Source organism: Rhinoderma darwinii, chromosome 9, assembly GCF_050947455.1.
Source record: "Rhinoderma darwinii isolate aRhiDar2 chromosome 9, aRhiDar2.hap1, whole genome shotgun sequence".
Lineage (NCBI taxonomy): Eukaryota > Metazoa > Chordata > Amphibia > Anura > Rhinodermatidae > Rhinoderma > Rhinoderma darwinii.
In genome coordinates this window covers 28,202,525-28,263,472 of record NC_134695.1, presented here as the reverse complement: position 1 = coordinate 28,263,472, position 60,948 = coordinate 28,202,525, and the positions used below count along the sequence as shown (strand labels likewise).

At 44.3% G+C, this 60,948-nt stretch overlaps 1 protein-coding gene across 2 annotated transcripts; it reads right to left on the bottom strand.

Annotated features, from left to right (window-relative positions):
* Positions 1-768: 768 nt before the first annotated feature.
* Positions 769-38,806, bottom strand: CCS (copper chaperone for superoxide dismutase). Of its 2 annotated transcripts, none has more exons than XM_075837429.1 (8): positions 38,474-38,806; positions 25,108-25,180; positions 20,102-20,239; positions 19,342-19,519; positions 18,433-18,493; positions 6,985-7,062; positions 5,793-5,896; positions 769-1,522 (listed from the first exon to the last, which is right to left on the bottom strand). In XM_075837429.1, the coding sequence occupies exons 1-8, from the start codon at positions 38,507-38,509 to the stop codon at positions 1,369-1,371; spliced, it is 822 nt and encodes a 273-aa protein (XP_075693544.1). In that variant the 5' UTR covers positions 38,510-38,806; the 3' UTR covers positions 769-1,368. The 2 variants fall into 2 exon arrangements, with proteins under 2 accessions (XP_075693544.1, XP_075693546.1); XM_075837431.1 differs by lacking the exon at positions 38,474-38,806 and adding an exon at positions 38,322-38,438.
* Between the last annotated feature and the right edge of the window lie 22,142 nt (positions 38,807-60,948).

Here is a 60,948-nt window from a genome sequence, read left to right as displayed (position 1 = left end):
AGAGAAGGTTCCTTAGGGATAGTGAAAGGCAGCACAAGACAGCCAGTGCCACCACCAGCACTCCTTAAAGTGAGAAATAAACGGATATGTATGCACACAAGACATACAAGAGATAGGGATCAGTCTAAGATACCCAATAGCCAGCTTGTCCTAAATGTAGCAACTAAACTCAGCTGCACATTAAGTCTCTTAAGTGCTACCGTATCTAGTCTGTAAATCCAGTTTCTCTTTGGAGCATTTTCCTCTCCCAATTACCCCCTCTAAGGGTAGTTCTCACCAAATAAATAGCAGCTCCATTATGTTGCATATTCACATGTCTTGAAACAGCAGTGTCACATGAGTTGTTATCAAGCTACTTAGTCACCAATTCTCTGGCAAAATTCACTGACCGTCTTTCCTACATATTCAATGCCACATATGAAGGCTGCTTTATAAATCCCACCTAGTGATCTACAATCAATGAAATCAGCAATCTTGTATGTCTCTTTTATAGGAGAAAACCAATGTATTGCATAAAACTACAGGGAACACATCCACTGCACCTAAAATTGATGTTTCTATCCAGCCATGTCCCTTCTTTGGCAGCTGGGGTGAAGTAGATATGCACGTGCCTATCTCAAAGGGAACAACCCTCCTAAAGGTAACTCTGGGGCTAGGGACCTATTACATTCCTATATTGTTCCCATGGAATTTCTTTAGGTTCTTTATAATCTTTCCTCATTTATAAGCAAATGCACTGTAATGTTGATCACAAATGGTCAAGACATATAAATGCTTATAATTTTATTATTCTTATAAATTTCTATAAAGATGTTTTTTTAATTTCCAAGACAAAAACAAACACAAAATCATAAATGTTTGTTTTACAGATTAGATGTACTGCATTTTTAATAATCTGAAATGTCAAATCCTTAGAAATTCTTTCAATCAGTGTTGTTCTTTGGTTTACAAAAAAATCATCCAAGTGCTTGCAGCATAGAAAAGCTATATACTTAATGAGATCTGATGCTATCTTCCCTACCTGACATTCTGAATTAGCGATACATTACCATGAAAGAAATCATGTTTTCAATACAATTTTACAGTCTAAAAATGCATTTTATTTTTAGATCATTCAATTGGTCTATTTTACCCAATTGTGCAATACATTTCTTGTACAGAGGTGCCACCTATTTAAAGCAAAGTGAGGTGACTTTCTTAACCTCTTTATGCCAACAAGAGTGTGGCACTCTTATAAGGCACACATATCACCAAGTACTAAAAAAGCTGGAAGGAGTACTTGCATAATATCTGCCATATATGCAGGATAAGAGAGCAAGGAACCACTGTGATTAGATTATTCCAGTTAGCAAGACAGAGCTGGTGGCACTACAATTGCGCGTGGGTAGTGTGTCCTTTTTTCCGTTCTTGGCCAGCGATAGGACAGTTTCTTTCTTCCCATATGGTTATGCCATCACAAGAACAAATTTGTTTTGCGTTCTCAAAGAGGCCTGCAGAGCGAGCAATGATTCCACAAGCCAACCTGTGAAAGAGGATTTTGTAAAAGTTAAAGGGTCACACCAGTAAAAACTTTATTTATTTTAGAGAGTCATGGAGCTTTACAAGCCCCCAAAGTTGAATTTACCTGAATGATACAGAGATCCCCTGGTGTCCCCTACTAGGCCGCAGCTTAAAAGGGGTTGTCCACGATCGGTCAACTGATGACCTATCCCCAGGAAAGGTCATCGGTATATGATCGGTGTGAGTCAGACACTCAAACCTCGCACCGATCCGCCACTCCGGCTGCCTCCGGGCGCCAGTTGTTTTGAACGGCATGCAGTAGTTGGAGTCGGAAGCAGACAAAGTGAATAGGAGCAGAGCTGCAGTTCTGTAGAACGGCCGCTGTGCAGTTATTGGAGCTATTTGCTTCCGACTCCAACTACTGCATACCATTCAAAACATCCGGTGCCCAGAGGGAGCCGGAGTGGCGGATCGGTGTGGGGTCCGGGTGTTGTGGACAACCCCTTTAAGCCTGTGCTTGCCATAACAATAGAGCAGTGCATACTGAGACACTTAAAAGTCAGTATAGGAAACAAACAGAGCCACATAATTTTGCAATAAAAGCTATCCCCCTGCAGGATACTAAAAAGACACCAGCGATGATAGGACTTGGATAATGTTAAGACGATGCATAAATCACTCATGTTTTCTGTCAGTCGGACTCCATGACGCATCATTTCTAACTGACAGTTTCATTTTCATAATTGAGCAACTGCTCACTAATATCTATGTAAGGAGAGGTAATTACATGCAGCGGACTCAATGGCATCGAGTCATTGAGATAGAAGCAGCTGCAATGTAGGAAGTTTGTAGTAACCGCAAATAACAGGAAGTACAAAGACTATACAATGTAAAAGTAAGGAACATGTAAAGGGAAGTGTTTTATATATTTCTATCTATATACATGTGAGTGTAGAAATATATAGATTTGTCCCTCCAGAAAGGTGTATACCCATTCCATGAGGCCCAGGCCCCTCCCTTTCACGTGCATGAGCCTGTGAGGTCACACAGGTGTGCACGGGGATGTTTAAAAGGACAAACGTTCCCAAAGCTCACTCTCTCTTGTTCCTGCTCCCCAACTCCACTAAGGGTCTCCTCTTCCCTCCTGGCCTGCTCATGGCCCTTGCTGAGAGACCACACCAACTTGTACCACATGGACTGCTAAGTATCCACGTGTAGCAGCAGCTACACGTTATGCTCTCCCCCTCCTTACTTTAACCCTTTCCTAAGTTAACCCTTTATCCTCCTGCTGTCCCTGGTAACCCTTGCTATTAACCCTTAGAGTATAGGGAAAGCTATATTAGGAGGGAGTGATACAGAAATAGTGAGCGTGTATTGGATTGTAACGTAACTGTATTCATGTGTATGTTTAGGTATGTGGGTGGAGGCATAACATAGGATACCGTGTTTATACTGTATAGTGTGAGTATACTCAGTATATATTAACGTGTTATGTGTATTCGGGTATACTGATACTATACTGTGATCAGTTACTGTGTTCTGTGTTTGGTTTGGTGTATTTTATATGTAAGTGTGATAATTGTTAGTAATAAATATTACCCTTTATTTACTATACAATTGTATTTATTGTACGGTCCTATTCCGTAGAAGCAAAGCAAAGCAATTAGATCGACGTTAGTATAAGGAAAAGGTAGGGGAACTAGGCATAACCCTAGTAACCCTGATTATAAAGGCGGTAGTAATAGTGGGCGACCAAGTAGGTGAAACCCAGCTATTATACCAGCCCTTGTACACACGTGGGTGAGTGTGTAGTAAGAAAGTGAGCATATATATATATATATATATATATATATATATATATATATATATATTATATTTATATATTATATATGAGCCCTTTTACATTTGGCGAGCCAGCCAGGAGGCTATATGTGTATATATATTATATTTATATATTATATTTAGCCCTTTTACAGAACACATAAAAACACTTGGCTTATTTTTCATTTTTGACTGGAGTGTAACTGTACACCCAATTATAAGCAAAACAATAGAACTCAACTTGGGGTCTATTCACAATGGTCATATGTGCCAGGGAAATGTTCCTGGAGCATATGCAAAAGATATAAATAGACCCCTATGGAAATGATGGATGCTAAAGGAGTGTCTTTTTGCCATCCGCCGGTCTGCTATAAAAGTTAGTATTCCTATTTTATAAAAAAATAAATATACTGGTGGCCTATGGTCGACGTATTTAAATGTATGGTATTTCCTGACGTATATGTCAAACAAATGTGAATAGAGCTTAAAGGCCACTTTCACACAGGCGTATTTTGAATTAGTATTTGTAAGCTAAAACCATGAGTCAAACGAATTACTTTACTGTCCGAACCATATGGAGATGGAAAACGCTCCTACAGGATTAGGTAAAGGCTCAAAGAATGGATAGATTTAAGAAAGGGTTAGACATCAATAATATAGAAGGTTAATGGTATTAATGTAGAATGTCGATCCAGGGATCTGTCCAATTGGCAGCAGGGTTCTGGAAGAAATTATATCTCCTCTCATATTCAGGCACTGAAAGAGTTAAACCTGCACCATGTGGTGACCACCACTGGAGGGGCTCTGCTAAATTTAGAAGCATACTGGATATTTGCTTTGTAGACACGCTCCCCTGTGGGACTAAACCTCCGACATGACTTAATTTTTATTTAAACTAAAATAGCCGCTCATCGCACTTTTATTTTAATATGCTTGTTCATTTATAAATGTTTTTTGTAAACCTTCACATACAGTTTCTGTTTAAAACCTTTACTAGAGCAAGGAAAAGACCTTAGTAGCGTCTTCAGAGTAGCCCCATTTGAACCCCTGAAGACGCTACGTCTGTAGCGATACATGTCAGGGGGGGCTCTTCCTGTTTTAATCTCAATGCTTAGCCAACAGCTAGAAACAAACCTATATATCGAGTTAGTACTTGACCGTAACACTTACACACCAGGTCATCCTGACCTAGCGCGTTTTTGGCAATGTGCCATACAAACCTCATACGGTCAGCTAGCGTTGGTTATTTTTAATTGTGTGGTTTTTGTTTAATTTAGAAATAATCAATAAAAGTTATTTTTTTAGCACTTACTCTGGTTAGTCAGCTGGAAATCAGAGCATCCTTTTGCCTAACCGCAAATTAGTTATATTTTGTGCGGTTTGAAAATTTGACCCATAATAATTCTGATTGGTCATCAAGAACAGATGTTGGTATGCTATGACCTAGGCCAGGCCCCTGTTATAACGGAAGCCACAGAGCAGTGCTGTATCTGTCGTACACTGGATAACACCGGCACCCTACGGACCCCAATGATTTATAATGGAGTCTGATCGGTTCCATTGTTTTGACAAGTAAAAATAGCGCTGCATGCATTGGAACTGTATGCCATTATTCCTATCAAATCTGATGCCTTTTGCAGAATGGAGCCTTCAGCACAAATTTGACCAGAGACTAATACAATACAAATAAAGTTTGTTAAATCCTACCTATATTGTAACAATAGTTATGAGGACGGCGATACCACCTGTGGACCTTCACAGGGACCCACTAGGTAGGGGACCACTGATATGGCAGCAGAGGTGATCGGCCAGATATTAAAGGGCCCCTGGTAATAACTCTGATAACATCAACTAGGGCTATCTGACACTTGTTGAATAACATGTTTCAGCAGTCCTAGTGATGCACACAGTGATAAGTGGGAGATCCATGTAACCTTGTGGAAAAAGTAGTAGGACGCCTGGAAAACAAATGAAGGGGCAGAGGTATAGATGTGGTGGAGGAAAAAGTGGTGCAGAACATTCATTGAGACCTCCCTTAGTTCAGAAAACTCAAACGAGGTAGAAAGAATAATCAGAGCATAGTTGCGTGTCTATAGAAAGTCACGATGTGGCTTTGCCGTGGATTTCACGCATTGCCATGCAGAGTGAAATCTGCAATGAAATCTACATCAAAATCTGCATGTTTGCCACATATTTCAGCCGATCTCAGCAGAAATTTACTGCTGCGCAGGAGTATAGCCATGGTGAATATCAGTTTACTAATGGGAGTTACCAATGTCACAACAGCGGAGCCATTGGTTGTAGACAACTGGTGCATGTAATGTTTACAGTATGTATGTGTGAGGATCTGAGTAAGACAAACCTATACATTGTGGCAGAGGGAAAGAAAAGAAAAGCAATAAACGTAAAAGTTAAAAAGAGTAAGATACACATTGGCATAAACCTGCACAGTATATTGTGAAACATCTTACCCTTTGCCTGAGTTGCCTGTAACTTTAGATAAATGGTGAGTCCCGTATCCAAAGTCATCTTCCCCTTCATCCACAACTAAAGAACGACCTATGATGTCCCATACCTTTGAAGGAATGATAAGAGTTAAAGAAATACAATAGCAACAACTCATAAAATAGTGTATATTACTGGTGGATCATACATAAACTTACCTATTTTGTAGATATAGGGAGACTACCCTTCATGAATCGTGATAATTTCTGAATTAACATATCTTGACCCAATATTGACCCAAGTGTTGGGCATCACTGTTACTAATCTCTTTCAGAAGTTGCTAAAAAATGTGCTCATGGATGCATACAGGTAGCGCAAAAGTGGAGGACTGCTATGCTCTTGCACCAAGTAGTTTTTCCATAGGGTAAATAATGCCGTAGTGATATCTACCTGAATCTGTATTGATACCCAAGGTTTTCATATTTTCTCATATCAATCGCGAGTATGTTTCAATATTATCTCAGATTTTCAGCATTATTCTTCATTATAACATAATACTAGAATTACCAGCCTGGTTCTGTCCTTTTACCACAATTAGGGCCCTCTCTGAACTCAACACTTCCCCCGTCAGATAGGCACCATGTCAACAAGTGTGTAGATTACATATTTTTTATGGATGTGGTCACTTGTTTATATAATTGATTACCCCTTTTTAATTTTTTCTTCTTCTATATAAACATCTCACAATACATTGCATATGCTTGGTTTGTTATTGCGGTCTTTCAATAAAGACTATGGAAATAAAAAACAGCAGTGTATAATGACAGTTACTAAACAGAACAATGTGCACACTATAGATCAGACTAATTAAAGGGGTCCTAAACCTTTTTATACATAAAGCTGTTTAGTCTTAAAAAATAAAAATACTTTCAGAGAAAAAGTGGTCTTGTGATCCATAGAAACAAACTGGAGTCCATTATTACTTTTTGCAGTAAAGCTCAGAAAATAAAATCTGATTGCTGACAAGGTGCTGTAGACAGCAAGGCCACTTTTTCCAAGAGAGCTTTGATATGAGACCCTTTATATGACAAAAAAAAATAGGTGTTATTTGTTTTCAGTACGCATAACAAGTATATAGGTATATATTAATAAAAGCACACAGCAAAGCTAAATGCCATAAAAAAAATAATAAAACTTGAGCAAAAGCGTCTCTCTCACCTTTACCCGATTATTCTCAATCCTAAATGTCGCTCGACCATCATCACAAGCCAAGATATTCCCCAGGTCACCGACATGCTATACAACAGAAAAGGGCAAAAGACTGTAAAAAAAAAACAAACCACGATTTTTCTCGTTGAATCTATTGGGGGATACAGCATCATGGGTAGATGCTCCTGCCACTAGGAGGCGTCATTAGGTTAGAAAGAGTCTTAGCTCCACCCAGGCAGGCCATACCCTTCCCACAGACACAGGCTAATTCAGTTCGTATTCTTTTTTTCCTGCAGTTTTTGCACAAACATGTCGACAGTCCCAAGAGAAAATCAAACGGAACTACAGGTCACGGGCTGTGAAAGTGATTAAAATATGTTTGTCTTTTCAATCCCGTGTTACCTGCCTCAATCTTGGAATAAAGATTCCAAATGCAAATGGTGAGTGCCGTGCGGTCTTCTTTTCTACATGTTGTCATTTGTTTAACCCCTTCCCGACCGCCCACAGTATATTCACGTCGGCGCTTGCTGGGCTCTGTGCAGCGCCGACGTGAATTCACGGTGGGTGTTAAAAGCGCGATCCGGGTGTCTCAGAGTAGCGCTGACACCCGGATCGCGCTGTTACCCCCTGCCTCTAGTCCCGGAGACATGACCGGGACCTAATTGGTTCAGGTCCCGGTCATGTGATCGCATGGAAAGTTTGTTGTAGCAACGAACTGGAAAGTTTGTTACTACAACAAACTTTCCGGGGACCAATTGCAGGTGCTGCAATCGGCTATAAGGCAAAACCGGAGGCCATACAACAGCCCCGGGTCTGCCATGCACAGCAGCCTATGAGAACCAGCCGAAGGCCGCTCCTCATAAGCTTCCTGTTAGTGTGACTCTCAGCCTCACACTGACAGTTTATAATACGTTACACTGCCTAGGTAGTGTAATGTATTATAGCAGCTATCAGTGCTGCAGGTTTTCAAGTAAAACAAGTTAAAAAAAAAAAAAAAAAAAAGTAATAAAAATGTTTTAGAAAAGTGTCAAAATAAGTTATAAGTTATAAGTTACAAAAACAAAAAATGCTTTTTTTCCCCCTATAATAAGTCTTTTATTATAGGAAAAAAATGAAAATGTTCAAAAAAGTACACATATTTGGTATCACGGCGTTCATAACGACCCCAACTATAAAACTAGATTATTTTTCCCGCACGGTGAACAGCGCAAAAAAAATAATAATTAAAAAAACAATGTCAGAATCACTATTTTCTTGGTCATCAACCCTCCAAAAATATAGAAAAAAAAGTGATCAAAAACCCACATGTACCCTAAAATAGTACCAATAAAAACTACAACCCGTCCCGCAAAAAAAACAAGCCCTTACACAGCTTTTTTGACTGAAAAATAAAAAAGTTATGGCTCTCAGAATATGGTCACACAAAAAATAAATACATTTTATCGAAAAGTGATTTTATTGCGCAAACGCCACAAAACATAAAAAAATTATATACATCTGGTATTGCCGTAATTGTATCGACCCGCAGAATAAAGTAAAATTTCATTTATAGCGCACGGTGAAAAGTGTAAAAAAAAAAAAGACAAAAAAAACAATTCTCAGAATATGTTTTTTTTGTCACTTTGCTTGCTAAAAAATTGCATGTACCCTAAAATGGTACCAGTGAAAACGACAGATTGTCCTGCAACAAATAAGCCCTCGTACGGCTCCGGTGAAGAAAAAAATAAAAAAAAGTTCTGGCTCTCAGAATATAGCGACAGAAATTGTGCAGTGTCCAAAAGCGGATAAGATCGGGCTCCATTTATCAGTGCGACATTGGCCACATATCTGCGGATTATTATTTATTTACCGAATTATTATACCCTCTTATTATGTCCTGATGTACTCTGCCCAATTTAGACATACCCCCACATCACAAACTGAAATACCAGCAAAACCCCAAACAGAACAGTTACCAAGCAAACTCTGCGCTCCAAAAGCCAAATGGCGCTCCCTCCCTTCTGAGCCCCACAGCGTGCCCAAACACCAGCTTACGTCCACATATATGATCTTTTATATCCGGGAGAACCCGCTCAACATTGTACAAGGTATTTGTCTTCAGTGGCACAAACTGGGCAAAACATATTGTGCATAAAAATGGCATATCAGTGGAAAGTTTTAATTTTCACTTTGCAACATCCGCTGCGCATTAACGCCTTCGCGCACCACGACTTAATAGAATGGCGTGGTGTGGGGGGTTATATATGGAGCGGGCTCATGCGCTGCGCCCACTCCATATTCTGCAGGTGTCTGCTGTGTATTACAGATGACACCCGGGACTAATGGACAGGAACAGCGATCGCGCTGTTACAGGAGCCTGTAAAAATGATATTATACTGCAATACATTAGTACTGCAGTGTATTGTACCAGCGACCTAATGATCGCTCGTTCCAGTCCCCTAAAGGGACTTTTGGGAGGTTTCCACTGTTTTGGTACCTCAGGGGCTTTGCAAATGCGACATAACACCCGAAAACCATTCCAGCTAAATTTGAGCTCCAAAAGCCAAATATTGTTCCTTCCCTTCTGAGTCTTGCCTTGGGTTTATTACCACATATGGCGTCAGGACAAATTGCTTTACAAATTTTGGGGTGATTTTTCTCCTTTATTCATTGTAAAAATTAAATATTTCTATGTTTTTTCAGAAAAAAGTAGATTTTCATTTTCACGGCCTAACTCCACTAAATTCAGCAAAAAAACTGTGGGGGTCAAAATGCTAATTATACCCCTAGAAAAATACCTTGAGGGGTGTAGTCTACAAAATGGGGTCACTTTTGGGGGGTTTCCACCGTTTTGCTCCCTCCAGGGCATTGCAAACGCGACATGGCACTGAAAACCAATCCAGCACAATCTGCGCTTCAAAATCCAAATGGCGCTCCTTCCCTTCAGAGCTCTGCCGTGGGTCCAAACAGCAGTTTAGTACCACATATGGGGTATTGCTGTAATCGGGAGAAGTAGCTTTACAAGTTTTGGGGTGCTTTTTATTCTTTATTCCTTGCAAATATTTTTTTTATATTTTTTCAGAAAAAAAGTAGATTTTCACTTTCACAGGCAAACTTCAATAAATATAGCAGAAGACCTGTGGGGTCAAGATGCTAACTATACCCCTAGATAAATTCCTTGAGGTGTGCAGTTTCCAAAACCGTGTCACTTTTGGGGGATTTCCACTGTTTTGGCACCACAAGACCTCTTCAAACCCAACATGGTGCCTAAAATATATTCTAAAAAAAAAGGGAGGCCACAAAATCCACTAGGTGCTCCTTTGCTTCTGAGGCCGGTATTTCAGTCCATTATCATACTAGGGCCACATGTGGGATATTTCTAAAAACTGCAGAATCTGGGCAATAAATATTGTGTACCAGGAGACGCCTGACTTCAATGTCCATATATGGACAGTGAAGTTAGGGACTTCTCCTGGAGCGGAATCCCCGGCCACAGCTCCGGCAACGCTGTTGCCGGGGATTGGGGATTCCGCTCCTACAGTGAGCAAAAAAATAACCTCCTCCTCCTCACATGCACTTCGCACTGTGAGGAGGGGAAGAGAGCGAGCGGCAGAAAGCAGAAAGCTCGGCCGTCTCTCGGATCACATCCGAGTGACAGCCGTGCTTTACACGGCCCCATAGACTTCTATGGGAGCCGTGCGGCCGGGAGAACGGTCTAGAATAGGACATGTCCCATTTTTTGATACAGCTATGTCGACTCAAAAATAATTGATTTTTGTTTTTCACTTCCCGCCTTCCAAGAGCCATAACGTTTTTATTTTTCAGTCAATAGAGTGGTGTGAGAGCTGAAAAAAAACTATTTGCGGGCTGAAATTGAAAAAAAAAACTGATTCCTCCATTATTTTTTGGGGTTCTGTTTTTACGTCTTTCACCGTGTGGTAAAAACAACAACTTCACTTTATTCTGCAGCTCAATTAGATCACGGCGATTTTTTTATATTTTACTACTTTAAAAAAACTAAAACTTTTTGTTAAACAAAAAAAAATATAGTTTTGTTTCACCACATTCTGAGAGCCAGAACTTTTTTTTTTCCGTGCATTGAGCGACGAGAGGGATTATTTTTTGGGGGACAAGCTGTAGTTTTTATTGGAACAATCTGCTGGTACATATGACTTTTTGATCACTTTTTATTAAATCTTGTTTGGGAGCGAAGGTGACCAAAAAAACAGCGATTTTGGCGGTTTAAATTTTTTACAGTTCACCGTGCACGTTAAATAACGTTATATTGTAATAGTTCAGACTTTTACGGACGCAGCAATACCAATTTTGTTTACTTTATACAATACTTTAGAGGAAAAATGGGAAAAGTTTTTTTTTTTAAACTTTGACATAATTTTTTTTTTCACTACTAAAAACTTTACTTCACTTCTTTTTACACATTTTATTAGTCCCCCTAGGGGACTTGAATCAGCAATCGTTAGATCGCTGGTACAATATACTGCAATACTAATATTTTGCAGTATATCATAATTTTTTCAGGCATCTGCTTAACAAAGGGAGAGTGAAGACAGTCCTGGGGGCCTTCATTAGGCCCCTGGGCTGCCATAACAACCATCATCACCCCCCGACCTCCTTGCAGGGGGGGAGGCGATGAGCTGTCGGAGGGGCCCCCCTCTTTTCAATGCCTCAGATGCTGCGGTCGCGATTGACCACAGCATTTGAGGGGTTAAACAGCCAGGAACAGCGCGATCGCTGGTCTGGGCTATTAGTCCTGGGTGTCGCCGGTAAAACACAGCCGACACCCACAGCATATGGAGCGTGTTCAATACTTCTCCCCCTGCACCAGGACGTACCGGTGCGTTAAGACCTAAAGTAGGCTGTCACCAAGGGGTTAACCCCCCCCCCCCCCTGCTATTGACGTTAGACCTGTGTTTGTTAATCTGACTCCTCAAATGTTGGATAGTCCCCCCGATGTGTTGAAGGTTACAGGGACAGTGTAATAAGTACACTACAAAGTCGGACACGCAGTTTAAAAATGTTCTAAATCGGAAAGACCTCCTGTGTCACCACTGATTGAAAAGATGTTGCTCTAGGAGTGATGTGGAGACAACATAAGCATTGTGACTTGCTACATTTATATGAGCCATCAAGGCTAGGAAATATTTAAACCGATCTAGTTTTTGCCTGTCGGAGTCTACTGCAGGCTAGTAAATTTCTGAGGGTGGTAGCTCTTCTAAATCTCATCTTAGGCTATGTTCACACGGAGTATTTTGCCGCGTTTTTTGACGCGGAAACCGCGTCGCAAAACTCGGCAAAAACGGCCCGAGAACGCCTCCCATTGATTTCAATGGGAGGCGTCGGCGTCTTTTTCCCGCAAGCAGTAAAACTGCCTCGCAGAAAAAAGCAGCGACATGCCCTATCTTCGGGCGCTTCCGCCTCTGACCTCCCATTGACTTCAATGGGAGGCAGAGAAAGCGTATTTCGCGCTGTTTTATGCCCGCGGCGCTCAATGGCCGCGGGCGAAAAACGGCGCAAAAATCGCTGCGAAAATCGGCGTGCAGGGAGAGGAAAATCTGCCTCAAAATTCCAAACGGAATTTTGAGGCAGATATTCCTCCCCCAAAATACTCCGTGTGAACATAGCCTTAGGTTTATTGGGTAGAACGTCTTTGAGATGTGGGTTATTAAGTAGTACGTACCAATGTTTCCGCAATACTTCCTCACTTGATTTATGTCCAGAATGAACCCCTTAACGACCGGCGTATAGTGTTTTTACGTAGGCCGTTTGGGGTAGTTCTTCTGAAGCCTTTTCACGTCGGCACTTCAGAAGAACTTTTCCCGCATCGTGTGGGGTGCTGCTGAAGCCCGGGCTGTTGTGAACAGCCTTGGGCTTTAGGGCAACGATCGGAGACGACTAGCAGTGGCCCCCGATCATATTTAACCCCCTCAGATATGGCGTTCAATAGCGAGCACCGCATCTGAGTGATTTTAGAGGGAGGGAGCTTGTGCATCGCGGGGTGCCAATGGTTTCTATGGCAGCCTAACAAAGGCCCCCAGGTCGGGATTTAGTGATTGCCTGTTAGGCCATGCCAGAGGCATGGCCTAACCGATGCCTGTCAGTTTTACAGATGCCTGTCAGTGATCAAAAGATCGTACAGTAAAGTCCCCTAGTGGGACTAAAAAAAAAAAAAAAAAAAAAAAGTTAAATAAAGTTTGAAATAAATAAATGTCCCAAGAAAAATAATAAAATTAAAAACCCACTTTTTCCCTTTACAAAATACTTTATTATGAAAAAAAGTTACTCATATTTGCTATCGCCGCATCCGTATAAAACGGTTACATTATCTAACCCGCACGGTGAACGCCGTAAAAATAAAATGGAGAACAATGCCAGAATTGCTGTTTTCTGTTCATTCTACCTTCAAAAAAAAAATTTGATAAAAAGTGATCAAACAGTCGCATCTACTCCAAAATTGTAGCAATAAAAACTACAAAAGTCAGCCCTCATACAGCTGCATCGGTCAAAAAATAAAGAAAGTTATGGCTCTTAAAATATGGAGACCCAAAAAGAAATAATTTTGAAAAAAAACAAACAGTTTTTACTGTGTAAGGCCTCATTTACACGAGCGTATTATACGCGCGTGCGACGCGCGTGCTTTTCACGCGTGTCGTACGCACCTATAATAGTCTATGGGGCTGTTTAGACGATGCGTGAATTTTGCGCTGCGTGAGTGCGTTGCGTAAAACTCACGACATGTTCTATATTCTTGCGTTTTTCACGCAACACGCACCCATTGACTTCAATGGGTGCGTGAAAACAACGCATGCCACACGGACGGTCCTGCGTTGCATGCGCGAAAATCACGCAAGAGCTGTCAAAAGGATGAATGTAAACAGAAAAGCACCACGTGCTTTTCTGGTTACAAACATCCAAACGGAGTGTCAAATTAGAGATGAGCGCACCGAACTTCACCGGGTTCGGCCGAACTTATTTTGACCGAACCCGGCAAAAAATGTTCGGGTACGCGACGTCAGGAGACAGTCACTGCCCACGGTGCTCAAAGACTTAAACTGTTTCAGCACCATGGACAGTGACTTTCGATCACAATATACATATACGTGTAAAAAAAAACAGAAGTTCGGACTTACCGATAAGTCCCGGCTCCTTCCTCCAGTCCGACCTCCCGGGATGACAATTCAGGCCAAGTGACAGCTGCAGCCAAGCACAGGCTGCAGCCAATCACAGGCTGCAGCGGTCTCATGGCCTGCCGCGTCCTCCTGGGAGGTGGGGCCGGATGACAAGAGAGGGACGCGTCACCAAGGCAACGGCCGGGAGACCGGACTGGAGGAAGCAGACAGTTCATGGTAAGTTTGAACGTCTTTTTTTATTCACAGGTTGGTGTATATTGTGATCGGCATTCACTGTCGAGGGTGCTGAAAGAGTTACTGCCGATCAGTTAGCTCTTTCAGCACCTTGGACAGTGACGGGCGTCGACTACCTCATCTCTATGATGGCGGCTGCGTGAAAATCACGCAGCTGCGCATCATACACGGATGACACACGGAGCTGTCAAATGCCTTTTGCGCGCGCAAAACGCAGCGTTTTTTGCGCGCGCAAAACGCACACGCTCGTGTAAATCCGGCCTAAAAGTAGGAAAACATAAAAAAAACACTATATAAATTTGGTATTGCCGCAATCGTAATGACCCGTTGAATAAAGTTATGTTATTTATACCACACGGTAAACGGCATAAAAGATGCAAAAAAAATGGCGAAATTTCAGGTTTTTTCCAGTACCCCACTAAAAAAGTTACGGTAATGAATTAATTATTTGTACCCCAAAATGGTGTTATTATAAAATACAAATTTTTGCGCAAAAAAAACAAACAAATTCCTTATACAGCTATGTCGACGGAAAAATAAAAAAGTTATAGCTCTTAGAATGAGAGGACGATAAAACCTAAAAAATTGCTCAGTCATTAAGGTTTAATATACCTTTGGTACTAAGGGGTTAAAAGTAGTGATAAAATTATGTTGTTTTGTCATAAACTCAACATTAGTAGTTTTTGATGGTTGCTTATTTTGGATCACACAGTCCCTTTCTGAATACGTAGGGATGCCTTTTTAACCCCTTGACGCATTATCATGTACATGTATGTGATAAGTGTCAAATAAGTATGGAGGGCGGATCACGGGCTGAACGCGCGCCATACCCTGTGGTTGTCAGCTGTGTTTTACGGCTGACAGCCCAGACTAACGGCTGGGAACAGCCATCGTGCTGTTCCTGGCCGTTTAATCCCTCAAATGCTGCTGGTCATGGCAGCCCGGGGCCTAATGAAAGCCCCCAGGTCTGCTTTTTGTCTGCCTCTTAGGCTGGATTCACACGAACGTGGCGTTTTTGCGGACGCAAAAACGCGGCATTTTGCGCGCGCAAAAATCACTTGCCAGCTCCGTGTGTCATCCGTGTATGATGCGCGGCTGCGTGATTTTCGCGCAGCCGTCATCATAGAGATGATTCTAGCCGACGTCAGTCACTGTCCAGGGTGCTGAAAGAGTTAACTGATCGGCAGTAACTCTTTCAGCACCCTCGAAAGTGAATTCCGATCACCATATCTAGCAACCTGTTTAAAAAAAAAAAAGAGGTTCGTACTTACCGAGAACTTCCCGGCCGTTGCCTTGGTGACGCGTTATTGGTGACGCGCCCTTGGTGACGCGCCTCTCTTGACATCTGGCCCCACCTCCCTGGATGACGCGGCTGTCCATGTGACCGCTGCAGCCTGTGCTTGGCCTGTGATTGGCTGCAGCTGTCACTTGGACTGAATTGTCATCCCGGGAGGTCAGACTGGAGCAAGAAGCTGGGAGTTATCGGTAAGTTAGAACTTTTTTTTTTTAAACACGTTCATGTATATTGTGATCGGAAGTCACTCTCCAGGGTGCTGAAACAGTTTAACTCTTTCAGCACCCTGGACAGTGACCATCTCCTGACGTCGCGTACCGGATATTTTTTTGGCGGGTTCGGCCAAAACGAGTTCGGCCGAACCCGGTGAAGTTCGGTTCGGTTGTCCGGGTTCGCTCTTCTCAAAGACACTCCGTTTGGATGTTTGTAAATAGAAAAGCACGTGGTGCTTTTCTGTTTACATTCATCCTTTTGACAGCTGTTGCGCGAATCACGCAGTTCGCACGGAAGTGCTTCCGTGCGGCATGCGTGGTTTTCACGCACCCATTGACTTCAATGGGTGCGTGATGCGTTGAAAACGCTGAATCAACAGACATGTCGTGACTTTTTTGCAACGGACCAACGCAGCGCAAAACTCACGCACATGTCTGCACGGCCCCATAGACTAATATAAGTCCGTGCAACGCGCGTATTTCCCGTTCGTCTGAATAAAGCCTTAAGCCGTGCCTCTGGCACAGCTTAACAGAAGCCTGTGAAAATTACGATATACTGCAATACATTAGTATTGCAGAATATCGTATCAGCGATCTACCTATCGCTGGTTTAAGTCCCCTAGGTGGACTAATAAATTGTGTAAACAAAAAAAAAAAAGAAAAGTTTAATAAAATTGTTAAAAAAAAAACAAAAAACCAAAAAACCAAAAAAAAAAACAAAGCCCTTTTCCATTTTTCCTCTAAAGCAATGTAAAAAAATAAAAAATAAAACAAAATTGGTATTGTTGCGTCCATAAAAGTCTGAACTATTACAATATAGCGTTAACGCGCATGGTGAACGCAGTAAAAAACAAAAAAAAGAAACCGCCAAAATCGTTGGTTTTTTCACCTTAGCGCGCAAAAAAGTGGAATAAAAAGTGATCAAAAACTAATATGTACCAAAAAATGGTACCAATAAAAACTACAGCTCGTCCTGCAAAAAAAAAATCAGCCCTCACACCGCTCAATCCATGGAAAAATAAAAAAAGTTATGGCTCTCAGAATGTGGTGAAACATTCTTTTCTAACAAAGTTATTTTTTTAAAAGTAATAAACTATAAAAAGAACCTATATAATTTTGGTATCAACGTAATCATATTGAGCCGCAGAATAAAGTTAAGTTGCCATTTTTACCGCACGTTGAAAGACTTAAAAACAGAAACAAAAAAATGATGGTCGGAATTGCAGTTTTTTTCCAATGTCAGCCCGCAAATAATTTTTTCCCAATTTTAACCTATTCAGGACATGTCTTCACGTAATCATCTTCTGATTGTAGCAGTGCTCACTGGTAACCTCAGATCTTCTTTGATTGTTCTGGAGATGATCATTGGCTGAGATTTTGCCATTTTGGCCTATTCTATCTAGTCGAACAGGAGTTCCCCGCTTCCTTCCGCACCTTTCAGGTTACATAGTTTGTACGGTTGAAAAAAAGACACATGTCCATCAAGTTCAACCAAGGAATGGGAGAGGGGAAGTGGGATGGGAAAGGGGAAGTAAAAAATGTCTACACATAGGAGCTAATGGTTGCCAATTCAAGGCATTTGAGAGAATTTTATCTGAGCAGCCTATAATTTGCTGCACTTTTCTATGTTTTTCCTTCTCCAATCAACTTTTTAATCAAAGTACGTTTTATCAGATGTCTGGAACGACCAATTTTCCCCAGTATTTTAAGGAAATGCGCTATAACCAACGCGTACAACATTTGCCACCCTACCTTAAAGAAGGGCCAACATTGACCTGTTTTTCCACAGAATGAAGGACTTCACTAATATACCTCCTCACTGCTATTAGTTTGAACAAGCCCCTTTCAATTAATGATTTAATTCCTGAGAATGTGCGGCATGCGTGTCCTAATTGTCGGCTCTGGTTTTTTCTACTACACTTACAAGTAAATTATTTGCTATGTAGAAATATCACTTCTACCAAAACCATTGATTTATCAGGTTAATTCAAAATATACATACACACATACGCAGTATATAACAATAATGAATATGAATGATAACGTTAAATGGGTTATCCCACCACAACAACTTATCACCTATCCTTAGGATAGGTGAAAAGTGTTTTATCGCTGGGACCACCAAAGATTAAAAGAACTGGAGTTCCCTGAATGAATGGAGCAGCAGTGTGCATGCATGAGCGCAAGTCATTCAGGGGACTCTGGACCCATTCTCTTGATCGGTGGGACCCTCAGCGATCAAAAACTTAGCACCTATCCTGTGGATAAGTTGTTGTGGTGGGATAACTCCTTTAAGGGTTCAGTCACACGTTGCATAGGATATCCTTGGTAGAACCCACAGAAATTCGTATGTTTTAACACTCAGAAATACAAGTGGATTCGATCGGTCATATGCAGAATTCTCATTTGGCTGACCGTTATCGCTCCCGACCCGGCATGCATATTTCAATAGGGAGTAAGAGTCAGTCATGTTTAAATTCCAATGCCCTTTTTTCCTACAATATCAAGCATAAGTTGGGAGGTTTAGATCGCTGGCCGATACTGCCGAAATTAAACAAAAAAATCATAATAAAATAAATCTAGTACTCACACTATCTGCTTGTCCTGGACTGCCATGTGTATTACCTTCAGGATTGTAGTGTCCACCACAACTGTTTCAAAATAGAAACATTTATTCACTTGATCAGATCAATGCTTCAAATTTATCTCTACCAATTCCATATTAGAAGACAAAATTATATTATGGAAATCACACTTTGGACAATGAAAAGTGCGGAGAGGCCTTATTCACAGGAACGCGTCCGTTTTGCGCGCTTAAGAAATGCAGCGTTTGTGAATAAGTCCTACGGCTACATTCAGACGAGCGTGTCCCATTTTTCCTAAGTTTCATGTTCGTGTACGCGTTGGCATCAGCGTGCGGCATGCATTTCTCATGTCTGTGCAGGCATTTTTTTTTTAATGTTGATTTCCCTGCTTTTCTATGTAACTGACGTGTAAAACACAGACAGCACACGGATGTCGCCCTTGTGCTGTCCGTGGTTTTCACGCACCCATAGACTTCAATGGGCAACTAGGTGCGCAACAACGCACCAATATAGGACATGCAGTGAGTTTCACGAAACGGACACTCGCTGCGTGAAAACTCACGCATGTCTGAATAGCCCCATTGAAATTAATGTGTCCATATGCTGTGAGTTATTTCAATGCACAGCACACGGACAAGGGTTACGCTAGTCTGAATGAGCCCTAACACTAAGGCCGAGTACACGTGTCTCGGATTTGTCACAGCTTTTCAATCCAGATTTTAACCTTTTGCGTTGCAAATTGTGAAATCTGCAACGAATCCGCGAAGTGTGAACTCCACCTAAACCCGTACATTCTTATTGAAAGCCCGGTTATATATGGGAATTCAAATTTGATAAATGTGAACAATGCCACCCCTCTGAAATGGTGTTGCATGAATACCGTATAATATCTCATTTCTTATATATTAAATTACCTCTCACATCCCACTGAGAGATCACCAAATTCATGAATATGAATACCATGGAGTCCAGGACTTAGCTCGTCCACAATTCCATCAATAATACAGATGTTCTCTGAAACTTGAAGAAATCGAACAACTCCCTGTACAGATCCTACTCCGGACATCATAGCTACAGCTGTTCCCAGGTTTTCTGGAACGAAAGCATGGATTATATATTTAATGTTAGACTGAATTGAAATGGATGAAAATTTGGAGACACACTGATGCAAAACTGACAGTGGATTCGTTTTAAATGTCCATTTTTTTTCACTGTGGTGTGAATGTAGCCTTAGTAATCTTTCTTTCATATGGCAGTATTTTGCATCAGTATTTGTAAGCCAAAGTCAGGAGTGCATGCAAAAGACGGAAGAGGTGCAAATCTTTCCAGATCTTTACTGTGTAGGTCTTCTGGTTTTGGCTTACAAATACTGAACCACATACTGCCATGTGAAAGTGGCATAAGAGGCTGAATGCTGTGAGAGGGGGAATATGATCAGATTAGAGCAGCTCTAACATCACACCAGGACGTGTCCGCCGCCTTAGCACAGTTATACAGAGAAAATGAACATTTACAGAATATATGCAGATGTTAGAAAAGACCAAAAATGTGCAGGTAACTCACTCCATTTCTGGCTGCAATTTATCGAACACACATCTGAAAGGAGGAATTGGGATTTTCTTTTGTAATAATATATATTAGCAAAATTGGTTAGCAATCAAAACGGTAACATACGTGATCTAACGCTTCCCATTCCTTTCAGTACCGTCCTCCGTCCTGTGCTCTCCAACAGCTTCTGCACTTCCAACGCTGGCAATATCGTCTCCACCACAACAGTTTCAGACGCTAACTTGACATTTACGTTCTGTACACCTGTCCACGGAAGCCGTTGGAGGATAAAATAAATCAGAAATGAAGAGTTGCATGATTTAGTATTTTACTTATCCAAACGAAAGACACTAATGTTCTACATTTCCATGTATATAAATACATCTCCTATTGTACGTGCCATTTTGTCAAATAAACCGGCTCCACACTTGCTACCGATGCAGTAACAGGAAATTCAAATGTGGAGGTGGAAACCAAGTATTCATGACTGCACCTTGTTAATTCCCTAGAACTGGAGTGAAATCCATAAAGGCATTATATGTGAATACTATTAGAAAATGTGCCTAACACCCTTCAGGAAAAAAGCCATAGTGTGTATGTATATGGGCAAGTGTTTAAATCCTCCTTTAATTTTTTGGGCTCAAGTACCTCACTGGTTTTTTTTCGTCTTGGCATTCAGGATTGTGTAACTTTTAAATTTGTGCCTCAACATGGATGAACGATGCTCTGTGTTTTTTTTTGAGAGGCATGTTGTACTTTCAATTCATTGCATTTTAGGTTATGTATAGGTTAGCCTTTCATTTTTATTAATTTTGGGTGTACAAGCAAAAAGAAACCCATTTTTTTTTTTACAAAAATGTATATTTTAAGTACAGGTTGCTTCGCACATGTGGATATTAAACATGTGAAAGTATGTTTTATGTATTTTATTAAATATATATATTTATTTTTTAAAAAATCTAGTTTTTATATAGGAAAAAAAACAAAAAAAAACTGTCCTATGGGGAATTTAGCATCTAAAACCGTAACATATGTGATCTAACGCTTCCCGTTCCCTTTAATAGGAAGGTTAAAAATGGAAGCCACAATGCAAATGTGAACATAGCCTAATAGATACAGTATCTAACAGGCTACCATTGAGACTGGTTAAATAGGGGTCGTCTCTTGAATACAACCTCTTTTGCAAATCAAGCTGATCAGCAGACAGAAGCAAGTTTGGCTTTAGAGACTGCGGCCATCAGAAATTTCCTGTGCAGTAAAAAAAATGTAGTATGACATGCAGGGCCGGCCTTAGGCTACAGGGTGCCCTGTACAGAATTGCCCTTTGGTGCCCCCCACTCCATTTATCATTGATATGTATTGTCGGCATTTGGTGCTTTTGTTTGTGCATTTGTCAAGCCGAAAAACGTGTCAAAACTGCTTGGTTTAAGGGTTCCATTGACATCAATGGTATAGTGTGCCGTTAGTGCATACGACACGTTTTGTTTAAAAATTTGTCGCGTGAAAAAAGTCGTGTCAGGTAAATTTTTTGGCCGAAAATGCACCAAAATTGCATCTAATTTCTCTAGTCAATGGGAGTTCTAATTGAGCGGTAAAAACGCGATGTATACGCGTCAAAAGTGACCTGTAGTTTAAATACACTAGTGTTTTCAAGGGTATGTGCACGCACAAAATAAAAAGTCTCAAAATACAGAGCTGTTTTCAAGGGAAAACAGCTGATTTTCAGCCGTTTTTTATTCAAAGTTGCGTTTTTCACAGCCATTTTTGGAGCTGTTTTTCTATAGAGTCTATGAAAAACGGCCCCAAAAACGGCTGAAGAAGTGACATGCACTTTTTCGTGGCCGTATTTTTCCCCGGCCATTTTTTAAAACGGCCACGTAAAAAACGCCCTGTCAGAACAGAATGCAGTTTTCCCGATCGTCAGATGTTTGGAGGCGTTCTGCTTAAGATTTTTCCGCCGTTTATAGCACAGTGTGAACAAGGCCTATGTTTTGGTAAGGCTGTTTTCACATTACGTCCTGCCTGTCCATTTATCATATGCGGCGGAAAAGCTCCTGGCGCATACATTATATTGACACAAAAAAAAACACACAGTATAATTTTTTTTAACTGGACGCCACTGCATAAAATAGCGCAGTCCCACCCGAACTGAGGCTTTTTTAACCTCCATCAGGTGTATGAGAATGTTTACCATACATTCTGGGAGCTTTCCCGGTGCAAACATTACACGGATGGGCAGGATGTAATGTGAAATTACCTTTAGGCTGAGTTCACACGGGGCTGATACGATGCGTAAAAGAATGCAGCGTATCCGCCCTGTGCGCCGCAGGGAATTTGGGGCGAAAAACCCCACCAAACTGTGAGGCAGTTTCTCGCCTGAAATGTCTGTGCGAAAAACTGCAGCACTTAGCCAGCCTGCAGCAGCGGTCACATGGGATGAAGCGTAATTTTTTGCGGAATTGACCTCCCCATTGCATACAATGGGGAAAACCCGCAACAAATAAGGTGCGTTTACACAAATACAATTGACATGTTGCGGTATAAAACTCTGCACCCCAGGTCAGTTTTTTACTCTCAGTATTTACGCAGCGTGTGGAGGAGATTTGTTTGATCTCATCCACTTTGCTGTTACTGTATTTGTTGCGGATTTTCTGCAACGAATTCCGTTGCTGAAAATCCGCAGTATTTATGCAATGTGTGAACTGGCCCTTACTCTTTTTACTCAAAGGCTATCTTTTGTATAACAGGACAAAAATATTAAAACTGCTGTCCACGTGGGCAATGTTGGTACTTTTTATTACTTCTTATTTAACTCACTGTAAAGGCCATAAAAAAAAAAGTAAATACCCAAAATCGCTGTTTTTTGTGCACATTAAACTCAAAAAAATGTAATAAAAAATTAATAAAAAGTTGCATGTACCAAAATATTGTACCAATAAAAGCTACAGCTCATCCTGCAAAAAATAAGCCCTCACATTGATTAGACAAAAAAGAGGTCTCAGAATGTGGCAAAACATATTTTTTTTTTAACAAATAGTTTTCTTTGTAAAAATAGTAAAATATATGAAAAACCTATAGAAATTTGGCATCACCGTAATCATATTTGGCCGCAGAATAAAGTTAAGTTGTCGGTTTTACCGCACGATGAAAGCCGTAAAATCGAAACCCAAAGACCTATGGAGAAATCATTTTTTTTTCTAATTTCAGTCCACAAATAATTTTTTTCAGTTTCCCAGTACATTATATGGTACTTTAAATGCTACCAATAGAAACTACAACTCATGCCGCAAAAAATAACCACCATCCTATGGACGGAAAAATAAAAAAAAAAGTTATGGTTCTAGGAAGGCGGGTAGTGAAAAACGTAAATGAAAAAGCAAATAATGTCTCAGTCCTGAAAAAGTTAAAATAAGAAAGCAGCCCATACTTACCTCTCTCTTCCCAGACGTTCCTGCGTTGGGGGCTCCCGTCACCTCTGTTCTCGGTTGGTATACAGAGCGGCTGCAGTGGTGACATCACGTCGACAGTACATCACACCTGCAGCTGCTCTGTATACAAACAGTGAACAGAGGTGACGGGAGCCCCCAGTACAGGAACGTCTGGGAGGAAAGGGAAGTATAAGTTAATCTTCATGGTATGTTCACACGCAGTAGCAAAATACGTCTGAAATTACGGAGCTGTTTTCAGGCAAAAACAGCTCCTGAATTTCAGACGTTTTTTGCAAGTACTCGCGTTTTTCGTGGCGTCTTTTTTACGGACATTATTTGAGCGGTGTTTCAATGGAGTCAATGAAAAACGGCTCCAAAAACTTCCCAAGAAGTGACATGCATTTCTTGGACGTGGGCGTATTTTTACGCAACATCTTTTGACAGCGACGCGTAAAATGACAGCTCGTCTGAACAGGATTGCAGATGTAATGGAGCCGTCTTTTCAGACGTAATTCGAGGCGTAAAACGCCCGAATTACGTCTGAAAATAGGCCGTGTGAACATACCCTTATTTTAACTTCTCCTCTACTGCTTCAGCAGAATTTCTTTTTAACCCCTTTAACGTAATGTGCACAGGGTCTAAAACGGCAACAAATTGCAAATGTGCACTGTGCAGCAACTGAACAATGTGCCCATCTGCCATTTATTAACATTCGTTCAGTGCCACCTTGATGCCCATTTGCCACTTATTTCCCCTTTAGTGTCCTTATGTTCAGTGCCCCCTTGATGCATATTTGGCATTTACTGCCCCTTTAGCACCCTCTGTCACAGAAGAACAATAAATAGGCAATAAATGGCAAATGGGCATCGAAGTGGCACTGAACAGGACACTAAAGGGTCAATAAGTGGCAAATTGGCACTGAATCCTCTGCCCATTTGCCATTTTTAGACCCTCATCAGTGCCCCCATACAACCAAAGCCCCACAGTCTGACTGACCTGCTGGGCTTCTTAGTGCACTGCGTCCGCTGATGCTGCTGGAACGGAGCCCTGGGGAAATAGCCAGAGCAGGACCGCATGGTAAGATAGTCTCCTCCCTGTCTTGCGTCCTGAGTGATGTCATCACGCCTGATCATCACTCAAGACGTAAGAGGGGGGAGAGGGTGAACGGGGGGGTGGGGGCGGTAGTCGCGGCAGCCAGTAGTGAGGTTAGTGAGTGACACCTGACCCGCTGGCGCCATGAGCAGTAGCCGCAGAGCGGGAGAAATTCACCCGCTGGCGCCCCCCTTGCAGCATGCGGCCATGATGACATGTCGGTCATTCCAATGTATATTAGCGGCTCCCTGCTGTGGCTCATAGAGGGGAATCCCCTCTATTATGTGCAAATGTCCTAATAGAGGATATGGAAAAGGGTGGTCTTCGTGACATGACAACGCCTTTAAACATAACATAAGTAAAACCAAATAAATATATAATTATTATATTGAAAAAGATAACATGCACAAGTAATGCAGCGTCGTTGGCTTTCCTTTGACGAAAAGTAAAGGTATATGTAAAAAGCCAGTTTGACAGAGTGCATATGCAACATTCTACAGGCCCATCATGCACGGCGGTGGATCCTGTGCTGGAGCATGGAAAATCAACTATTATTTTCTTGGCCCCTCAGTGTTTATTTCCCATATGAACACCACTTATTTTGAATGTTACCTTTTACACCCTGTAAGGACCTCTCTACTGCATGGACACATTTTTCACAGGTCATCTGAACTGCAAACTCCAGCTACAAAGAGGAAGAAAAAAAAAAGATTAATATGAGAAACAGTTTTTTAGTAAAAAGACAACTGCTCTTTTATCAATGTTTAAAGAAATCAACAGTATATAAATATCTGAGCAATTTCATTATAGATTTTATTAAGGGAGCATTTATTTTCTATGAACCACAGTTAGGCCCAGTTCACAAAGTTTTTACGCTGACTTGGACACGGAAACTGGGTCGGAATCAGAAGCAAAAAATGGCCGAATCCGCCTTCTATTGATTTCAATGAGAGGCGGAGGAGTTTTTCATTCTGTGGTAGTTTTTAGTCGCTCACGGTATTGAAATCAAAGGGAGGCAGAGAAAGCGCTGTTCGCGGCGTTTTTTGCTGCGGCGCTCAATGGTGGCAAGAATTTGCAGGCAGGTCAAAATCTGCAGGCATTTTGAGGCAGATTTTTCTGTCTGCAAATATAACTCAGTGTGAACAGGGCCTTAGTGTGTCATGTTGCCATTAGTTGCTTCCTTTTACTATGGGGCCTAAGCAATATGCAACTGTAAGAGGTTCTTATGCAGGTCAGTGCCAATAAAAGGTGTTGTCCCATTAGGAAATCCTCTGTCCTTATGCCCTATTATCGCATACGGACATCATAGTATGAGGATGGGGGGTACCCAGATCAGGACCACCATCTAAGAGCTAAAGAGCAGTTCCTGCCCTGGCAGAGTCATTGCAACCATGTAGCACATGGTCACCCAATTTAGTTGAATGAATGCCATGTAACATTACATTTCACCTGAAAAGGAAATCTGTGACCAGATGTGTACACCTTTGTAAGCAATTTTTTTATTATTAAATGTATGTATTCTGTGTTTTTAAGCCACTTTTAAAATCTATTTTATTTAAAAAAATGTTTTTACTTTTTAAGACACAGCTTCTATGAATCCTGTATACACAGAAGCTGTGTCATTCTGTCAAAGCCGATTCATAATTTAGATGTGAACATTATTAGGTGGATCCTGTGTATCAGAAACAGGCAGGACCAGCTTTCAGCCAATCCGTCAGTACAGCTGAACTGACCGATTCGGCTTTGACAAAACGATGCAGCTTCTATGTATACAGGATACAAAGAAGCTGTACCTAAAAAGATCAAACATTTCTATTTATAAAATTGATTTTAAAAGTTGCTTAAAAACAATAATATATGTTTAATTAAAGGGGTTGTCCAGTCCCTAAAAATGTATGGCCTATCCTCAAGATAGACCATCAAAAGCTGATGGGTCGGGGTCAGACTCCTGGGACCCCTGCCGATCAGCTGTTTTGAAGGAGGTGCGCCGCTCATACGAGCGCTACTTCCCCTTAATTTTTACTTGCTCAATGTGAAGCGTCAACGACACAAATGTGGCGGCGATTCACATGTATTGCAGCCTTCTCCTAATCACTTCAATGGGAGATGGCTGCAATACCCGTGAATCGTCGCTACATCCGTGTCGGCGATTCACAGTGAGCAAGTGGAAATGAAGGGGAAGCAGCGCTGAGTGGCTGAAGATGCAAGTCGTCTTATCCAAATGTCTTAAGTCAGTCAGGCAGGAGCGGCACGCTGAGCCAGTAAGCCGCTGCCCCCATTATGTGTCTGACTGACGTATACAGCGCCGCTGGGTGGCTTCAGTATGAAAGTTAAAAGAAGCATTAAAGTAGAATTCCACAAACACACACTCTCCACTCAGAAATCAGCACTCTCTGATAACTAATCCACATTTTTCATGGCATTTTACCTAGAGTGCGGCTTTTTTTTGCATTTCTATACTCCTCCCTTTATATTGCTGAGTCACGCTGCTGGGAATTGCTCCCGATTACTAATAATACAGTGCAGCATACACCTTAGGCGTTGCGCATCTCGGACGTGAAAAACGGCAGTTTTTCACTTCCAAGGTGCATCCGTGCTCAGCGCTGCGGGGCGCGATATCACGCATCCCCCATGGATTAGAGTCTATGGAGGGATGCGTGAAGCGTGAAAAAATAGGACATGTCCTATTTTCTCACGGACCCTTCATACGGTCTTTTGAAACAACGGCCGTGTGAACGGCCACATTGAATTACAAAGGTCCGTGGGACGGCCATTGTTTAACACGCTAGTGTAAATAAGGCCTTAGTGTTCGCTGCAGTCTAGGCAATCCTCATTGAGCTAAAAAAAAACAAAAAACAGCCTTTACTACAATGCATCACTGTAGGTAAAACGCATCCAGACAGGAGAGAGATTTGAGCTGAAGAGGTATTTAGCACAATCGTATCCACTTCCCTGAGAAGTATTTGGTATGCGCTACACAGATCAGCGGCAACAGGTTGTAGTGTGAGACAGAGACGTGGTCAGGAAAGTGTAATGACGGGGGTGGGGAGACAGACAAGTGAGCCCTAATCTACCCACCACTCAGTCCCTGCCTACTTGCAACGACCCGCCCTAGGCGACGGGGTACAACTGGGCGACGGTCCCTACGCTCAATAAGTGCCTTGACAGACAAACAGACAAGGGTACACAGAGCTAGAGGGAGAAAGGGGCAGTTGCCCACGGCAAAACCGTGAGCAACAAGAGAAGTGAACAAGCCGAGTCAAAGCAGGAGAGTACGAGGTACCAAACGCAGAGCAGGAGAGTAGTCAGCAAGCCGGGTCAATATGAAGCAAGGACAATGGTACAAGAAGCTGCAGCAGGGCCAGGAAACCAAACGAGAAGAATCACAAGCAAAGGAGGAACAGGAAAGGCAGGTATAAATAGACAGAGGGCGGGAGCTAGCTCCGTCTGGCCAGGCTGTGATAGGTTCTCCCACTCCTAAGCCTACCACCCTGAGTGGTGGAAGATGGAGTCAGTCTCACAGACATAGAAGCAGGTGCAGACTGACTATCTATGGGCGTTAACCCCGAAGCTGTGCCTGGCAGATCCTTTACAGTACCCCCCCTTTTATGAGGGGCCACCTGACCCTTTCTAAGTGGACCTGGTTTACTGGGGAAACGAAGGTGAAACCTCCTGACCAATATCCCAGCGTGAACATCCCGAGCGGGTACCCAAGTCCTCTCCTCAGGCCCGTATCCTCTCCAATGGACCAGGTACTGGAGGGAGCCTTGGACCATCCTGCTGTCCACAATCTTGGCCACCTCGAATTCTGCCCCCTCAGGGGTGAGAACAGGGACCGGAGGTTTCCTCGAGGGAGCCAAGGACGGGGGAGCAGCGTTTAAGGAGGGAGGCATGAAACACGTCGTGTACTCGAAAAGATGGGAGCAACTCCAGTCGGAAGGAGACAGGATTGAGGACTTCAATTACCTTGTACGGCCCTATAAACCGGGGAGCAAACTTCTTGGACGGGACCTTAAGGCGCACATTTTTAGACGATAGCCACAGCAGATCCCCGACCATAAACAAGGGGTTAGCAGAACGTTTTCTATCTGCCTGAGTTTTTTGTATGCCCTGGGACGCCTCTAGGTTCTTCTGACCCTGAGCCCAGACTGTGCACAGTTCTCGATGAACGACCTCTACCTCGGGATTGTTGGAACTACCAGGTGAAACGGAAGAGAACCGTGGATTAAACCCAAAATTACAGAAAAAGGGGGAGACCCCTGACGAGTTACTGACCCGGTTATTAAGGGAAAATTCGGCGAGGGGAATGAATGAGACCGAATCATATTGACAGTCAGAGATAAAACACCTTAAATATTGTTCTAGAGACTGATTAGTCCTCTCGGTTTGGCAATTAGTTTCAGGATGGAAGGCAGAGGAGAAGGACAGATCAATCTCCAACTTTTTACAGAAGGCTCTCCAAAACAATGAAACAAATTGTACCCTTCTATCAGAAACAATATTGACAGGGAACCCATGGAGACGCAGGATGTGTTTGACAAACAAGGTAGCTAACGTCTTAGCATTGGGTCGTTTTTTGAGGGGCACAAAGTGGCACATCTTACTGAAGCGGTCTACTACAACCCACACCACCGACTTGCCTTGAGATGGAGGCAAATCGGTGATAAAATCCATGGAGATATGGGTCCAAGGTCTCTGGGGAATGGGCAAAGAACATAGTAAGCCCGCTGGTCGGGACCTGGGAGTCTTGGACCTAGCACAAACTTCACAAGCGGCGACGTAGGCCTTAACGTCTTTAGGCAACCCAGGCCACCAATAGTTTCTGGCAATGAGGTGCTTGGTACCCAGGATGCCTGGATGGCCAGATAGTGCGGAGTCATGATTTTCCCTAAGTACCCTTAGCCGGAATTGCAGGGGAACAAATAGCTTGTTCTCAGGAAGGCTCCCGGGAGCTGAACCTTGATCAGCCGCAATTTCAGAGACTAAATCAGAATCAATAGCGGAAATGATTATACCTGGAGGCAAAATACAAGCAGGAACTTCCACCGAAGGAGGGCTGGCGATGAAGCTACGTGACAGTGCATCAGCCTTAACATTTTTAGACCCAGCCCTATAGGTAACCAAAAAGTTGATTCTGGTAAAAAAAAACGAGCTTGTCTCGGGTTTAGCCTCCGGGCAGATTCTAGGAAAACCAGATTCTTGTGGTCGGTAAGGACCGTTACCTGGTGCCTAGCCCCCTCCAGGAAGTGGCGCCACTCTTCAAATGCCCATTTAATGGCTAAGAGTTCGCGGTTGCCAATATCATAGTTACTCTCAGTGGGTGAAAACTTCCTGGAGAAGTAGGCACAGGGACGGAGATGGGTGAGGGACCTGGTACAAGACAGCCCCCACTCCCACCTCGGACGCGTCAACCTCCACGATAAATGGCTCCATTTGGTTGGCCTGAACCAGCACCGGGGCCGAGATAAAGCAGTTCTTAAGGACCTCAAAAGCCTGGACAGCCTCAGGAGGCCAGTGGAGGAGATCAGCACCTTTGCGAGTGAGATCCGTAAGAGGCTTAGCGATGACCGAGAAGTTAGCAATAAACCTCCTGTAATAATTAGCGAACCCCAGGAAGCACTGTAACGCCTTCAGGGAGGCAGGTTGGACCCATTCCGCCACAGCCTGGACCTTGGCGGGGTCCATGCGGAATTCATGAGGAGTGAGGATTTGGCCCAAAAATGGTATCTCCTGCACCCCAAACACACATTTTTCGGTCTTAGCAAACATTTTGTTTTCTCGAAGGACCTGGAGCACCTTCCTGACATGCTCAATGTGGGAGGACCAGTCCTTGGAAAACACAAGTATGTCATAAAGGTACACTACAAGAAATAACCCCAGGTAGTCTCTTAAAATCTCATTTATGAAATTCTGGAAGACCGCGGGAGCATTACACAACCCAAAGGGCATGACGAGGTATTTGAAATGACCTTCGGGCGTGTTAAACGCAGTCTTCCACTCATCCCCCTCTTTGATGCGGATAAGGTTATACGCCCCCCGTAGATCAAACTTAGAGAACCATTGGGCCCCCTGAACCTGATTAAAGAGATCAGGAATCAGAGGAAGGGGATACTGGTTCCTTACAGTGACCTTATTCAAGCTTCGGTAGTCAATGCATGGCCTAAGACCACCATCCTTCTTCCCTACGAAGAAGAAGCCAGCACCTACCGGAGAAGTAGAGGGGCGAATGTAACCCTTGGCCAGGCATTCCTGGATATACTCTCTCATGGCTTCAGGTTCGGGACAAGAGAGATTAAATATCCTACCCTTAGGGAGCTTAGCTCCTGGTACCAAATTGATTGCGCAATTATATTCTCTATGAGGAGGTAACACTTCGGAGGCCTCCTTAGAGAAAACATCGGCGAAGTCCTGAACAAACTCAGGTAGCGTGTTCACCACCTCAGGGGGAGAAATAGAATTAACAGAAAAACATGACGTCAAGCATTCATTACCCCACTTGGTAAGGTCCCCAGAATTCCAGTCAAACGTGGGATTATGCAACTGCAACCAGGGAAGGCCTAAAACCAAATCGGACGATAATCCCTGCATTAACAGTACAGAGCACTGCTCCAAATGCATGGAGCCAACAAGGAGTTCAAAAACAGGGGTATGCTGTGTAAAATAACCATTAGCAAGAGGAGTGGAGTCGATACCCACTACCGGGACAGGTTTAGGCAAATCAATCAAAGGCATAGCTAGAGACATAGCAAATTCCACAGACATGATATTAGCAGAAGACCCTGAATCCACGAAGGCACTGCCGGTAGCAGACCTACCACCAAAAGAGACCTGAAAGGGAAGCAAGATTTTATTACGTTTCATATTTACGGGAAATACCTGTGCGCCCAAGTGACCTCCCCGATGATCACTTAGGCGCGGAAGTTCTCCGGCTGCATTCTTACGCTTAGGACAGTTGTTCACTTGATGCTTGTCATCCCCACAGTAGAAGCAGAGACCATTCTTCCTGCGGAAATCTCTACGTTGTTGGGGGGACACTGAGGCCCCGAGTTGCATAGGTACCTCCGAGTCTTCCGGGGAGGAACGAAGCAACGGAACCTCGGGAGGCATCATGGGGGAGTCAGAGGAGAAAACATCAAGACGTTCAAGTCGTCGTTCCCTGAGACGTCGGTCAAGTCATACCGCTAAAGCCATAACCTGGTCTAGGGAGTCAGAAGAGGGATAGCTAACTAGCAGGTCTTTCAGGGCATTCGACAGACCCAACCTAAACTGGCACCTTAAGGCAGGGTCATTCCACCGAGAAGCTACGCACCACTTCCTAAAGTCAGAGCAATACTCCTCAACAGGTCTCTTACCCTGACGTAAGGTCACCAGCTGACTCTCGGCAAAAGCAGTCTTGTCAGTCTCGTCATAGATGAGTCCGAGAGCAGAAAAGAAAAGATCAACGGAGGAAAGTTCAGGGGCGTCAGGAGCCAAGGAGAAGGCCCATTCTTGGGGCCCTTCCTGGAGCCGGGACATAATTATACCCACCCGCTGGCTCTCAGAACCTGAGGAGTGGGGCTTTAAACGAAAATAGAGCCTACAACTCTCCCGAAAGGAGAGAAAAGTCTTCCGGTCCCCTGAGAACCGGTCGGGCAACTTGAGGTGGGGTTCAAGAGGTGAGGGGGACTACCATGGTAGCATCAGGCTGGTTGACCCTCTGAGCCAGGGCCTGGACCTGTAGGGAAAGACCCTGCATTTGCTGAGCCAGGGTCTCAAGGGGGTACATAGTGGTGTCAGGGACCAGGGTAGACTAGGTATTGGCTTGTGATTATGTAATGACGGGGGTGGGGAGACAGACAAGTGAGCCCTAATCTACCCACCACTCAGTCCCTGCCTACTTGCAACGACCCGCCCTAGGGGGGCGGGGTACAACTGGGCGACGGTCCCTACGCGCAATAAGTGCACGACAGACAAACAGACAAGGGTACACAGAGCTAGGGGGAGAAAGGGGCAGTTGCCCACGGCAAAACCGTGAGCAACAAGAGAAGTGAACAAGCCGAGTCAAACCAAGAGTGTACGAGGTACCAAACGCAGAGCAGGAGAGTAGTCAGCAAGCCGGGGTCAATATGAAGCAAGGACAATGGTACAAGAAGCTGCAGCAGGGCCAGGAAACCAAACGAGAAGAATCACAAGCAAAGGAGGAACAGGAAAGGCAGGTATAAATAGACAGAGGGCGGGAGCTAGCTCCGTCTGGCCAGGCTGTGATAGGTTCTCCCACTCCTAAGCCTGCCACCCTGAGTGTTGGAAGATGGAGTCAGTCTCATAGACATAGAAGCAGGTGCAGACTGATTATCTATGGGCGTTAACCCCGAAGCTGTGCCTGGCAGATCCTTTACAGAAAGACTCCAAGTTCATTACACATATAAGCAACAACAGTTTGTAGCAAGGCAGCAAGGAACTAGACTAGAGGCAGGTAGCCCGATAATCAGACAAGGAGGAAGTACAAGGTCCAGGTCCCCGGCACACCACCGTGCTTATGGGCACTGCCAGTGCTGACAGCCGTGGACAGCCACTCGCATTTGTGGGCCATGCTCCCATATAAAGTAAGGGAGCACGGTCCGTAAAAAGCAAAAAATAGTACATGTCCTATCTTTTGGGGAGCCTTTCTACAGCACAGACACCTTCCCGTAAATATATGGAAAGGTGTCCGTGGGCAATAGAAGTGAATGGGTCCGTAATTACAGACCATAATTACAGATGTATTCCATGGTTGTGTGCATGGGGCCTTATATAGGAAGCCGGGTGAGACCAATTAGGTAATCAAGGAAGGAATCTCAAGGGGCAAGAATCTCAAACTCAGCCGGGTAAATGGGTCGCACATAGAAAAAAATGTGACGGCCAACATTAGGGTATGTTTTTCGGGCGTTTTTCAGGCCGTAAACGCCCCCAAAAAAATGGGAAGCAGAACGCCTCCAAACATCTGCCCATTGATTTCAATGGGAAAACTGCGTTCTGTTTTTGACGGAGTGTTTTTCGCTGCATTTTTTTCCATAGACTATTGAAAAAAGCTCCAAAAACAGCCGTAGGAAAAAATCAGTGAAAATCGCGAGTGGCACACAAAAAAAAAGTCTGAAAATCAGGAGATGTTTTCTCTTGAAAACAGCTCCGTATTTTGAGACGTTTTTGACTCTGCGTGTGAACATACCCTTACTTTCAAATTTGATACAATACAAAATTATTGTTAATCAATTAGTTATTCGAGCTACTATAACACTATATTACTATAACAACACATTACTATAATAATACCGCTAGGTTTAAACTTAACGGAAATTCACGAGTTTACTCCACATGCTCATTTTAACCATCCAGTTTTCCAGTTTTAGTATCGCTAAATGCAGTCTGGCTGCGCAGTTGGCAGCCTTTGACAGACACAATAATATCAAGATTGGGCAGCCCCTTTTTAGATAGTGTCACAGTGCCCTCTGTAGACAATGCCACACACCCACCCATAGATAATGCCACAGTGCCCTCTGTAGATAATGACACACACACACACTATAGATAGTGCCACACGCTTCCCTGTAGATCGCTCTATTGGGGCCCCCACTAAGAGTGGAACCCCCAGCCAGAGCGTTGCCGACGCTTAGGCCGGGGATTCATCTGCTAGAGCAGCCCGACATCACAGTCCATAGACAGTGACATCTGGGCATCCTCCTGAACCGGAATGTGATGTCAGGGACAATCCCAGAGCAGAGCACTAGTATAGGCTCTGCTGCAGAACTCTGGGGAAGCCCATGACATCACTGTCCATATATGGACAGTGATGTCAAGGGCGTCCTCAGAGCAGGAGTCCCGGAGCACCATGAAGGAGCGCCAGCGCACTCCTCCTTCGGCCTGCTCTCTCCTCTCCCGAGGGAGCTACGGTGCCCAGCAGGCCGCAGATGACAACCTCAGGGGCCGCATGCGGCCTGCAGCTTTGAGACCCCTGACCTAGCTAATAGATTTAGAAGTGGAGATGTCCAGTAACACCATCAGCTCAATGAGAAGAGCTAGTGGCCGGGACACGAGTTCGGGTTCAAATCCTGAAACCTGCGCATTATTACATGTAACTTCGGCTTCGTCCACATCTGCATTTAGGCTACATTCACACGACAGTGAAAAACTGATGTTTTTTTTTAAACGGCCGTCACACGTCAGTTTTCAGACCAGTGAAGCTCTATGGGTGTATTCACACAGATGTTTTTTTAACGGCCTGTGAACACTGGCTGTCAAAAAAATAGGACATGTCCCATTTTTGGCCGTTTTCACGGCCAGATGGCTCTTAGAACTCAATGGATCAGTCTATAACGGCCATTTTTCAGGAATCAATCCTTGTAAACAGCCAGTAAAAACGGATCCTGGCCGAGGACTCCCCGGACAAAGCGATAATTTGAGTGCTGAGCCCTGGTCATTACTGTCCATAAATGGAAAGTGAAGAAGTCAGGGCTTTCAACAATCGAGTCCCCGGACAGAGTATCACAAGATCTCTGGCTGGGGATGTCTTGGGAAAGCCCTTGACGTCACTGTGATGTCAGGGGCTCCCTCTAACCCCGCTGTAAATAACATCCCCATGTAGAGAACACCAACCCCCCCCCCCTCTAGATAGCAACCCTTCCCTGTAGATGGCGCCACTGTAGGAGCGGAATCCCCGGCAGCCAGACCCCGCTCTGGTCGGGGATTTCGTTCCTAGAGGGGGCCCCTGACGTGTCTGTCCATATATAGTGGCGTCAGGGGCTACCTCTAAGTGCGTAATCCAGGGATCGGGGATCCCGCTCCTGGAGATGCCCTCTGCGTCACTATCCATATATGGACAGTTCATCCAAACAGTAGAGATATGGGCAGCACAGCAGAACAAAACAGGAAGGACAAACGGGTGCCAGCCTCCATGTTTCCAACTAATAGATGCCACAAAATACAGGCAAAGACAAGAGAAAGAGGCAACACCCCAAAGTAGAAGATTTAAAAAAATTGATTTATTCTGCCATATGTGCAAAAAAATGGTGCAACGTTTCAGCTGCTCAATGCAGTCTTTGTCAAGCTGCTCGAATGTGGTGCAATTTTTCGGACGGAATGTACTGCGGGTTCCAGGTCGGACGCGCTGAATGATTTTCATGCGGCTTATCCGACCTATGGGAACCCGGCCTTAGTGTTTTCGTTGCTCTGCTCCGTCATAGGAGCAGAACATCGAAAGCACCGGATCCGTTGTATGACGGCCAACATCGGCGCCCCACGGAACCCACTGACTTTAATGAGTTCCATCGGGTTTCTGCCATGGTGTTTTGTTTTACCAGATAAAACAGCGCAACATGCTGACGAAGCATCCAATGCAGATGCGAACGAAGCCCAAATAACCTGTGCATACGTGTAACCAGTAACTCCTAAATTATGACATGTAACTTGTGAACTATGATGTGTAAACCAGCAGTGGCGTAGCTATAGGGGTTGCAACTACGACCGGTCCCCTAAGCCTGCAGGGCCCCCCCCCCGTTGCCACACAGCACTGGTCTCGCTTCCAACAGGATCTGCGTCCGCAGGACGCACATTCAGTTGGGTTCAATGCTGGAGCCTTGCTCCAGCAATCACTGTGCCGCGAGCGGCTCGGCGCAGGCAGGCGCAATGTAGTGATGTCATCGCGCCTGTCTGCGCCGAGTCACTCACAGCACAGTGCAGAGCAGGAGAAGGATCTCCTCCACCCGTTGTGGGAACGGGGATAGGTAAGTAGTTATTTTATTTTACTATTAGGTACATACATATGGGGGAATTATACTGGGTATGTGACAGCAAAGGGGGGCATTATAATGTATGGCGGGCATTATACTGTATGGGACAGCTAAGGGGGCATTATAATGTATGGCAGGCATTATACTGTATGGGACAGCTAAGGGGGGCATTATACTGTATGGGGGCATTATACTGTATGGGACAGCTATGGGGGGGTATTATACTGTATGTGGCAATCTACTGTGTGGCAGCTATGGGTGGCAATCTACTGTGGGGGCAGCTATGGGGGGCATTAGACTGTGGGGGCAGCTATGGGGACATAGTGTGGGGGGCAGCTATGGTGGCATTATACTGTGGGGGCATTCATGGAGTGTCGGGCAAGGCAGCTGGGCAAAGGCGTGCACAGAGGTCTGGTGGTGTTAGGGAGGGGTAAGGGGGGGGGGACCAAGCTGAATTCTTGCACCAGGGCCCATGAGCAATTAGCTACACCCCTGTAAACCAGTAACCCGTGCACTATGTGCAACATGTAACCCACACATTAGGACATGTAACCAGTGTCCCGTGCACTATGACGAGTAGCGAAGTAACCCATATGCCTATTTACGTCGGGAAAGGGGTTTTAAAAATGGCGGCCTCTCAGAAACCAAGCAGGCACCATAGCCGCCGTGTTGCACAGCAGGAGCACAGCAGCAATGCTTGCAAACAGAAGAATTTCTGAACGCAAGAATTTAACCCCTCAGATGCCAGCGTCAGATGTGACCACAGAATCTGAGGGGTTTTTACTGACCCTTTTATTTTGGGGCCAGTTTTTAAAAATATTTAAATAAAATATAAACATTCAACTCCCTCCATTTCCCTAGATCACATATAAAAATAAACAACCATATTTAGGTATGCCCGGGTCTGAAAATGCCTGAACTATAAAAATATTTTTCCAATACAGTGAACGCTGTAGCAGGAAAAAAAAAAAAAGGTAAAAACTGCCAAATTGCATTTTTTTTTTGCCACTTCAACCCCACCCGCCAAAAAATCGGAATAAATAGTGATCAAAATGCCCAACATAACCCAAAATGGTTTTAATAAAACCGACATCTTTCTACGTACAAAAAGACGCTTTACACAGCTCTGTACATACATTATATATACAGACACTCTGCACACACACATTATATATATATATGTTAGAGGTCATGATATGGCTATGCAAAAATAACTTTTGTTTCTTTCAAACGTTTACATTTTTTTTTAAAGAGTTAAAACATAACAAAAACTATATAAATTTGGTATCACCGTGATCGTACTGACCCACAGAATAAAGGTAACGTGTAATTTTCACCGTACAGTGACCACCGTAAAAACGAAATGCTTAAGAAAGTGTAGGAACTGTTGTTTTTTTCCAACTCCACCCCATTCTGATTTTTACTCCAGCTTCCCAATACATCACACACAATATTAAATAATACAATTTGCCCGGTAAAAATTAAGCCCTCATATGATTGTGTTAACAAAAAGTTATGACTTTTTTAAAGCAGGGAAGAAAAAAAAAAAAAAAAAAGCATAAAAAAAAGAGAATTAGTCCTGAAAAGGCACTTACACTATGACGTGTAACCAGTAACCCGTGGACTATGACGTGTAACCAGTGTCCCGTGGACTATGACGTGTAACCAGTAACCCGTGGACTATGACGTGTAACCAGTAGCCCGTGGACTATGACGTGTAACCAGTAGCCCGTGGACTATGACGTGTAACCAGTGTCCCGTGGACTATGACGTGTAACCAGTAGCCCGTGGACTATGACGTGTAACCAGTAGCCCGTGGACTATGACGTGTAACCAGTAGCCCGTGGACTATGACGTGTAACCAGTAGCCCGTGGACTATGACGTGTAACCAGTAGCCCGTGGACTATGACGTGTAACCAGTAGCCCGTGGTCTATGACGTGTAACCAGTAGCCCGTGGACTATGACGTGTAACCAGTAGCCCGTGGACTATGACGTGTAACCAGTAGCCCGTGGACTATGACGTGTAACCAGTAGCCCGTGGACTATGACGTGTAACCAGTAGCCCGTGGACTATGACATGTACCTGTGCACCTGACCTGGCGCTTCTGAGGGATAAGCATCACATGTCACGAGTTCATGACTGACACCATGAGTTTTCGCTCCTAGCATTGAATACGCCTCTTCATGGTGACAAGGTGTCTCTTCATTCACGGTGTATGCAGTATGTAATAATACCTTGCACATGTCCTCGGGGTTTTCCTGTGTATCCATGGCGCTTCTAAAATTATCCGTCAATCTTTGACCTGAGGTTCGTCATCCACCGGAACCTCCCACATACAGTCGGGCAGAGAATGAAGCGTCTCCTAGTTTCCTCACGGTGAGGGCGCACTGTTTATCTGCGATATGTTATTACAATCCGCCGCCAGTGTTGAGGAGGAGCGGCGTGCACTGTGTGGGTATAGCTGACAGTTACAGACGAACTATCAGACGGTAGTCGGCGCGCTGCTACCGCTTGCTGAAAGTTCTGGTCTCCATAAAAATGGCCGAAAGTGTGAAGATACTAAATTAGTTATAATTACAAAATAAAACTGATGCATAGTCGGTGAATGGGTAGGCTAGGATATCCTAAACTATCTATGATACTGTATTCGGTATCATACACCTTTGTTTATACTGGCTGTCGGTTTTTGGACACCTCAGCACTTTCCCTTGATATTTAAAATAGGATATCCCAATCCATGCATCATTTTTATTTTGTAATTATATACTAATATTATGTATTTTTCACTGGTTTGCTGTGTTTTGTATTCATGGGAGCTGGCAAGTTCTTTACGTTTTCTTGTATGCAATTTTTTTTTAGAATGATTTTTACTTTACACGTATCTTGGTATTATGGCCATGCTGATATCTTTGTATCAATGTAATCGTGGGTGTTATATATATATATTTTTAATTTTTATCCCAAGATCTCTGCCCATTACTGTAGACATTCTGATTTTATCTCTTGCGATCGCCCAGCCTGGTGCAATAGTGTTCCTTCCTTTGCTGTTCCCTCTTCTCTGTCTCCCCCCCCCCTCACACACTGGTTGGGGGTACGGCGATACGCCATTCCTAGCATGGCGGGAGAATATGAGTATGCGCCATTTGTCGGGCCCGGCTGCGTGATCAGTAGAGAGAGGTCGCTGCTAGGAGACCGTTTGACACTTATGCTGTCACAATGCAACTTGGGTGATGTGGTCGGCGGTAGTCACGTGACCGATCACATGACATCCCTTCCGTCTTATGAGACCACTTAGACTAATTAATAAAGCATATAACATGCATACCTCCCAACTTTCAAGTATCAGAAAGAGGGACAGCCTTTTTTTTTGTTTTAAGCCACACCTCCAATCCCACCCGATTCAGCCCACACAGTATCATGCCTGTCTATATAATGCCTCCCACACAGTATAATGCCAAATAGCTGCCAAGAGAAGGCAGAGTTACTAAATGGGTTCTTCAGCTCTGTATATACAACCGAAGAAAGGCCAGCTGATTTAGCCGGTGCCAGTGCTGTTAATATATCAGTTGATATACTGAATTGGCTAAATGTAGATATGGTCCAAGCTAAATAAAATGAAATAAATGTGCACAAGGCCCCGGGACCAGATGGGTTACACCCTAGATTTCTTAAGGAGCTTAGTTCAGTTATTTCTGTCCCCCTCTTCATAATATTTAGAGATTCTCTAGTGACTGGTATAGTGCCAAGGGACTAGCGCAGGGCAAATGTGGTGCCTATTTTCAAAAAGGCCTCTAGATCTTCCCCGGGTAATTATAGACCAGTAAGCTTAACCCCTTAAGGACGCAGCCTAGTTTTGGCCTTAAAGGGAATGTGTCGCAAATTAAACCTTTTTTTTTAAGTGTCGTTACTTATTTCTATTATATTTTTAAAGTTTTTTTGCTGTATTTATTTATTTTTTCCGTATGGTGGAAAGTATTAAAAATTAAATAATAATTTGACATGTTTTCCAATGTTGGCCACCAGGGGGAGCACTTCCCAGAATTACAGCAAGGTGAATAAGGCAAAGCAACCAGACTCACAGCTGCTGTAAATGTGGGAGGGAACCTCACCCCCCCTCTCACAAGCCAGGTAAAGGTGTCTTCAAATTGCTAAGCAGTGTCCGGCAGCCATCTTGGGTGTGATTCTGCAGCTGGAAGAAGTTATAGGACGCACCAAAAGGCTAAGTGTATGTTCACACGCTTACTAAACAAAGGGAAAACCGCTCCTGATTTTCAGCCATTTTTTAATCAAACTCGCGTTTTTTAATGGCCGTTTTTGGAGCTTTTTTCTATAAAGTCAATGAAAAACGGCTCCAAAAACGTCCCAAGAAGTGATGTTTTGGTCGTGCGTCTTTTTACGTGCTGTTTTTGGAAAACTACCACGTAAAAAACGCCCTGTCGGAACAGAACGCCGTATTTCCCATTGAAACCAATGGGCAGATGCTTGTAGGCGTTCTGCTTCCGATTTATCAGCTGAAAACATTGTGTGTGAACATACCCTTAGGGTATGTGCACACGCTAACTGCATTTACGTCTGAAATGACGGAGCTCTTTTCAGGAGAAAACAGCTCCGTCATTTCAGACGTAATTGCTCGTACTCGCGTTTTGCGAGGCGTCAATTACGGCCGTAATTTGGAGCTGTTCTTCATTGAATTCAATGAAAAACGGCTCAAATTACGTCCCAAGAAGTGTCCTGCATATAAGTGTCCTGCACTTCTTTGCCGAGGCTGTTATTTTACGCGCCGTCTTTTGACAGCGACGCGTAAAATTACAGGTCGTCGGCACAGAACATCGGCAAACCCATTCAAATGAATGGGCAGATGTTTGCCGACGTATTGGAGCCGTCTTTTAAGGTGTAAATCGAGGTGTAAAACGCCTCGTTTATGCCTGAAAATAGGTCGTGTGAACCCAGCCTTAGAATGATGAAAGTGAAGTGAATGACTTTTCAGTTGACCGGTTCACACGCCGTGTATTTGACATGTTTTGTTTTGCACATTTTACGTGCAAAAAAACCACATAATAAACGCTTGATTACACTTGATTTTGCGTGTTTGGGGAATTTGTGTGTGTGTGTGTGGGGGGGGGGGGGGGGGTGCTCGCCGCTGATTCTTCATAACAGCTGATAAGCGGCTATGAAGTATCAGCGGCGCCCGTGCACACTCCGCTCTGCCACACACACATCCACATGTTTTCCAGGGAAACATGGCGCCGCATCTGTCCTCAGGTCGTGTGTGGTATTACAGCTCTGTCCTATTCACTTCAATGGAGGTGAACTGCAATACCAGACACGACCTGAGGACAGGTGCGGCGCTGTGTCTCCAATCCGGACACCCCTTCTGTCCTGAGATGACCCGACGGGGGAGGCGGGTGTCAGAGCCACCCACCGCCATCACTGGAGACAGAACCACACAACTACGGCATGAGGGCAGGGCTTGTCCTGAGTGCACTGTCTCTTGTTATGGACAGATTTATAGTCACATGAACCCCGTCTGATGAACCGGTAACCTAGGTCCGATCACATGACAGAGGGGGATCACCAAAAACCCTGTGCACCCTCAGCCCGTCCATCCAGCCCTTTCCTGGTTATATCTGCGTCAGGGAAAGCTGGGTGACCACCATTACCCCTCATACTGGAGTGTTTAGGGATGTGACTAATGAACCTCTCACACTCCAGTGGGAGGGGTAATGGTGGTCACCCAGCTTTCCCAGACCCCTGAACGGTAAATCTCTCTAGTTGTGCTGAGACTGTTTGGGGATGTGACTAATGAACCTCTCAGTCTCAGCACAATTAGAGAGATTTATCATTCAGGGGTCTGGGAAAGCTGGGTGACCACCATTACCCCTCCTACTGGAGTGTGAGAGGTTCATTAGTCACATCCCCAAACACACTCCACTAGGAGGGGTAATGGTGGTCACCCAGCTTTCCCAGACCCCTGAACGGTAAATCTCTCTAGTTGTGCTGAGACTGTTTGGGAATGTGACTAATGAACCTCTCAGTCTCAGCACTAGAGAGATTTATCGTTCAGGGGTCTGGGAAAGCTGGGTGACCACCATTACTCCTACTGGAGTGTGTTTGGGGATGTGACTAATGAACCTCTCACACTCCAGTAGGAGGGGTAATGGTGGTCACCCAGCTTTCCCAGACCCCTGAATGATAAATCTCTCTAATTGTGCTGAGACTGAGAGGTTCATTAGTCACATTCCCAAACAGTCTCAGCACAACTAGAGATTTATCGTTTAGGGCTTTCCCAGTACAGTTTCTTCATGCGTCCTTCACACAAGGGAGGGGGGCCGTCGGGGGAGGCGTCAGAGGGGGGGGCGTTAGGGGGGGGCCGTCGGGGGTCACCAGAGCGGCGGTCAGTGAGAGAGAGAGTGGGACATGCAGAGACGCACATCTTACCTGCAGTGCGGCTGGTCTTCAAGATGGCGCCTGCTCTCTCCCTGCAAACAGCTGCTCTGTGTGACTCTGACCTGCGTCTGCGCAGTACAGAGCCATAGAGCAAAGTCAATGGAACGGGTCCCGTTCATTGACTCCTATGGACTGTAGCTGCCGTATTCCATGTCTGTATGTGTCGTTAATCGACACATACAGAGATGAAAAACAACATGGCAGCCCCCGTAGTGAAGTAAAAGTTAGAAAAAAGTAAAACGCAAACACACACATAAATAAAAGATTTTATAATAAAACACTAAATGCAAATTGATATCCACATTTTTTTTTTCGTGACACTGTTCCTTTAAGGCTCAGAGCCCATTTTTCAAATCTGACATATTTCACTTTATGTGGTAATAACGTCGGAATGCTTAAACCTATCCAAGCGGTTCTGAGATTGTTTTCTCGTGACACATTGGGCTTCATGTTCGTGGTAAAATTTGGTCGATATATTCAGTGTTTATTGGTGAAAAATTGCAAAATTGTGAGAAAATTTTGAAAAAATACAATTTTTCAGAATTTAAATGCATCTGCTTGTAAAACAGACGGTTATACCACCCAAAATAGTTACTAGTTCACATTTCCCATATGTCTATTTTAGATTGGCATCGTTTTTTGAACATTCTTTTATTTTTCTTGGACGTTACAAGGCTTCGAACATAAACTGCAATTTCTCATATTTTTAAGAAAATTTCAAAAGCCTTTTTTTTAAGGTACCTCTTGAGTTCTATGTATTAGAAACCCTGATAAAACACCCCATTTTAAAAACTAGACCCCTCAAAGTATTCAAAACTGCATTTAGAAAGTTTTTTAACCCTTCAGGCATTTCACAGGAATTAAAGCAAAGTGGAGGTGAAATTTGCAAATTTCATTTTTCTTGCTGAATTTCAATTTTATTCAATTTTTTTTCTGTAACACAGAAGGTTTTACCAGAGAAACACTACTAAATATGTATTGTCCAGATTCTGCAGTTTGTAGAAATGTCCCACATGTGGCTCTAGTGCGCTCGTGGAATAAAACACAAGCCCCAGAAGCAAAGAAGCACCTAGTGCATTTTGAGGCCTCTTTTTTATTAGAATATATTTTAGGCAGCATGCCAGGTTTGAAGAGGTGTTGAGGTGCCAAAACAGTAGGAATCCCCCAATAGTGACCCCATTTTGGAAACTACACCCCTCAAGGAATTCATTTATGGTTGTTGTTACCATTTTGACCGCACAGTTTTTACACCGCATGTATTTGAATTGGGCTGTGAAATGAAAATATGTAATTTTTTCCAATAAAATGTCATTTGTGATCAAAATTTCTTATTTTCACAGGGAACAAAATACCCCATTTTGTTGCCCAATTTGTCCTTAGTGCGGCAATACCCCATTTGTGGTGATAACCTGCCATTTGGGCCCATGGGAGGGCTCAGAAGGAAAGGAGCGCTATGTGTTTGTTGGAGTCCAGATTTTGCTGGATTGGTTTTCGGGTGCCATGTCGCATTTGCAGAGCCTCAGAGGTATCAAAGCAATGGAAACCCACCAGAAATGACCCCATTTTGGAAACTACACCCCTCAAGGAATTCAAATATGGTTGTTGTTACAGTTTTGACCGCACAGTTTTTTCACAGCACCTATTTGAATTGGGCTGTGAAATGAAAAAAATTTCATTTTTTTCCAATAAGATGTCTTTTTTTATCAAAATTTCTTATTTTCACAGGGAACAAAATACCCAATTTTGTTGCTCAATTTCTCTTGAGTGCAGCAATACCCCATTTGTGGCGATAAACTGACGTTTGGGCCCATGGGAGGCCTCAGAAGGGAAGGAGCGCTGTGTGTTCTTTTGAGTGCAGATTTTGCTGGTTTGGTTTTTGGGTGCCGTGTCGCATTTGCAGAGCCCCAGAGGTATCAAAGCAATGGAAACCCACCAGAAGTGACCCCATTTTGGAAACTACACCCCTCAAGGAATTCATTTATGGGTAATGTGACCATTTAGACCCCATAGTTTCTTCACAGTACTTATTTGAATTGGGCTGGGAATTAAAAAAAAAAGATATAATATATAATTTTTTTTAAGTCAGGTGTAAAGGATCTGCCAGGCACAGCTTCTGTGTCAACGCCCATAGGTAATCAGTCTGCACCTGCTTCTATGTCTGTGAGACTGAGTCCATCTTCCACCACTCAAGATGGCAGGCTTAGGAGTGGGAGAGCCTATCACAGCCTGGCCAGACGGAGCTAGCTCCCGCCCTCTGTCTATTTATACCTGCCTTTCCTGTTCCTCCTTGCTTGTGATTCTTCTCTGTTGGTTTCCTGGCCCTGCTGCAGCTTCTTGAACTACTTATCCTCTGCTTGTGATTGACCTTGGCTTTTCTGACCACTCTTCTGCTCTACGTTTTTGTACCTCGCTCATCTCCTGGTTTGACTCGGCTCGTTCACCTCGCTTGTTGCTCACGGTGTTCCGTGGGCAACTTCCCATTTCCCTTGCTTCTTTGTACCCTTGTCTGTTTGTCTGTCGTGCACCTATTGAGTGTAGGGACCGTTGCCCAGTTGTATCCCGTCGCCTAGGGCGGGTCGTTGCAAGTAGGCAGGGACTGAGTGGCGGGTAGATTAGGGCTCACTTGTCTGTTTCCCTACCCCTTTCATTACATCAGGATTGACAGAAAACAGCAATTTTTCCATAGTTTTTTATTACATTTTTTACGGCGTTCACCGTACGGGTTAAATAATGTAATAGATTTATAGTCGGGGTCGTTACGGACGCGGCGATACCAAATATGTGTAACTTTTTTACTTTATTTTGTTTTTTTAATAGTAAAGCATTTTGTAAGGGGAAAAGCTGGGTTTTTTATTTTTTTTTCACTTTTTTTTTTAAATTAACTTTATTAAACTTTTTTTTTACTTTTTTACTAGTCCCACTAGGGGACTTTAATATGCGATTCTCCGATCGCTATTATAATACACTGCAATACTTTTGCAGTGTATTACTGCCTGTCCGTTTAAAACGGACAGGAATCTGCTAGGTCATGCCTCCGGCATGATCTAGCAGGCATTCGCTCCAGGCAGACCTGGGGGCCTTTATTAGGTCCTTTATTATGCACGCTATTTTGCACCGCATCTGAGGGGTTAAATGGGTGAGATCGATACTTATATCGATCTCACCCGGCAGAGCAGGGACGCCCCCAGCCCTCAGCTACCTCTGGCAGCTGAGAGCAGGGAGATTTGACGGCTCCCTGCTCTGTTTACTTTATCCGGATGCAGTGCCGTAAAAAGGCATATGCATCAGAATAAAGCCCGTTAGTGGCCGCCGTGAAAAGGCGTATTGGCGGTCACTAACGGGTTAACGCATTCTTTCCTTAACAGAGACCTCTTAAAAGGGCTATTGAGACCCTTAACATTTAAAGTGCATATCTTAACCCCTTCCCGACATGCGCCGTACATGTACGGCGCTGTCGGGAGGTGCTTCCCGCAAAGCGCCGTATATGTACGGCGCAGTGATGGTGCGGGCTCAGAAGCAGAGCCGGCACCATCACCGCGGGGTGACAGCTGTATACACCCTCCTGTAACTGCCAGGACCGGAGCTACTCTCCGATCCGGCAGATTAACCCCTCAGCTGATTATAACCACATATGGGGTGTTACCGTACTCGGGAGAAATTACTTTACAAATGTTGAGGTGCTTTTTCTTCTCTATTCCTTGTAAAAATGAAAAATGTTGATCTAAAACTACATCTTGTTGGAAAAAAAATTATTTTTCATTTTCATAGCTTAATTCTAATTAATTCAGCAAAAAACCTTTGGGATCAAAATTTTCACTATACCCCTAGATGATTACTCAGGGGGTGCAGTTTCCCAAATGGAGTCAATTTTGGGGTGTTTCCACTGTACTAGTACTACAGGGGCTCAGCAAATGTGACATGGCGCCCAGACACTATCCAAAATCCAAATGGTGCTAGTTCCATTCTGAGCCCTACCGTGTGTCCAAACAGCCGTTTATGACCACATGTGGGGTATTGTTTTACTCGGGAGAAGTTGCTTTACTAATTTTATGGTGCTTTTTCTCCTTTAGTCCTTGTGGAAATGAAAAAAAATTAGCTAAACCTACATTTTATTTGAAAAAATGTAGATTTTCACTTTCACAGCCTACTTCCAAAAATGTCTGCAAAAAACCTGTGGGGTCAAAATGCTCACTATACCCCTAGATAATTTCCTCAAGGGGTATAGTTTCCAAAGTGGGGTCACTTGTTGGGGGTTTCCACTGTTTTGTCCCCTAGGGGGCTTTGCAAATGTGACATGGCCTCCGCAAACCATTCCTGCTAAATTTGAGCTCCAAGAGCCAAATGGCGCTCTTTCCCTTCTAAGCCCTGCCGTGTGTCCAAATAACCGTTTATTACCACATGTGGGGTATTGTTTTACTCGGGAGAAATTGCTCTACAAATGTTGTGGTGCTTTTTCTACTTTAGTTCTTTTGGAAATGAAAAAAAATTAGCTAAACCTACATGTAATTTGAAAAAATTTAGATTTTCATTTTCATGGCCTAGTTCCAAAAATTTTTGCAAAAAAACTGGCCGGTCAAAATGCTTGCTACACCCCTAAATAAATTCCTCGAGGGGTGTAGTTTCCCAAATGGGGTCACTTTTGGGTGGTTTCCACTGTTTTAGTTCCACAAGACCTGTTCAAAGCTGACATGGTGCCTAAAATATATTCTAATAAAAAGGAGACCCAAAATCCACCAGGTGCTCCTTTGCTTCTGAGGCCGGTGCTTCAGTCCAGTAGCACACTACAGCCACATGTGGGATATTTCCTAAAACTGCAGAACCTGGGCAATAAATATTGAGTTGCATTTCTTGGGTAAAACATTCTGTGGTACAAAAAAAATGGATTCAAAATGAATTTCTGGAAAAAAATAATGAACTGTAAAGGATCTGCCAGGCACTGCTTCGGGGTTAATTCCCAGAATTAATCAGTCAACACCTGAGTGTACATCCCTGAGACAGACACCAGCTTCCTCCACTCAGGCTGGCAGGCTTAGGAGTGGGAGAGCCTATCGCAACCTGGCCAGACTCAGCTAGCTCCCGCCCTCGGTCTATTTAAGCCTGCTCTTCCTGTCCATCTGTGCTTGTGAATTCTTTCCTTGAGGTTTCCTGGCCCAGCTACAGCTCCTGCTACTTTTTGATCCTGCTCCATACAGACCCCGGCTTACCGACTACTCTTCTGCTTTTCGCTTTGTACCTCGCACTCTCCTGGCTTGACTCGGCTCGTTCACTACTCTGTTGCTCACGGTGTTTCCGCGAGCAACTGCCCATTTCCCTTGCTTGTATTCCCTTGTTTGTTTGTCGTGTTTGTCATGCACTTACTGAGCGCAGGGACCGCCGCCCAGTTGTACCCCGTCGCCTAGGGCGGGTCGTTGCAAGTAGGCAGGGACAGAGTGGCGGGTAGATTAGGGCTCACTTGTCCGTTTCCCTACCCCCCCCACCATTACAAATTCACAAGCCCTATACCTAGTCTACCCTGGTCCCTGACACCATTATGGAACCCCGTGAAACCCTGGCTCAGCAAATGCAGGGTCTCTCCCTACAGGTCCAGGCCCTGGCTCAGAGGGTCAACCAGCCTGATGCTACCTTGGTAGTTCCCCTCACCGCACCCCTTGAACCCCACCTCAAGTTGCCCGACCGGTTCTCAGGTGACCGGAGGGCTTTTCTCTCCTTTCGGGAGAGTTGTAGGCTTTACTTTCGCTTAAAGCCTCACTCCTCAGGTTCTGAGAGCCAGCGGGTGGGTATAATTATGTCCCGGCTCCAGGAAGGGCCCCAAGAGTGGGCCTTCTCCTTGGCTCCTGGCGCCCCTGAACTTTCCTCCGTTGATTGTTTCTTTTCTGCCCTCGGACTTATTTATGACGAGACTGACAGAACTGCCTTTGCCGAGAGTCAGCTGGTGACCTTACGTCAGGGTAAGAGACCTGTTGAGGAGTATTGCTCTGACTTTAGGAAGTGGTGCGTAGCTTCTCGGTGGAATGACCCTGCCTTAAGGTGCCAGTTTAGGTTGGGTCTGTCGAATGCCCTGAAAGACCTGCTAGTTAGTTATCCCTCTTCTGACTCCTTAGACCAGGTTATGGCTTTAGTGGTACGACTTGACCGACGTCTCAGGGAACGACAACGTGAACGTTTATGTGTTTTTTCCTCCGACTCCCCCATGATGCCTCCCGAAGTCCCGTTGCTTCGTTTCTCCCCTAAAGACTCAGAAATACCTATGCAACTCGGGGCCTCCGTGTCCCCTCAACAACGTAGAGAATTCCGCAGGAAGAATGGTCTCTGCTTCTACTGTGGGGATGTCAAGCATCAAGTAAACAACTGTCCCAAGCGTAAGAATGCTGTCAGAGAGCTCCCGCGTCTAAGTGATCATCGGGGAGGTCACTTGGGCGCACAGGTATTTCCCGTAAATATGAAACGTACTAAGATATTGCTTCCCTTTCAGGTCTCTTTTGGTGGTAGGTCTGCTACCGGCAGTGCCTTCGTGGATTCAGGGTCCTCTACTAATATCATGTCTGTGGAATTTGCTATGTCTCTCGCTATGCCTCTGATTGATTTGCCTAAACCTGTTCCGGTAGTGGGTATCGACTCCACTCCTCTTGCTAATGGTTATTTTACACAGCATACCCCTGTTTTTGAACTCCTTGTTGGCTCCATGCATTTGGAGCAATGCTCTGTACTATTGATGCAGGGATTATCGTACGATTTGGTTCTAGGTCTTCCCTGGTTGCAGTTGCATAATCCTACGTTTGACTGGAATACTGGGGAGCTAACCAAATGGGGTAATGAATGTTGTACGTCATGTTTTTCTGTTAATTCTATTTCTCCCCCTAAGGAGGTGAATACGCTACCCGAGTTTGTTCAGGACTTCGCTGATGTTTTCTCTAAAGAGGCCTCCGAAGTATTACCGCCTCATAGAGAATACGATTGCGCTATCGAATTGGTACCAGGAGCTAAGCTTCCTAAGGGTAGGATATTTAACCTTTCTTGTCCCGAACGTGAAGCCATGAGGGAGTATATCCAGGAATCCCTGGCCAAGGGTTACATTCGTCCCTCTTCTTCTCCGGTAGGTGCTGGCTTCTTCTTCGTAGGGAAGAAGGATGGGGGTCTTAGGCCATGCATTGACTACCGTGGCCTGAATAAGGTCACGGTAAGGAACCAGTATCCCCTTCCTTTGATTCCTGATCTCTTTAATCAGGTTCAGGGGGCCCAATGGTTCTCTAAATTGGATCTACGGGGGGCGTATAACCTTATTCGCATCAAAGAGGGGGATGAGTGGAAGACTGCGTTTAACACGCCCGAAGGCCATTTCGAATACCTCGTCATGCCCTTTGGGTTGTGCAATGCCCCTGCGGTCTTCCAGAACTTCATAAATGAGATTTTGAGAAATTACCTGGGGATATTTCTTGTAGTGTACCTTGATGACATATTGGTGTTTTCCAGGGACTGGTCCTCCCACATAGAGCATGTCAGGAAAGTGCTCCAGGTCCTTCGAGAAAACAAACTGTTTGCCAAAATCGAAAAATGTGTATTTGGGGTACAGGAGATACCATTTTTAGGTCAAATCCTCCTCATGAATTCCGCATGGACCCTGCCAAGGTTCAGGCTGTGGCTGAATGGGTCCAACCTGCCTCCCTGAAAGCGCTACAGTGTTTTTTGGGGTTCGCTAACTATTACAGGAGATTTATTGCTAACTTCTCGGTCGTCGCTAAGCCTCTTACGGACCTCACTCGCAAGGGTGCTGATGTCCTCCATTGGCCCCCTGAGGCCGTCCAGGCTTTTGAGACCCTCAAGAAGTGCTTTATCTCGGCCCCCGTGCTGGTTCAGCCCAACCAAAGGGAGCCATTTATTGTGGAGGTTGACGCGTCCGAGGTGGGAGTGGGGGCCGTCTTGTCCCAGGGTACCAGCTCCCTCACCCATCTCCGCCCCTGTGCTTACTTTTCTAGGAAGTTTTCGCCCACGGAGTGTAACTATGATATTGGCAACCGCGAACTTTTAGCCATTAAATGGGCATTTGAAGAGTGGCGCCACTTCCTGGAGGGGGCTAGGCACCAGGTAACGGTCCTTACCGACCACAAGAATCTGGTTTTCCTAGAATCTGCCCGGAGGCTAAACCCGAGACAAGCTCGATGGGCGTTGTTTTTTACCAGATTCAATTTTTTGGTTACCTATAGGGCCGGGTCTAAAAATATTAAGGCGGATGCACTGTCGCGTAGCTTCATGGCCAGCCCTCCTTCGGAGGAAGATCCTGTTTGTATTTTGCCTCCAGGTATAGTCATTTCCTCTATCGAGTCCGATTTAGTCTCTGAAATTGCTGCTGATCAAGGTTCAGCTCCTGGGAACCTTCCTGAGAACAAGCTGTTTGTTCCCCTGCAATTCCGGCTAAGGGTACTTAGGGAAAATCACGACTCCGCACTATCTGGCCATCCAGGCATCCTGGGTACCAAACACCTCATTACCAGAAATTATTGGTGGCCTGGTTTGCCTAAAGACGTTAAGGCCTACGTCGCCGCCTGTGAGGTTTGTGCCAGGTCCAAGACTCCCAGGTCCCGACCAGCGGGCTTACTGCGTTCGTTGCCCATTCCCCAGAGACCTTGGACACATATCTCCATGGATTTTATCACCGATTTGCCTCCATCCCAAGGCAAGTCGGTGGTGTGGGTGGTGGTAGACCGCTTCAGTAAAATGTGCCACTTTGTGCCCCTCAAGAAACTACCCAACGCCAAGACGTTGGCTACCTTGTTTATCAAACACATCCTGCGTCTCCATGGGGTCCCCGTCAATATTGTTTCTGACAGGGGGGTACAATTTGTTTCATTGTTTTGGAGAGCCTTCTGTAATAAGTTGGGGATTGATCTGTCCTTCTCCTCTGCTTTCCATCCTGAAACCAATGGCCAAACGGAGAGGACTAATCAGTCTCTAGAACAATACTTAAGATGTTTTGTCTCTGACTGTCAATTTGATTGGGTTTCTTTCATTCCCCTCGCCGAATTTTCCCTTAATAACCGGGTCAGTAACTCGTCAGGGGTCTCTCCCTTTTTCTGTAATTTTGGGTTTAATCCACGGTTCTCCTCCGTTTCACCTGGTTGTTCCAACAATCCCGAGGTGGAGGTCGTTCATCGGGATCTGTGCACAGTCTGGGCCCAGGTTCAGAAGAACCTAGAGGCGTCCCAGAGCATACAGAAGGCTCAGGCCGATAGAAGACGTTCTGCTAACCCCCTGTTTGTGGTCGGGGATCTGGTGTGGTTGTCATCCAGGAACTTGCGTCTCAAGGTTCCGTCCAAAAAGTTTGCTCCCCGGTTTATTGGGCCGTATAAGGTCATTGAGGTCCTCAGTCCTGTCTCTTTCCGGCTGGAGTTACCCCCGTCTTTTCGTATACACAACGTGTTTCATGCCTCCCTCCTGAAACGCTGCTCCCCGTCCTTGGCCCCCTCGAGGAAACCTCCTGTTCCCGTCCTCACCCCTGAGGGGGTGGAATTTGAGGTGGCCAGGATCGTGGACAGCAAGATGGTCCAAGGCTCCCTCCAGTACCTGGTCCATTGGAGAGGATACGGGCCCAAGGAGAGGACTTGGGTACCCGCCCGGGATGTTCACGCTGGGGTATTGGTCAGGAGGTTCCACCTGCGTTTCCCCAGTAAGCCAGGTCCACTTAGAAAGGGTCCGGTGGCCCCTCATAAAAGGGGGGGTACTGTAAAGGATCTGCCAGGCACTGCTTCGGGGTTAATTCCCAGAATTAATCAGTCAACACCTGAGTGTACATCCCTGAGACAGACACCAGCTTCCTCCACTCAGGCTGGCAGGCTTAGGAGTGGGAGAGCCTATCGCAACCTGGCCAGACTCAGCTAGCTCCCGCCCTCGGTCTATTTAAGCCTGCTCTTCCTGTCCATCTGTGCTTGTGAATTCTTTCCTTGAGGTTTCCTGGCCCAGCTACAGCTCCTGCTACTTTTTGATCCTGCTCCATACAGACCCCGGCTTACCGACAACTCTTCTGCTTTTCGCTTTGTACCTCGCACTCTCCTGGCTTGACTCGGCTCGTTCACTACTCTGTTGCTCACGGTGTTTCCGCGAGCAACTGCCCATTTCCCTTGCTTGTATTCCCTTGTTTGTTTGTCGTGTTTGTCATGCACTTACTGAGCGCAGGGACCGCCGCCCAGTTGTACCCCGTCGCCTAGGGCGGGTCGTTGCAAGTAGGCAGGGACAGAGTGGCGGGTAGATTAGGGCTCACTTGTCCGTTTCCCTACCCCCCCCACCATTACATGAACTTTGTAAATTTCACCTCTACTTTGCCTTAATTCCTGCGCAATGTCTAAAGGGTTAAGAAACTTTCTAAATGCTGTTTTGAATACTTTGAGGGGTGCAGTTTTTAAAATGGGGTGACTTATTGGGGGTTTCTAATATCTAAGGACCTCAAAGCCACTTCACAACTGAACTGGTCCCTGTAAAAATAGCATTTTGAAATTTTCTTGAAAATGTGAGAAATTGCTGCTAAAGTTCTAAGCCTTGTAACGTCCTAGAAAAATAAAACAATGTTCAAAAAACGATGCCAATCTAAAGTAGACATATGGGGGATGTTAATTAGCAACATTTTTGTGTGGTATAACTGCCTGTCTTACAAGCAGATACATTTAAATTGAGAAAAATTCTAATTTTTGCAATTTTTCGCTAAATTTTGGTGTTTTTCACAATTAAATACTGAATGTATCGGGCAAATTTTGCCAGTAACATAAAGTCCAATGTGTCACGAGAAAACAATCTCAGAATCACTTGGATAGGTAAAAGCATTCCGGAGTTATTACCACATAAAGTGAAACACGTCAGATTTGAAAAATGAGGCTCTGTCAGGAAGGTCAAAAGCGGCCAAAGAGGGAAGGGGTTAATAACCATTTTGAAAATCTTGCTTACGCTATAAAGACATAAATATGAACATTTATTATGACATCACATTGCTCAATGGAAACCATCATATCTAGCATACAGGAGTTTCAAGTTTAAGTGCAGCATTAAATTTGTAAGAGAATACCATGGATTTAAAAAAATAATCTGAACAGTTGAAAAACATCCCAAATATCTGGAAATTTTGGGTAAAAAAAGTCTTAGTTCTACGTGAACTCCTCTGGACATCCTAGGATAGTCATTTGACATGGGGGGGGGGGGTGGTGTCTAGAAAAAAGATACCAGTAGTAAAAGTAAAGTGTGCATCAGCAGGATACATGAAGGGATTGGAATGAAAAGAAAAAGCACGTATCTTTTAGACGGGCACTTATCACAACTACTCATTTCTCCAGGTTGTGGGTTACAGTTCAAATAACAGGAAGAGAGGGAGATCCATTGCGTTTTTCTTTGGACCATTCCTATTGAATAGTAGCTGGTTTCTTCCTCTTTGGTGATTTGTTATCGCCATCTTGTGGAGGATTTAGAGACCATTTCTTAAGTAAACTAGCTGCTTCTTTAGGAGAGGAGGCAGAGTGTGTCGTACCATTGTTTCTTATTATCAGTTTGTCTGGAAAGCCCCACTTGTAGGGCATATTATGTTGTCTCAAAACCTGGGTGGTTGGAGCAAATTCTCTTCTTCTGGCCAGTCTGGCTATTGATAAATCTGCATATAATGAAATGTTTTGAAACCTTTCAGGGAGATTTTTTGTAGTAGCTGCAGCCTTCAGCAGTGCATCTTTAAAATTAGAAAAATTTATTCCAGCCAGAACATCACGAGGAATTGCGGGAGCCAGGTGTTTGGGTTTAGGGACCCTGTGGACCCTGTCAATGAGTAAGTCTCTTTCTGAGGCGTTGGGAATCAATACTGTGAATAAATCGGCTAAGTATTCTCTTAGCTTGTCATCTGTAATATTTTCAGGTATATTCCTGAATCGGATGTTGTTTCGCCTGGATCGGTCTTCTAGGTCAGCTAATTTCAGCTTAATAAGTGTTAAATCATCTTCTGCAGCATTATGAACATCCACCAGACTATTCCGAGCTGTGGTGAATTCCCCCATCTTGTCCTCCAAATGTGCTGTTCTTTCTCCAATAGCTATTATCTCAGTATGGGGAGATGATATTGCACTATGAATGTCTGCATGTATAGTATATTTTAGCTCATTCAGCAGGAATTTCATGTCCGAGCTAGTTATAGGAAGCTCTTGGTTGGACTGCTGAAGGGTCGGGATCCTCACATTACTAACCGCGCTGGAATGAGGAGATTGCTGAGGACTCCTCGTCTACAGCGAGGTCGATGCGCCACGCAGTCCAGCGCCATCTTGGTTGTTTGCTGCGCCGGAGAAGGAGGTAAGTTTGGCCGGGCATCCCAGCTTTCGCCTCGTCCTGGTCATGTCGGCGGATTCACTAGGCTAACGCCGGTTAGTGAGAGTAGGTAGGGTGATTTTTTGGGCAGTTACGTGCCTGCTTTGAGCAGTTTTGTCCCACTGATGCACGGAGCTAACTTTCCTGCTGCTATTCCGCTCTACATTCGGCCACGCCCCCGTACGATACCTAAAACTCAGCTTGACTTTAAAATTTTCCAGAAAGTCCTAGATAAGCTGGCAGCATGGGTAAAACATGGCAGATGGAATTTAATATTGATAAATGTAAAGTAATTCACTTAGGACGCAATAATAGCAATAATTCATATAAATTAAATAGAATAAAACGGGGGATAAAAGAAGGACCTGGGTATTCTGGTAACAAATAAGCTAAGCAGCAGCACTCAATGTCAGGCAGCAGCTGCAAAAGCAAATAGGATTTTAGGGTGTATAAAAAGAGAGATAAATACCAGTGTTTCAAATGTAATATTACCCCTCTATAAATCCCCTGTAAGACCACATCTAGAATATGGAATTCAGTTATGGGCTCCACATTGTAAAAAGTACAGGAGAACTGGAGAGGGTTCAAAGGCAGGCAACTAAATTATTAAATGGGATGGGAGGTGTCACTTACAATGAAATGCTAGAAAAATTGGGCTTGTTCAGCTTGGAAAAAAGACATCTTAGGGGTGATCTTATTAATATGTATAAGTATATGTGTGGTCCATACAGAGAACTAGCACATGATCTGTTCCTTCCAAGGACTCTACAAAGGACCAGGGGACATCCATTGTGTGTGGAAGAAAGAAGTTTCAGACATCAATATAGAAATGGGTTCTTTACAGTTAGAGAGGTCAAGCTATGGAATGCCCTTCCCCAAGACAAGAGGTAGTGATGACAGCTACTATGTCAGCATTTAACCCATTAGTGACCGCCAATAGGTGTTTTTACGTCAGCCACTAACGGGCTTTATTCCGATGCAATAGCCTTTTTACGGTATTGCATCGGAATAAATAGAGCAGGGAGCGGTTAAATCTCCCTGCTCTCAGCATCCCTGCTCAAACGGGTGAGATCGATATCAGTATCGATCTCGCCCGTTTAACCCCTTACATGTGGCGCTCAATAGCGAGAGCCGCATCTGAGTGGATTTGGAGAAAGGGTGGGAGCTCCCACTCATCCCACCGACACCCGGCGATAAGATGGCCGGGTGTTGGTGTCTTCTATGGCAACCAGGGGGCCTAATAAAGGCCGCCAGGTCTGCCCCTAGTTATGCCTAGCAGATGCCTGTCCATTTTAAACGGACGGGCACTAATACACTGCAATACAAAAGTATTGCAGTGTATTTTAAATGCGATCGTAGGATCGCATAGTGAAGACCCTAGTGGGCCTATTAAAAAAGTAAAAAAAAAAGTTTAATACAGTGAAAAAAGTGAAAAAGAAAGTAAAACCCACTTTTTCCCCTTTAACAAAGTAAAAAAGTTACACATATTTGGTATCACCGCGTCCGCAACGACCCCAACTATAAAGTTATTACATTATTTAACCCGCACGGTGAACGTCGTAAAAAACAATGCAAAAATTGCTGTTTCCTTTGAATCCTGCCTTAAAAAAAATGTGATAAAAAGTAATCAAAAAGTCGCATCTACTCCAAAATGGTACCAATAAAAACTACAAGTCGTCCTGCAAAAAAAAGCCCTCATACAACTGCATCGGCGAAAAAAAAAAAGTTATCGCTCTTCAAATATGGAGACACAAAAACAAATAATTTTGAAAAAAAAGTGTTTTTAATGTGTAAAAGTAGTAAAACATACAAAATCAATATAAATTTTGTATCATTGCAATCGCAACAACCCACTGAATAAAGTTATTGTGTTATTTATACCACACGGTAAACAGCATAAATTTAGGACGCAAAAAAAGTGTGGCAAAATTGCTGTCTTTTTTACTATCCCCCCCCCCCCCCCCCCCGCAAAAAAAGTTGATAAAAGTTAATCAATACATTCTATGTACTAGAAAATGGTGCTATTAAAAATTACAACTTGTCCTGCAAAAAAATAAGACCTTATACAGCTATGTCGACTCAAAAATAAAAAAGTTATAGCTCTTTGAATGAGACGATGGAAAACCGTAAAAAATAGCTTGGTCATTAAGGCCTAAAATAGGCTGGTCACTAAGGGGTTAAAAAAAGGCTAGATGTCTATTTATTTACGAATGGCATTGAGGGTTATAATTAATCAAGCAATGAATGATGGGTCATTTATTGAGAAAGGTTGAACCTGATGGACCTATGTCTTTTTTCAACCTATGTAACTATGTAATGAATTTATGAACATCGATAAATGTATCAAATTTATTCATTGTTTTATTGGGGCAAATTTTAAACCATTTGTAAGTATCGCATAATGTTCATCTTTCAGCATTTTCATGCCTAAATTGAAGGCACCACAATTATCTTTTCCTATCTATCCTTCTGTTTTTTTATAGCCATCAAATTGTCCTCCATTCCTTTTATTACAGTTTTTTTGAGTATATATTTTCTGAAAATGTTATCCTTGGGATAGTTTTTGGTTCTGATTGCCAATTAGCTGGTGTGGAAAATTCTGTGGGTTAGAGCTATGGTTCTGTTCCCTCAACAAAGAATACCTGTTGCTCTATCTGGTGCAGATAGGTAAAGAGCCACCGTTTACCGACATCACTTGACACCACCCACCGCTGTCAGCTCGGTAAGACTTAAAATAAGCACCTGAGTCGTCAGGTTTTTTCTTATGTACTTATTTAAACTTTTGTGCAATGCTAGCACAATTCAGGCATAGGAATACTCTAGAGACTTAATTCGTCCTCTGCCTACCCTCGCACAGGTTAGTCCCATATGAGCTTCTGAGGACTTAGAGCAAAGAAAAAAATTTCTCCTACCAGATACGTTCTTTTCCACTTTTCTTGTCCAAAAGCAGCACAATTTCGATCCCAAATTTTTTTTTGTTTGCATTGAAAACTGACTAATTTATTACACAATCCGATGTACTTAAATTAGGTTGCTCATCTTGATTGGCTATTTCTATGGATTTATTAAGATCTCTCAGCTTTTTAACACACAAGTGGAGCCTGTTTGACCCTGCTTTTTTCCCTCTCCTCTCACCTTTTTTTGTTGGATTATCTTCTATCTACTAGTCTTAAAGGGGTTTTCCCAAGAGTAACATTTAAATGTCAGACAGATGCGGGTCCCACCTATCTCTAGAACGGGGCCCCCTAAACCCCGTTCTGCCGCTCTGTGTTGCGGCAGAAGCAGGTGAATTCCGACCATGATGTAGGAATGTTTCCGTAAGTATGATGGCAGGAAGGAGGTGAAGGGAAAGTGAGCCCTAATCTACCCACCGCCCTGTCCCTGCCTACTTGCAACGACCCGCCCTAGGCGACGAGGTACAACTGGGCGGCGGTCCCTACGCTGTCTAAGTGCACAGGAAAACAAACAGGGAACACGCAAGGGAAGGGGCAGTAGCCACGGAACGCCACGAGGAAACGGAGCGGCGAACGAACAGTCAGGACCAGGACGAAGTGAGTGACCCGAGCGGGCACGGAGACAGAAGCAAGCCAGGGGCAAAGCAAAGCAAAGCAAGTCAAGTCAAGGAGAACTGCAGCAAGGCAGAAGCACGGCAGAAGCAGGCTGGAGCAAGCAGCAGTGGGGCCAGGAATCCAAAAGAATAACAAGCAATGAGGAAGAGAAAACTGCAGGTATAAATGGACAGGGGGCGGAGCTAACTCTGACTGACCAGGCCGCGATAGGCTCTCCCACTCCTGAGCCTGCCACCCTGATTGGTGGGAGCCGGTGTCAGTCTAAGAGGTCTGGCCTCAGGTGTCGACTGATTAACCCTGGGAGTCTCCACAGACGTAGTGCCTGGCAGATCCTTTACAGTACTCCCCCTTTTATGAGGGGCCACCGGACCCTTACTAAGAGGACCCGGTTTAGTGGGGAAGAGAAGGTGGAACCTCCTGACCAATACCCCAGCGTGAACATCTCGAGCAGGTACCCAAGTCCTCTCCTCCGGCCCGTATCCTCTCCAATGGACCAGGTACTGGAGGGAGCCCTGGATCATCCTACTGTCCACAATCTTGGCCACCTCGAATTCCACCCCCTCAGGGGTGAGAACGGGAACAGGAGGTTTCCTAGAGGGGGACCAGGACGGGGAGCAGCGTTTAAGGAGGGAAGCATGAAAGACGTCGTGTATGCGGAAGGATGGGGGCAGCTCCAGACGGAAGGATACAGGGTTGAGGACTTCAATGACCTTATAAGGCCCAATAAATCGGGGAGCAAACTTCCTGGACGGGACCTTAAGGCGCAAGTTCCTGGACGACAACCAGACCAAATCCCCGACGACAAACCGGGGGTTAGCAGAACGTCTACTATCCGCCTGAATCTTTTGTGCGCTCTGGGACGCCTCTAGGTTCTTCTGAACCTGGGCCCAGACAGTGCACAGTTCCCGATGAACATCCTCTACCTCAGGATTATTGGAACAACCAGGGGAGACGGAGGAGAACCTTGGGTTAAACCCGAAATTACAGAAAAACGGGGAGACCCCTGACGAGTTACTGACCCGGTTATTCAGGGAAAATTCAGCAAGGGGAAGGAATGAGACCCAATCGAATTGACAGTCAGAGATGAAACACCTTAAATATTGTTCCAGGGATTGGTTGGTCCTTTCCGTTTGGCCGTTAGTTTCGGGATGGAAGGCGGAGGAGAAGGACAGATCAATCTCCAACTTTTTACAAAAGGCTCTCCAAAATAAGGAAACAAATTGTACCCCTCTGTCCGAAACGATATTGACTGGGGCCCCATGGAGACGCAGGATGTGTTTCACAAACAAAGAAGCTAACGTCTTGGCGTTAGGTAGCTTCTTAAGGGGCACAAAGTGGCACATCTTGCTGAAGCGGTCGACTACCACCCACACCACCGACTTGCCCTGAGATGGAGGCAAATCGGTGATAAAATCCATGGAGATATGGGTCCAAGGTCTCTGGGGAATGGGCAAGGGACGTAGTAGGCCCGCAGGTCGGGACCTAGGGGTTTTGGACCTAGCGCAAACCTCACAAGCGGCGACGTAAGCCCTAACATCTTTAGGCAACCCAGGCCACCAATAGTTTCTGGTAATGAGGTGTTTGGTGCCCAAGATGCCAGGATGACCAGATAGAGCGGAGTCATGGTTTTCCCTGAGTACCCTCAGCCGGTATTGCAGGGGAACAAACAGTTTGTCCCCAGGGACGTTCCCGGGAGCTGCACCCTGATCAGCCGCGATATCAGAAGCTAAATCAGAATCCGTGGCAGAGACGATTATACCAGGGGGTAAAATACAAGCGGGATCCTTCTCGGAAGGAGGATTGGCCATGAAACTACGTGACAGAGCATCAGCCTTAATATTCTTGGACCCAGCCCTATAGGTAACCAAGAAATTAAATCTGGTAAAGAATAGTGCCCACCGAGCTTGTCTAGGATTAAGCCTCCGGGCCGATTCTAGGAAAACCAGATTCTTGTGATCCGTAAGGACCGTTACCTGGTGTCTGGCCCCCTCCAGGAAGTGCCGCCACTCCTCAAAAGCCCATTTAATGGCTAGAAGTTCGCGGTTGCCAATATCATAGTTACTCTCCGTGGGCGAAAACTTCCTAGAGAAGTAAGCACAGGGGCGGAGATGGGTGAGGGAGCTGGTACCCTGGGACAAGACGGCCCCCACTCCCACCTCGGAAGCGTCAACCTCCACAATAAATGGCTCCTCTTGGTTGGGCTGAATCAGCACGGGGGCCGAGATAAAGCACTTCTTGAGAGTCTCAAAGGCCTGGACGGCCTCAGGGGGCCAATGGAGGACATCAGCACCCTTGCGGGTAAGGTCCGTAAGAGGCTTAGCGACGACCGAGAAGTTGGCAATAAATCTCCTGTAATAGTTGGCGAACCCTAA

Bases quoted from the DNA above. Each gene is read 5' to 3' on its own strand.
- CCS (XM_075837429.1), bottom strand. From the start codon at position 38,509: ATGGATACACAGGAAAACCCCGAGGACATGTGCAAG. The intron at 20,240-25,107 runs GTAACATTCAAA...TTCCGTGGACAG, and splicing joins GTCCTTACAGGGTGTAAAAG to GTGTACAGAACGTAAATGTC. The intron at 1,523-5,792 runs GTAAGATGTTTC...CCTCTTTCACAG, and splicing joins ACAGGCAACTCAGGCAAAGG to GTTGGCTTGTGGAATCATTG.